Source organism: Eublepharis macularius, chromosome 1 (genome assembly GCF_028583425.1).
Source record: "Eublepharis macularius isolate TG4126 chromosome 1, MPM_Emac_v1.0, whole genome shotgun sequence".
Taxonomy (NCBI): domain Eukaryota; kingdom Metazoa; phylum Chordata; class Lepidosauria; order Squamata; family Eublepharidae; genus Eublepharis; species Eublepharis macularius.
In genome coordinates, this window is record NC_072790.1 from 180,468,806 (window position 1) to 180,540,894 (window position 72,089).

General features: G+C 43.4%; 1 protein-coding gene across 1 annotated transcript; it reads left to right on the forward strand.

Moving 5' to 3' along the window:
• The first annotated feature begins 2,396 nt into the window (after nucleotides 1-2,396).
• EHD3 (EH domain containing 3) lies at nucleotides 2,397-40,421 on the forward strand. Its single transcript, XM_054982160.1, has 6 exons — nucleotides 2,397-3,213; nucleotides 14,989-15,165; nucleotides 22,174-22,271; nucleotides 33,789-34,201; nucleotides 35,309-35,473; nucleotides 38,164-40,421. The coding sequence occupies exons 1-6, from the start codon at nucleotides 2,987-2,989 to the stop codon at nucleotides 38,689-38,691; spliced, it is 1,608 nt and encodes a 535-aa protein (XP_054838135.1). The 5' UTR covers nucleotides 2,397-2,986; the 3' UTR covers nucleotides 38,692-40,421.
• The last annotated feature ends 31,668 nt before the right edge of the window (nucleotides 40,422-72,089 follow it).

The following is a 72,089-nucleotide window of genomic DNA, read 5'->3' on the forward strand; positions in this document are numbered from 1 at the left end:
TCACTGCTCAAATGTTCTACAGAGTCTTTAGTGCCCATTCCAGCCAGTCCCATGGTGTTCTAGGAGAATTTGGCAGGAAAAGGGTTAATAAAAGCTTGATATCCTCATGTTTTCACTACTAAAATATTGTTCTGCAGTGTCTTAAACGCTTCCTTTCTTTATTTTTCTTTCTTTTTTGTGTGGTGCTAGCATTTATTTAGTGCCCATTCCATGATCCCAGATCCCAGATGCTGCTGGGAGAAGTCTGCTTGCCCTCTGGGTCCCTGGTCTATGGGGTACTATTATTTATTTATTTAAAATATTTCAATGTTGTCTTTCTATCAAATGTAGGATCCCCAAGGAATGTTCCATGGTGTTCCGGGAGCATTTGGAGAGGGAAAGGTAAATAAAAGCGTGCCAGTTCAGTGTTCTCATTTCTAAAATCTTGTTCTGGAGTGCCTTTAATGCTTCCCACTGTTTTGTTATACTAACATTTATTTAGTGCCCATTTAGTGTTATACTAACATTTATTTAGTGCCCATTCTGTGGTGTTTGGGGCGGGCGGGCATTTTGTTAGGAAAAGGGTTAATAAAAGCATACCAGTTCAATGTTTTCATTTCTAAAATAATGTTTCCCAGTTACTTGAATGCTTCCCACTGTTATTTTGTGTTACTAGCATTTCTTTAGTGCTCATTCTGGCTTGTTCCATGATGTTCTGGGAACATTTTGGCAGAAAAAGGGTTAATGAAAGCCTGCTATTTCCATGTTTTCATTTCTAAAATATTGTTCTTGAGTGTCCTTAATGCTTACCACTGCTTTTTATGGTACTAACATTTCTTTAGTTCACGTTCCAGCCTGTTCCATGCTGTTCCAGGAGTGTTTTGGCAGGGAAGGGGTTAATAAAAGCATGCCAGTTCAGTGATTTCACACCTCAAATTTTCAATGCAATCCTAAGAAGAGTTACTCCAGTCTAAGCCCATTGAAATCAATAGGCTTAGACTGGAGTAACTCCTCTTACGATTGCACTGTTTGTTCTGCAGTCTTTAATGCTTCCCACTTTTTTGTGTGTGTGGTCCCATCATTTCTTTAGTGACTAAAGCATGATATTTCCATGTTTTCATTTCTAAAATGTATTCTCCAGTGTCTTTTAATACATCCCACTGTTTTTTGTGGTACCACTGTTTGTTTAATGCCCGTTCTGGCTGTCCTGGCCTCTTTCAGTTTTTACTCCTTCCTTATCATTACATCCCATAAGTGGCAATAAATTCCTATGAGTAAATTACTCCAGAATAAATCTATTTAAAATTAATATGTAAATAAAAAAATAAGCAATTTACAGCACAATCACAAGCGGAATTACGCCAGTCTAAACCTAGAATTGCTCTGTACGTTTGGCTGACAACTTCCAGGTGGCGGCTAGTGACCTCCCAGAATTAGTGACTCTACAAACAAGGTGAAGCAATTTCCCCCAGGCCAGCTTGGCTAGGGATCCTGCCTGTGTTTTGCCATCTTCTGGACTTCGAGCAAGGGTAACTGGGGGCGTGGGGGGATAGTTGTGAATTTCCTGCACTGTGCAGGGCGCTGGACTAGATGACCCTGCAGGTCCCTTCCAACCCTATGATTCTGAGAAAGATCAGATCCCGCTGAGAAAATAGTAGCTTTGGAAGGTCGACTCTAATGCATAGCACCTCCCTGAGGCCCCTCTCCAGGCTCCACCCCTGTATCTCCAGGAATTTCCCAATTCAGAGTTGGCATTGCAACTGTTGCAGCAAAATTAAACAGTTGGCAGTTAAAGATTAACAAAATTTCCTCCCGCATAAATGTTCGTGAGTCGGGCCACTGGACTGCTGTTTTAACAAACTAGTTTATCTTTGCCTTTTCTCATTTCCGGGAAGCTCTTAAAGTATGCCTAATTTCTAGTTAAATCAAAAAGAGTCCAGTAGCACCTTTAAGACTAACCAATTTTATTATAGCATAAGCTTTCGAGAATCAAGTTCTCTTCATCAGATGCCTGATCAGGCATCTGATGAAGAGAACTTGATTCTCGAAAGCTTATGCTATAATAAAATTGGTTAGTCTTAAAGGTGCTACTGGACTCTTTTTGATTTTGCTACTACAGACTAACACGGCTAACTCCTCTGGATCTAATTTCTAGTTGTGTCCCCCAGATGGCGCAGTACCTCAACTTTCTCCAGGGAACCAACCAAGAGCACCAGCTTGCGCTCGACGACTTCTCAGCCAACTGAGCAGTTCCCTGGCTATTGAACGTCGATTCCGCCTTCCAAAATGGCGCCTCCCTGCTTAGCTTCGACTCTTCCGCGATAGCGTTTTCGCGTTGCCATAGAGATAGGAGCCGTCGCGTCAGACGCACAACCTGAATTCCAGTCAAAGCCATGATTTTCTCTGGCGGCGCTTGGGCGTTGCCAGTAGTTGGGAGATTTCCGGTTCCTGGTTGACTTCCTGAAAGACTGGCTTTTAAACACCAGCTGCGCCGTGAGGGGAGATGCTGCTGCTGTGATTCAGCTGCCTCTCTCTGCGGCGAAGGATAAATGCTTGGGAAGTATTAGCTCATCGGTTCTCACCTGATAGCTGGAAAGGCTGGAGCAAGTCAAGCTTAGTGTTAAATCGATTCGACGCAAAGCCCTTTTTTATTTTCATCGTCCTAAAATTAATGCAAGAAGGGGTGCCTTGCCCCCTCCCGCAAGCTTCATGCTAGTTTTCCAATAGTCTTTGCTCAGCAACCGACCTCAAGAAACGTGGAGACACTCAAGGGAGGAAGAAATTGTCATACATTCTGTTGATGGGACAACTCCATCCCCGTGGTGCACCGAGACCTTTTCTTGCTTTCTTTGTATAACGGGCAAGCGGTTAGCCAGGAATAAAGTGCTGCAGCCAATAAGCCGAGTAGCACTGCAGCCTGGAACCTTTCAAGAGCGACCTGAGTTAAACAGTTCTCAGCTTTCACCAAAGAAAAACACTCAGTAGCCCATCTTCCCCGCCTGCAAAAATGTTCAGCTGGTTGGGTACTGATGACAGACGAAGGAAAGACCCTGAAGTATTCCATACTGTGAGTGGGGGCCTTAAAAAACTCTACAAAACCAAGTTGCTCCCTCTGGAAGAATACTACAAATTCCATGAGTTTCATTCTCCTGCCCTTGAAGATGCTGACTTTGACAACAAGCCCATGGTCCTGCTTGTGGGACAGTATTCCACTGGGAAGACCACCTTCATAAGGTAACATCTGATTGTTCTTCTGTTTTTTGTCAGGGCAAAGAAGAATTTGGCCATGTTGGTACAAAAACTTATATGAAAACTGCATTAATCTAGGTTGGCATAATATGTCTATTTTAATTGTGTTATTCCCCGTCAGCACCCAAGTTTATGATTTCAAAGATAAAAACCCTGATTGTTAATCTTTTAGGCTCATGTTGTTCCAGTTATTGATTATTTCCCTAAATTGCTGGTTTACAGGAACTCTCTAGTGTCAGCAATGAGGCTTCTTAAATAGATTCAGAAGAAGCAAAGAGATGCAAAGTTCAGAAACTAATCTTGGAGGAAGGTTATAAAGATATTGACATTGGAGAGCAAGTCATGGTGATCTTTTTCCTGTTAGAAAACAAGCATTATTCAGCTTCTGTGCTCTTTGTAGAATATATAAACATGTGGAAAAACATGAGGCTACAGAAGTCTGAGAGCACACATTGCGCTCAGTGGTGAAGGTGAGCATGAATGGGCAAGTATGAAATACCAGCTAAATGTTTGGTTGGTATCTGTTACTGAACTTAAAAGTACTAGTGAAAGATTATAGGAGTTCTAGCAAGATACATAACCAAAATTTCAGTGGAGAGTCTCAGAGTTGGTCTGCTGTTCACGCAGAACATGCGAGTCTCTGTATGAGAGGGCAGTCTAGGGTTGCCAGCATCCAGGTGGTAGCTGGAGATCTCCCGGAATTGCAACTGTTTTCCAAGCAGCAGAGATCAGTTCCCCTAGAGAAAATAGCTGCTATGAAAGGAGACCTCTATGGCATTATCCCCCACTGAGGCCCCTCCCCAAACACTGCCCTCTCTGAGCTCCACCTCCCAAATCTCCAGGAATTTCCCAACCTGGACCTGGCAACCCTACAGTGAGCCACAATAGTTGAGAACACCTTGCCCACAAGGTAATTCTAAAAAGTCTGGAGCACTTCAGTTAGAAAAAAACATGACAGGGGAGTACATGATAGAGGATTATAAAATCATACATAGAATTTAAAAAGTAGATAACAAGAACTTTTTTTTCCTCTCCCAAAATACTGGAACTTGAGAATACTCACTGAAGTTGATGGGCTATAAATTTAGGACAAAGGAAGTACTTTTCCACTCAACAGATTACATTTTAGGGTTCACTGCAAGTGGATGCAGTGATGGCCATGAGCGTGGATGGCTTTAAAAAAGGTTGACAGGCTAATGGAGTGTAGATCATCAGTGATCATTAGCCATGCTGACTAAAGGAAACCTCCATATGCCAGTGCTAGTAGGCAACATAAGGGGAAAATGTTTGTCTCTGTGTCCTGTTTGGCTCACCACTGTGTGAAATACGTAGCTGGACTATTGTTGTGATGAAAACTCTTATGTTCTTTTGAAATGTTGGCGAGTGCTGATGTAATGAGAGGCTGATGATAAACTAAATCTTCAAAACCTGAAAAATATGTTGGAAACACTTAGGTAGGTACCTAATGGCTGTATGTTGAGCAATGTGGTAGGAGCACCTAGAGATATCAAATAACTTCTAGGCTTTAGCTGAGTTGGCTCTTGTAATTTGAATGCTGGATCCTAAGGTTTTGAAAGGTTCAACTTTACTTAGGGAAGGAAGTGTTTTCAAAAACACAGGTTGCATCATCTACATGCAAGTATTAGTTATATTTGCTATACTAGCAAGTAGGCCTGCCTGGGACAGGGGATCCCCTGCTCCCACCTCCTCCCCCCCACCCCACTTACCTGGCCAGCGGGGAGGCATGTCCCCTGGGGCACACCCCCCCCCGGCAGTGTGGCACACCCTTAGGCAGTGCGGCGCACTCCTGCACCCTGCAGCGGGCCTGTTTCAGGCCGAATCGGGCCCCGGGGGGACAATTTAGCCCTTTGGCGAGTGCAGAGTGCTCCTGGGCCTCCCTTTGACCCGTGTGATGATGTCACTTCTGGGAAGTGACATCATCATGCCAAGCAGAAGCATGCACATGTGAGAAGAACTCACAGGAAGGAGGGAAGGTAAGAGTCAGCTGAGCAGCGCGGAGAGCAATCTAAACTCGCCTTTGTCTGGAGATCAGGGGGCGGGGCCACCAGCCATGTGACCATTTTCTCTGAGGGCAACCCACTGAGTTCCACCCTCTTTTCCCAGAAAAAAAGCCCTGCTTGTGAGTGATTTCCATATCTGTTTAAAAGCCCTATAGAGAATCATCTGTAACACTTGTATACCTATTTCACCCTGATATGGCTCACCAACATAGCAAACTTGTACCTGCAGGATACCATGAGTGGGCTTACATGACTGAATACTACTTGTTTAAAAAAAAAATCTCTACAGAGAAAAATAGATGCTGGGGTCAAGTGTTCTAGCCATAATGTCTCCCCAAGATCCCAGTTTTCAATATGGAATAATCTTCTTGGGTGGTAAAGTATCCAGTTATGATCCCGTCCTGCTGTCTGAAGTGGTATGTATAGCTGAGAAACATGTTGTACTGCCTCTCTGAAAAGTAGGCCTCAGTCAGATTTGATTGCAAAACTATTTCAGATCTGCCACTTCAAAACTTTCAGTAAGGTTAAATGAAATTCCCTTCCTAGATAGTACTTGTGTTGTATATGCCATCGGTTTTCCTGAATATTGAAGAGTCTCTCTCAGCACAGACAGATGTAACATCATAGAAGAGGAAGTAAGAAGAAAGCTTTCATTTAAACATGATGTGGTGTAACCACTGTAGCACCGGTAGTTGTTGCACTGTAGTGCTAACATTGCACATGTTTAAACCTGGAACACTCTGTTTGCAGAGTGGTCAAGGCACTGGGTGCATGCAAAGTTGCATGGATAAAGTTCTTCTGTACTACCAGCCTTTCAGTTAAATTGGGCCTAAGCAGAGCGTAGCAGCTGCATCTGTACTGAGATGTAACAGCCAAGTTTACATGTTCAAATGTCCATGGCTTTTGTGTTGTGTGGTAGAGCTACTGGAAAATGCTCTTATGCTTTGCTGCCCTTTTATACATTTTGCAAGCATTTTCTGTATTTTGGTGTTGCTTCTTCAGCAGCGGCACACAGTGGAAGTGTGGGGTGTCTGAGTGCCTTATGACCTACTGAAGCATGCACCCATTAGTTGGAGGGGGCTGAAGCAAGGTTAGGAAGCATATATATCAGCACGACACAGTAAAAGCTATGCGACTACTGGGAAAGAAGCTTCAAACTTCTTAAGATTCACAGGATGTGTGTACATGCCTGCTGTCTTTCACTCTAACAATTGAAGAATGAAAATCATATATAAAATAGCAGCAAATAACCAAGTATATAATGAATAAAGTGGTCCTTCCACCCTCTCCCCTAAACTACTGGTTTAATTTCTGAAAATAGAGCAGCAGAAGCCCCCCCCCCCCCAGTCACTAGGCTGATTTTATTTTTCTGTGTCCAAAGGACAGTGATGAATATGGGCATGATAGAGAACTGGGTTCAAATATCTGGGCGTGAAACCCACTACGTACTTTTAGGTGAGATGTGTGTTTACATATCAGTGCTTCTCTGTTTTATAGACTGAGTGCATTATATGGAACTGTAGAAGCTTTTTATAAGTAAGCCCCATTTTATGGCATGAAAGTACTGGTCTCTATTCCATCACCAAGCACTGGTATCATAATTGCACTAACTAGTAGCATAACATCATCATCTTTCAGGTAATCTCTTTTGTTGTGCCCTTCTGTTATTCTCTGCAGACGTTCCAGCTCTCAAAAGAGTTGGAATCTACCTGAGAGAAGAATAGCAGGCCTTTAGGATTAAAAGGGGTCGATAGAACTCCCATGGTTGGTAGCTGAAGCTAATTCATCTAGGATTAACAACATCAAAAGTATTTTATGCAAGCTTATAGGTCTTGTGACTGTACTTCAGGTATCTTTTTCATTGTGTTCTCGTTCAATACTAAATACACTTGCCAAGAGACAATGGTGTCTTTAAAGCTTTGTTAGCATTTTGCCTTAGTATGTTATGCAGGGCTTAAAAGAAAAGAGACTCCATACTTGTGTTTCTACAAAGCACTGCGTATATCAGCGATGTAAGAAAGAATCAGGGGCTTGTGGAGATTATTGTAGAGCGATAGATTTTAGACACAGTATTGATGACGCTGCAGGCCTTAGACCACTTCTTTAAGTAGATCTGAAAGTTATTCAGTGAAGAACTTTGATCAGCTCATCAGTCTTTCTTTCTGAAAGCTTGAGGGAATCTGGGTTATATCAAGGTTAAATTAAATTTTGTCTCAGCAAAGTTATTGGGACTGTTGGGATAAAGAAAAGGTTACAGAGACATAGCAGGGAACCCTGGCTTTTAGTGTTCCTGGACACTTTGAAAGTGAAAAGAAAGGAGGCCCACTGTGTTTAAGGTCAGTGAAGCAAGGCTGAAGTATGCCTTTCTGGCTCCAGGGAAATCCAGCTGTGCTTTCTTTCGACTTAGGAAACAGTCTCACTCTGTCAACCCTGGGGATACTCCTTTGAACAACTGACTGAAGCGTTTCTTTCCTTCTTACCATGGACTCCTTCCTTTACTGCATGCTGTCTTATCAGAGTTCCATTGTGTGCGGAGTCGCTGCAGGGAGCTTATACATTCTTCTGCTTGAAGTCAAGATGCCATCTCCTCCTAGTCATGAACTGCATTGCCATTTGCCACGATGAATGGGATTCCACTGTAATCTTGTATATTAGCATGATCGTCATTTCATGTTACTTGCAAGGAGCGTGGGAAGCAGAATTACAATTATAACTGGCTAATGTACAATAGCCGCTGCTTAGAATGACTCTGGCTTGAGTCCATCTAACCTGTTAATAATAAAATAAACACAAACTGGCTAGAGTAGTGTTGGCTGCCAGTTTAGGCTGCTCTGATCCCAGTCACCCAACTTTTGCTTGCTTTCATTCCTTGCATCATCTTTCTCGGGTCATTTCGTAGAAAAAGAACTGCAGGAACTCATTAGCATAACTCATTAGCATACCTTATTAGCATATGCCACACCCCTTGCCATCACCAGAAGTGTGCATTGGCATAACTGATTTGCATATGCCACACCCCCTGACATCACTGGGGGAGGCTTTATCACCCTCCAGAGTCCCCTTTTTCTCCCTCCAGAGGAATACAGATAACAATCAAAAGATGACAAAAAAATAACCTCAGAGGAAAAAAGTCACTACACAGTGTAGTACATACTAAGGAACAACCCTGTCCTTGCAGTGGCAAAGATCATACTGAGGGAGAGGTCCCTTCAGTGGGCTTAGACTACAGTAACTCTGGTTAAAATTGCACTGTAAGTCACTTAACTCTACAGTTCTCTCTAAGTGGCCACCTTGTGCACTTGCTAGGCCAGCACAGAGCTTTCAAACACAGTTCAGACCTCAACTGCATCTCCTGGGCATCTCAAGAAGGAAAATGGCACACTAGGCAGATAACCGAAGCAGTAGAGCTGAGCCTCAGATGAAATGAATTCGAGATCTGTGGATATTTATATTCATGAACTGTGGATTGTTTTCTCTCTATATACCACCCCCCCCCTCTCTCTCCAGTCCATACACACACACACTTTCTCTCTCTCCCTCTACCCCCCCCCACTCCTCTCTCTCCCCTTCCCGTCCACACACTCTCTCATACACACTCAGGAGTCACAAATGAAAATAAAGCAAGTGAAATCAAAGCAGGTTACCCTCCTTTACACCAGCAGCAAAGCTTGCAGGCAGGCAATCACTCACTCAAGTGTCACGAATGAAAGTAAAGCAAGTGAAATCAAAGCAGCTTACCCTCCTTCACACTAGCAGCCCGGCTTGCAAGCAGGCAGCCACTCACTCACTCTCTCACTCACGAGTCACGAATGAAACTAAAGCAAGTGAAATCAAAGCAGATTGTCCTCCTTTACACCAGCAGCCTGGCTTGCAGACAGGCAGGCAGTCTCTCACTCTCACTCTCACTCACTCACTCAGGAGTCATGAATGAAAGTAAAGCAAGTGAAATCAAAGCAGCTTGCCCTCCTTTACAAAGATAGCCCCAGCAGCCTGGCTGCTGTCTCCACTTCCTGCTGCTAAAGAGATGGGCAGCAGGGAGGCAGCGCTGAGGAAAAGGAATCACATGGGCAGGGCCAAAACCCATGTGATCTCTTTTCAGAGCTACCGGAACACCATTCTGGCATGTTCCGTCTCCAAATGAGCCCTGGTCTTTCTGTTCCCAATGTTCCACACCACACCAGGCTTTGCATTGGATATTTCTTTCTCAATTCTTTCAGCAGACTCCCAATAACTTACAATGTTCTGTGCAAACACCATTTACACTGAAATCTTTACCATCAGTGGCATAGTGTGTGGGGGATAAGAGGGGCAGTTGCATAATTTTTAGGGGACGCCGCATTGAGGAGAGCCTGCGCGCCGTCCATGGGAGGCCTCACACAGCACCCTGGCTGCCTGCTGCGCCAATGGAGCAGCCGGCTCGCTGGGTGCTGAGCTGGCCATTCTGCAGCCGAAGAGCACACCGAGCTGGTAGCAGCACTGTGGGCGGCTACCACAGAGGGCTGCATGGTCAGGGGCGGTGAGGCCAGCAGCCCGAATCACGGAAGCTCTCCCAGGGGGCAGCCACACCCTGCACAATGACATCACTTCCCAAAAGTGAAATCATCGCACAGTCCTGGGAGCACGCGCACACAAAGCGTGCACATGTGTGTGATGCCAGGGGTGCCACCTCCTGCCAGGAGTTGCCCTGAGCGCTGCCAAGCCACGCTACGCCACTGTGTACCATCAGGTACAACTGCAGGAGGGAAAGGATGAGTCCCTGTTGCTGGCTGTTTTTCATTGCGGCTCACATCAGAAACAATCCATTATAACAGTTAAATCTGTGGTGTAGATATAGGCCCTCAGTCTGAGAAGGATCTACTTGTAGAGAATTTAGTTGTCTAGTCCCTCATCTATGTAAATGTATATGATGACAAAACATGCATTTGAGTGGGCCGAAGAAAACAAATGTGTCCATGGGGATCCGAAGAACAGTGGTGGATTTCTGGAAGTGATGTCATCGTGCCCAGCAGCAGACATGCTCCCACCAGGCATGATGATGTCATTCCTGGAACTGAAGTCATAATGCCGGTGGGGAGCATGCCCACTGCATGCTGGCCCAGGAGGCTTCTTGCCTCCCGGGCCCATTCCTTGTGGTCTTTTCCCCTGTCAGCCAGGTGAATGGCGGCAGTGGAGGGCAGCAGAGGCTGGGAGTGGAGGATTCCCTGCCCCAACTGGGGGACTGGCAGTGCTAAATGTAGGGCAAGCTTTCCCCCTAATAAAACCTATGGGCTGTGAATGGCCTCAGCCCCGGCACAAGCTGCAATCTTTAACTAAGACGTGGGATTGATAGCCATCAATTTCAGGTGCTTGCTTGTGGCTTGCTACCAACTCATAATTCCTTTTGTAGGAAAATTTAAGAGTCATATGTTGAGTCACTCCAGTTGCAGTCACCCAGGGCTTTTTCTAACGATCAAGGTATTGGAGTCTGTGATATAGGATGCTGGTCGGCAACACTTCCTTGGCAAGTAGCCCATCCGTAAAAGTAACTGCCATTTCTGCCTTCTTTTCCAGTCTTTCTCTTGCCTGTTTTAGGCAGCATGAAGACTGGGATGAATAGGCAAAAATCTTTCTCCGTCCTTCCTGTAGTAATATGTGAAAAGGAGAGGCTGGAGTCAGTTTTGCATTGACAAGAAGGTTTGGCCCGGTACTACTAAAACTTGATGGTGCTAAACCTTTTTGACTTGATAGAGAAACCTAGTAACTTTTCCTCTTGCTAACTTGAGTACATAGTCCTTTGCTGTTTTTCATTATTATTGTATAGTTCAGTATATTAGCTTGCTGAAAGAAGCAAAACTAGACTGAAAGCAGACAGTATAGGGCCTTCTGCATACTTGAGAGGCTTCCCAGAGTATGTAAAATGTTTTACAAACTAAAACAAAAAAAAGCACACCTCTAATTTTTGCACATGTTAAAGCTCATCTCTAGAAATGGAAACAACTAAAAGCTCTGACTGCAATAAGCCAGTTGAGGTATCCCAGTATCTCCCAATTTCCACTCCAGGGCTACTGAAAAGCCATTTAATTTTGAGAGGAGACAACAGAAGAGTCAGTTGCATTGAAGGCAGCATCATGAAAAGAGCAGGCAGGCATAACCGTATGCTTCTGCTGATGATCTCTAGCTTGTGAAGCACATGGAAGTCAGTTACTCCAAACACAGCTTTTGAACTGTGGACACTTGAAGAAGTGAAGCAATTCACAAATACAGCAGATAAATAAGATGAGGATGACCAAATTTGCCACAAAAGGAACAAGGAGGTGAAAAGGGGAATTCTTCCAGACAGTATGTGGAAAATGATGGTTGTTGGGGGTTTTCCGGGCTGTATTGCCGTGGTCTTGGCATTGTAGTTCCTGACGTTTCGCCAGCAGCTGTGGCTGGCATCTTCAGAGGTGTAGCACCAAAAGAGATCAGGAACTACAATGCCAAGACCACGGCAATACAGCCCGGAAAACCCCCAACAACCATCGTTCTCCGGCCGTGAAAGCCTTCGACAATACACAGTATGTGGAAACTTAGGCTGGGGGCTGGATACACATCTTCCTCCCTCTCTTGGTCAGGTAGGAGTTTACTGTATAGCAACAGCCCAGACTGTTGCATATAGAATGATGGATATAGGGTAGAACATCCCCTTCTCACAGTCTACTCCTCAGGTTGGGAATGACCACTACTTCCTTCCCCTAACTTTAACTCTGTGTAAGAAAGGAGGCTGAAACTCCCACGAGTCCTTGCATGTCCCGGATTTAATAACAACAACAACAACATTCGCTTTATATACCGTCCTTCAGGATGACTTAACATCCACTCAGAGTGGTTTACAAAGTATGTTATTAATATCCCCACAACAAAACACCCTGTGAGGTGGGTGGGGCTGAGAGAGCTCCTAGAGCTGTGACTGACCCAAGGTCACCCAGCTGGCTTCAAGGGGAGAAGTGGGGAATCAAACCTGGCTCTCCAGATTAGAGTCCCACGCTCTTAACCGCTACACCAAACTGGCTCTCTTGAATTCTAGATTCCTTCAGTCACTGCCATGTTTGATTTTGTGGCATTTTAAAAATCAGGTGCAAGATATGATTTTTTAAAAATCCTTCAAAATCCTTTTTCATGCTCCATCTAATTAAAAAAACCCTGAAGCTTGTCACATCTGATATCTTAATGATGTCACAGGTTCTAAAATCTGAATCCAAATTTTGTTCAACTGTCTGGTTGTCTCCTTATCAAAGTTTTTAATGTACTGCACTACTTGACTTGTACCACGTGGTCTTAATTTCATTTATCATTTGCCTGCATGGGCTATCCAATTTTTAAAAAATATCGATTGACTAAGCTCTTCTAAAAGGCTTGATTGAACTCTTCTAAAAGGTTGACTGAGACTCTTCTGTTGGAAGATAGGCCTTTGTATCTTCTGAGCTGGCTGCCTTCTGGTCCTTGGTATCCCAGTCCGCTTGTTCCTACTCTTGGCAGGCCAGGTCCTGCTGCTTACCACTGTTTCCCTCTGGTACTTCAAAAGCTGGTGGGAGAAAAATGGGGAGATTGGTATCCTACCAGAGAGCCACATCTCTTCTGGAGAAAACCAGAAATGACTTCATTACATTCAGAGCGATTCTCTAGGATTCCTAGAATCCTTCAGTACCCCTTATGTAACGATGTCACTTTCAGCTTTTGCCAGGAGTGACATCACAAAGCTGGAAGTGACGTTGCCTTCTTGGATGATGTTAGAGTGGCTGTCCCTGCCCCTCCCTCCATTTCTCTTCGGTAGCCATATCCTACTCAACTAAACTATTTTACGGTAGGGATAGGATCAACCATAACAATTTGGTTACCAGATACCAAACAAAGTTTGTCTAAACTATTATTGCATCAGCTAAACTTAAGAATGTGGGTCTCCAGTAGGGTTACCAACCACCATTTGGGACCTGGAGTTATCCCAGAACTACAGATCAGCTCTTCTGGGGGAAATGATGGCTTTGGAGGGTGCGCTTTATGGCATCGCAGTCCTGCTGAGCTCCCTCCCCTTTCCTACCACTGCCTCCAAATCTCGAGGAATTTCCCAACCTGATGTTTGGAATCATAGCTCTGGGACTTTTGCAGCTTTGTTTTCCAAAGGTTCCTCTCCCAGAGTATTAGTGACCCTTTATCTTATTTTTTAATTTCCCCCCACCGTTCTGCAAAGCAGGACCCAAGTGACTTAGTAAAAGAATTTTTAAAGAACTCTCCCATACAACAAACAGCACCAAATATCTTACATGGCATGGATCAAGTGAACCTGTCATTCATCTAGATAAAAGTTCATTCAGGGGCCCACAGGTAGGGTTGCCAACCTCCAAATGGATCCTGAAGATTTCCTCGAATTACAACTGATCTCCAGACAGTAGAGATCAGTTTCCCTGGAAAAAATGGCTGCATCAGAGGGTCAACTCTATGACCCTCCCAGGAATTTATCAACTTGGAGTTGGCAACTCTTGCCCCAGGCATAGAGGAAGGTGGAGCTGAGCAACTGGCATCCCGTGGGCCTGGCTGGAATGTTCTTTGCCCTGTTTCTCTTTTATGAAGTGCTTGTTCCCAGGCACTGGACACTGAAGCCAGGAAAGAAATTTGTTCTTTTCTGGTGGTGTATGCTGATGGGAAAACCTGGTAGCTGTAATGAATGTGCAGCTCTTTGACTGAATACTAGAAAACTTTTCAGAAAGGTCTTTAAAAGCTGCCTGTGCAAAGGTCAGCAGTCTCTTATCAGTATAATGAGTACCTCTTGAAAAACTAGAATATTCATTGGGTTTTGTGATGCTGTCATGCTAGCCACTTTATCTGACTGAGCCAGGACTCGGCTTGGGTTCCTGGGTATATATTACGTGTCTGTGCTGACTTCCAGTTCTAGTCACACAACTCAGGATGTTGATTGCGTGGACTATACATAGCCATTTTCATACCTTTTTGTTTAATACAGCAAGCTATGTGACTTCCTTCAAAGTAAACTTACTCAAGCATTCCAGCATATCAGGATGAGTGCCTGTATGGGAAGCAAAACAGTGGGATGGGGCGGGGGATGAGGCTGTTTGTTTTTCCCAGTCCCAGGAGATCTCCTTGTTCCTTGAATGGAAGTAGAAAGTGCCGTCATATCACAACCAACTTGTGGTGATCCTGTAGAGTCTTCAAGGCAAGAGATGGTTCATCATTGCCTGCCTTTGCATAGTCACCCTGGATTTCCTTGGTGGTCTCCGACCCTGCTTAATGTCCGTAATCTGAGGCCAGCCAGAGCCATCCAGGTCAGGATGTTTCTTGAATAAATGCCCTTTTTATAAAATAGGATATATGCTCACACAGATTTAAATTTTTTGATATGAAAATATCTGGAAAGAATAGATTCCCCACCTTAAACTTTGGGAATCACTGTCTTTGTCAGTTCGCACTGTCTGTTATATTGGAAATGCCCTAAATGGTCTGGGCCCTTATAGCACTGACTGGAGAGGGTAGGCTGGCTCCTTCCTACTTCCCCTGTGTTGGGAGTTGGGACAGTTTTCACATGGTGGGAGCCAACATGGTACTCTTCATGATTCTTTAGAGAAAAGAGGCTGGAAAAGATTGCACATCTAGGATTGTTTACAAGCTTCTTCAATGTTCATAACAGGAAATGGTTTTCAACTGTGTACCAAAGACTTGCAGCTAGACAGAGCATGCCACATCCCTTGTGCTTTATGTTTTTTCTTAGGTACCTTCTTGAACAAGATTTCCCTGGCATGAGGATTGGGCCGGAGCCTACAACTGATTCCTTCATTGCAGTGATGCAAGGGGATGTGGAGGGCATCATTCCCGGAAATGCACTGGTAGTGGATCCTAAAAAACCTTTCAGGAAACTCAATGCCTTTGGCAATGCCTTCTTGAACAGGTCAGTATGGAGCTCCCTGATACAAAGCTACTTTGAAATGCAACCAGGTCCTTGAGTTAGAACCAGAGAAAACCTTGTGTTCAGGGAAAAACCAAATCCTGCAGTAAGAGTATCCTGATTTACTCTACTTCCAAGCACTTGATGAAAGTTGCAAAGCCATTGTTTCCTCTTCTGATACTTAATGTGATTTGCAAATAATTAAAATATAAAATAAAATACTTGTGGGCAGTTAGGTGGTAGTGGACAAGTGGCCATGGTGGAGACTGGCCTATTGTTTCTGAGTTGTATTAATCTCTTCTCCCACCAGCCTTCCCCAGTCTTATAGCTTGTATGATTCTGGATTCATGAATGATTCATGAAACTGGATCTTCATGATCAGAAGAGATAATTTTTTTTATTCCACATAAAAGATAAATACTTATTTGCTCTTCATATTTGAGCTGTTGCAATCCTATCAAAGCCCTAAACGTAGTGGCAAGCCTGGAATGATAAAAATTTGAGGTGTCTTTTAAAAGCTCATGAAAGCAGCACTGAAATGTCAGAGCACCCAATAAAGCTTGTTCATGGGTAGGGAGGGTGCCCAGCCATACAGCATGTGCTCCATCTGTGTTTGTCCTGTCACTTTCCCCTCCCGTCTTTGCTGAGGTAAAAAGCCACAGCGCTCTTCAGAGGAAGCTGCTGAGAGTTGACCCTCTATGCAAAGCAGTGGCATGTTGTAGCCCCTCTGTCTTCCACTTTTGAGCATCTTCTCATTTCTTCTCTCTTGGAAGAGATTGGGCTTGTAAGGGACAATGGCCTTCTCAACAATATTTATTTGTTTTCTTTATTTATTTAAAACATTTATATGCTGCCTTTCCACCCAAAACAGGATCCCCAAGGCAGCAAACAAACACTAAAACATTTAAAATATTAAAAACACCATTTAAAATGTATATGTAAATATAATAAAATACATAGAGATGTATAAACAAATATACACACAAACCTGGGACAAGGGCCAATAAGAAATTACTAAGGGGTGCACCAAACAAAACAGAGGGAAACTGGTGAATATCCCTGAGGAGAGAGTTTCAGAGTTTTGATGCCATGAACGAGAAGGCCTTTTCTTGGGTTGCCACCCATCTGGCCTCAGATGGCAGGGGCACCTGAAGCAAGGGCTCAAAAGATAACTGAAGTGGACGGGTAGGTTGATATGGAAAAGGGCAGTCCTCAGCCAGTAGCTGAGATGCTTGTAGGAATACAGATTCTGATGGTACATGGGAGCAAGAGGTTTAGATGGGCTGTCCTAAAGCTGAGTCTCGGTGAAGGGATGGATGAGCTATGGCTCATAGTATAGATTTGGTGGCTATGGCAACAGACCGAGAATAAGGATCTATTTCTCCAGGGTGGCAGCAGCATTTAGCCCAACTAATGAACTTAGACCCAGTTGGCACCAAGAGAGAAAGACTAAGGGGACAAAATTCCAAAGGCTGTAGTCTTTCCTCCCCCTGGAACCCATGGAACCAAACAAATAACACGATTTATTTTCATATACTGGTTGGTGTAGATAGTATGAGGGTGCTGAGGGGGAGTCCTTGTCTGGGGGCTTATAGTAACCCTTAGCTGCCTTGTCTAGAACAAAAAGGTATTAAAGTTCTGTTTCATTGTCAGTTTGCTGTCTCTGTTAGTGATTAAAAATAAACATAGTTTCCTATTTTTTAATGTATGCCTAAGATACCAGAAGAGAGCAAAGTAAAATGCATTCTGTGCCTTTCTCTTTGTTCTTGGTGTTTCTGTGCAATATGCCCCCAGTCTCTTTAAACTGATGTGAGGCTTAGCTGTCTACCAAGCCACACACACAAAACATCATCCTACCTACAGAATCCAGGTGGCTGTTGGTTCTTGCAGGTTGTGTGAGACAGAAAATAGTTTACTGAACAATAACTGGAAATCATTCCTACATGGGAGCTAAGGGAAAGCAAAGCCCTCCAGGCATACTATCCATTCTGACCTAAGGGGAATTTCCTTCCTCACCCCAAATATTTTCTGACAGCCATATAATTCTGTGAAGTGGTTTTAGCTACATTATGAGTCATGATGACCAAAATGTATGTATGAGGGCAAACAGGAAAAAGCTGGCAGGGAATAGATCCCAAATAATATGAGGGGGATTTCCAGTTCTGAAATGTATGTAATGCAGAGTAAGAAGCCGTATCAAAAACAGTCCATTCTACTCCACCCTCAGAATCTAATGAACATAATGTTCATGAAATTTCATGTCCCTGCTTGTCAGACAAAAATAATAGAAGGGAGGACATAATCAGCAATTGCAGCATGTAGCGGTAACTGCTGTCAAGTGACTTCCTCCATTCACCATTCCTGTTTCATTCCTTTCCTACCCTCGTGGCTCAGCCACAGCAATCTTCCCACTTCCTGTTTCCCCTTGGGTTGGACCTGAGAGTTCTGGTTACTTAGCTGTTTGCCCACCTCAGAAGCACCCTAACAATGATCACTGTAATTATTTGACCTAGCTGAATCTGTAGAGGCGGTGCACAAGCTGTTCAGTTGGGGCTGTAGAAATATGGGTGGTGCATGCAAGAATAGTTCAGCTGTCTGTTGTTTCAGATGAATGAAGGTTAATACACTGCCTTCATTGAGGATGCAGAGCTGGGAAGTTGGCTTGCTTAGCATACCAAGTTTGCTTGATCCAAGTAACTAGGCATTAGTAGCAGAAGGGCAAGATTGATTCTCCACTGAGTGCTGCATTAGAAATGCAGCAAATGGTAAAAACAATATATATTTACCTCTGTAATTTTCATTTTAACATTACAGAAGGTTGGGGTGGGTGGGAGGGATTAAGAGCAAGAATGAAGTATTTGTAAGACAAGCATCTCAACTGCTCATTTTTCCAGGAATTACAAGCTTGATCTTGCCAGCTTCAAATTTGATTTAACAGAATCACGTTGAGAGCAAATAAGTCCAAAATCTTGTGATGCTGACTACAATATATTTGGTGATGTTATAAAGCTGATCTGAATGTTTAGCTCTGTCTGCTGTTGCATTTTCAGCTCTAACCCCTTTCCCATAATAATGAGAGAGAGCTGCTAATAAAATTTTAAAGTTGACACACTCCATTCTAATGAGAGCCTTTGTCCATGCCCTATTACTTTCTCCTGATGGAGAAGTTGCCTAGGTGGAAATGATACAGAACAGCTTCAACTTCACCATCATTTAGAACTTTACAGGCTTGGTGGCGGTGGCAGAATACCTTTTTTGTAGATGTTTCCTTTTATTTCTGAGGCACACTCAGTTAAAACCCAGTTATGCATCTTTCAACATGTACAGGTATTCTGATTTGAGGTTGTCTTTGGAAGAATTGCTGGAAGGTGTGCACGGTCAGAAAGCAAAGCTGCCTACGTGGCTACTTACAGGCATATTATTAGATTTGTCTCCGCATAGATGAAGCCTTATCTATACAACCACCTTCTATAGTATACCCAGTATAATTTGGGGGGTGTTAATTGTTCCATCCAGGATTATTCTGGTTAGGCAGAGGTAACATTTAAGCAATACTCCTGCTCATTTTAAAGTTTGTGTTTTTGGGGTGCCCTTTTCAGGCAATGTACAGGGAGATGTGTGTTTTGCTTTTTAACTCAGAGCCAAATCTGCCTTTTGATTTCTCTGGCATTTAATTAGCACTGTGCCTTTTCTCAGATGTTAACTGGCTGAGTGAGTGGAGAGGTCAGGTTCCTGCAGGGCAATGCTTAAAAGTAGGAAAAACAAATACACTTGCAGAGAAACCTAAAGTAGCACATGGAGGGAAAATATCCTACAACGGGCTTCATTGTTTTTTAGAAATGGACTGGTTATGATGACTTTTCAGCAGAAGGCCTACATTTAATTTACTTAAACAATTCAGTAATTGTATTGTCGAAGGCTTTCACGGCCGGAGAACGATGGTTGTTGGGGGTTTTCCGGGCTGTATTGCCGTGGTCTTGGCATTGTAGTTCCTGACGTTTCGCCAGCAGCTGTGGCTGGCATCTTCAGAGGTGTAGCACCAAAAGACAGAGATCTCTCAGTGTCACAGTGTGGAAAAGATGTAGGTCCTTTGTATCTACTCAGGAGGGGTGGGGTTGAGCTGAGTCATTCTGTAAGAGTTTCCCAGGGTGTGGAATGCTAATGGCGGGAGGCTTCACTGTATCCTGAGGCGGTTCTTTTGCATATGGATTGGTGCTTGATGTGCTAATCTTCTCTGCAGGGCTATTGTCGGGTGTGGAGTGTTTTGTTGGCCTGGTGTTTTTCAGAACTGGAGCCCATACTCTGTTCATTCTTAAGGTTTCTTCTTTCCTGTTGAAGTTTTGCTTATGCTTGTGAATTTCAATGGCTTCCCTGTGCAGTCTGACAAAGTAGTTGGAAGTGTTGTCCAGTATTTTGGTGTCCTGGAATAAGATACTGTGCCCTGTTTGAGTTAGGCTATGTTCAGCCACTGCTGATTTTTCAGGCTGTCCAAGTCTGCAGTGTCTTTCATGTTCTTTTATTCTTGTCTGGATGCTACGCTTTGTGGTCCCGATGTAAACTTGTCCACAGCTGCAGGGTATACGGTATACTCCTGCAGAGGTGAGGGGGTCTCTGCTGTCTTTTGCTGATCGTAGCATCTGTTGTATTTTTCAGACCCACCCGAAAAATACAACAGATGCTACGATCAGCAAAAGACAGCAGAGACCCCCTCACCTCTGCAGGAGTATACCGTATACCCTGCAGCTGTGGACAAGTTTACATCGGGACCACAAAGCGTAGCATCCAGACAAGAATAAAAGAACATGAAAGACACTGCAGACTTGGACAGCCTGAAAAATCAGCAGTGGCTGAACATAGCCTAACTCAAACAGGGCACAGTATCTTATTCCAGGACACCAAAATACTGGACAACACTTCCAACTACTTTGTCAGACTGCACAGGGAAGCCATTGAAATTCACAAGCATAAGCAAAACTTCAACAGGAAAGAAGAAACCTTAAGAATGAACAGAGTATGGGCTCCAGTTCTGAAAAACACCAGGCCAACAAAACACTCCACACCCGACAATAGCCCTGCAGAGAAGATTAGCACATCAAGCACCAATCCATATGCAAAAGAACCGCCTCAGGATACAGTGAAGCCTCCCACCATTAGCATTCCACACCCTGGGAAACTCTTACAGAATGACTCAGCTCAACCCCACCCCTCCTGAGTAGATACAAAGGACCTACATCTTTTCCACACTGTGACACTGAGAGATCTCTGTCTTTTGGTGCTACACCTCTGAAGATGCCAGCCACAGCTGCTGGCGAAACGTCAGGAACTACAATGCCAAGACCACGGCAATACAGCCCGGAAAACCCCCAACAACCATCAATTCAGTAATTGTCATAATCTTTCCAAGACATCAGAACCCAATCAGTGATAGCATATTTGATGCATCAGGCTGATCTCAAAAGGGTAGGAGAGCTTTAGGGTGATCATTGTGAGGATAATAACACACTTTTTAAACCATTCTGAGTGGGTGTTAAGTTGTCCTCAAGGGTGATATATAAATCGAATGTTGTTGTTGTTACTGTCTAGTTTTTATGCATACACAGTACAGTACACATGCATCTCAGTACAGGTGACTGAACAGGTATTTCATCTGGTGTTTTGAGTTGGAAACATTTTAATTTGCCAAGATATTTTGTTGCTGATCTAAGAATAGCAGTTCTCAAGCAGAGAAACTTCAAAGGAAAATTATAGTGTAAGATTGCTGAAACAGTTTATTTACAATAAGAATTTGCAAATAATTTTTTTGCAAACTCAGATCAACACCCCCCCCCCCCCCCCGTTGAATCAGGACATTGGGTTTTTCTTGCACTAAAGATGCCAATTTCACACCCATTCTCTCTCAAGCTGATTACTACATGTATCATAGCTAGCTTCCTGGCACTGTAATTTGCAATACTCCTCCCACCCTCTACATGATTACAAAGACTTAACTTTTTCCACTTCGTGTGTCTGACGAAGGGAGTTCTGACTCAAAAGCTCATACCCTAGAAATCTCATTGGTGTCTATGGTGCTACTGGACCTGAATCTTGTTCTTCTATTACAGATCAACATTGCTACCCTCCTCTTACCTGTAATAACTTTTAGATTTATCTTACTATCCTTCCAGTTCAGTTCAGCCTTCTCATATTTGTGACATTCTATAAGCTGAATGGTATAGACTGAACTGTTTGGAAATACTTGCCTTGAGGCATGGACATATGCTGGTAGATGACCATCAGAATCTCTTCCAGCCCTTTATTTTAAAATGACACTAATATCACTGGATATTTTGTCAGTGAGTAGATGCATACACAGTACATTTTTGCAGGAAAAAGAAATTGTTTCTTCTAACATTCATTGTCAAGAACTATTGAATTTCTAAATGTATGGAACTCCTTAGGAATTGTTATATTTGGGGTTTTGTATGGTTGTTTTAAGTTAATGTGGAATGGGTTTTGTATGGTTATGTTTTAAGTTAATGTGGAATAAATTTATTACTAAATAAAAAAAATGAGTAGATGCACAAATATAATTAGAACAAAAGATGAAATGCTGGAATGTTTCTAGTATTTCATTTGCTCCAGTGATATACTGCATTGGAAAATATGCAACCACAAGCTTAGATCTTGAGTTCCGCATCTGATACTGAGATGTGCAAGTCTTTCACCTTGACAACATAGGGTATTTTATATCTGACATCTGACCAAACAAATCAAGAGAGCTATCAACTGTTCTGTTGGACTCCAGTGATAGTTGTCAGCTGCTAAATAGCCTTGTCAAATACAGAACTGACATGTCACCGGATGTCAAACAGTGGTTTCAAAGACTGTCTGGCAAACATTCAAGGTCTGAAACACTCAGCGGTTAGTTTTGAAGGTAACTGAGAAGAGGCATATACTACGCAAAATGCTACCCATGTTCCTCAGACATCACTTCACTGTAAGCAATTTTCTTGTGTTTTTTGTTCCCCTTAGATTTGTCTGTGCTCAACTGCCGAATCCAGTACTAGAGAGCATCAGCGTTATCGATACTCCAGGAATCCTTTCTGGGGAGAAACAAAGAATTAGCCGAGGTAAAGGGAAGGAAGCTTCTAATTATGGGGAAAGGGCACTTTTCTGGGTTTGGCTTAAGCCTATTTCAAACTTTATAAGCATGCAAGTCAATGGAGTATTGCTGACAGTATTCTTAGAATGGTATTGAATCAATGTGGGGTTTGCTTTGAATGACCTGTAGCGTTTTGTAATTGCTGTCAGAGGGGGATGACATGTCTGCATCTTGATCAAGTACAATTTAGAAGGAAGCACTGTATTGCTTCAAGCAGGTAGAATTTATGTCTGAATGCTCCCCAGTACAAAATGCCACCTACGAGGCTAAATAGTGTGCGAGTAAAGATTTCTTGTGTATCTAAGATGTTTTCAGCCCACCTTGCTCTGATAAGTGGAGGCAGGTTGTAGTGATAATTCAGAGTCAGTAAAACACAAGCCCTTTTAACCAAACTGCAAGATGAACCCAGCAAACTACAACTATCTTGGGAAAAATAAGCCATCCACTGCAAAAAGTCTTCCTGAACTACACTACTTTGTATTATTTCTGCCAGATTATCAAAGTGAGTGCCTTCCTGATATGCTGCATTTCAGTGGCCAAGCATTCTTTTTAAAATGTCCACTCCACCCCAAAATGATGAAGTGTGGCTTGTCTGCATGTATCAATTGCTTATTTCAGAAATGGCTGGCTGGGAACTGAAGCTGGGCAAAACGCCACATTGAGTTGATTTAGGTTGCATTGCTTGCTTCCATTTCTCTGTGTAGATCAACTTATTCCCCACAGGTGACTACATAAAAAAATAGCTGTAGTTGAGAGATGTAGCTAAGTAGCCTGCCCAGTTGAGTATCATCTCACACGCAGCATCTTGCTTGGCATAGTTACAGCTAGAGGTGGGCATGGTCTGGAAAACGGACCAAAAGTTTGCATGGTGCGGCCTGGTTCATGGTTCACAAACACACAGTTCATGGGACTCACCTTTTTCACAAATTTTGGTCCGTTTGGGCCGGTCCATGGTCTGTGAGTACAGACATCCTGGTGCCGATCTGTCAATTCCCTAAGCAATGGAGAAGACATCCACAGACCTTTTGCAGCCCTTAAAAACTTAATAGGCAGCTCTGCCTGCCAACCAGAGAGCTCCCATTCTGCTCTATGGAGCAAGGAGGAAGAATAAATTCTCTAGTCAACTGAGAGCCAAGCTACAAGTGACGCCTTACACAGGTTGGACACTTGTCAGCTTACCTCAAGTTTTGATGGGAAATGTAGGCGTCCTGGTTTTACAGCTTGGCTCTCCATTACAGCTGCAAGACCTGGATGCCTACATTTCCCATCAAAACTTGAGGGAAGCTGACAAGGGTCCAACCTGTGTCAGGCGTCACTTGTAGCTTGGCTCAGAGAGGTGGATGTTCTGCAGCCATGGCAATACCTTAGCCCTCAAAAACCTTATAGGCAGCTCTGCCTGCCAACCAGAGAGCTCCCATTCTGCTCTATGTGAGCAAGGAGCAAGAATGAATTCCCTAGGCAACAGCCGGGAAGGTGTCTGTGTGGTGAGTGAGGGGGTTCTTCCCCCACCCTTTTCTGTTTGATTTTGCCTCATTGCAACTTTTGGTGCTGCTAGCCAATGCAAGTCAATTGGCATTTGCGACTCCAGTATCTACTGGAAGTTTCCTGGTGGCGGCCGCTTTGGGGGTCTGTAACTCGAACGTCCGAAATGCAATCTTGACTGAACTTGGAGGGTGGCTGGAGGAGAGGCTGGTGAAGATTCTCTGTGAGTTTGGTCTCTCTGGGTGTGAAGGGACGGAGTCAGGGCTGCCGGACGTGACGGACCATGGACTGATGAACTGGTCCATGAACAGGGTTGGTCTGTGGAAAGTACATAGTCCGTGAAAGTACATAGTCCGTGAAAATGGACGGACTACGGGCTGGTGGTCCGTGGGGCTTTCCCAGTCCATGCCCACCTCTAGTCACATGGACATGTTGTCAGGCTTATATTATTACACTTAAACTTTATATTGCAGTTTAAACCTCACTAAACTTCTGGAAATGAAATCAAGTGATTAAATCCCATTAAATAGTTCACAGCAAACAGGATTTGCATCTTGATGCTAGGTCGTGATACAGAGTCAAAAGTGCAATGCTGTGCAGAATTAAAGAGGCAGTAGTCAAAAGTTTATGGTAGTGTCTGAACTTAGGTGGAATCTTGGAATAGCTTCCTCTGAAGATGTGATAGTTTAGGGAGTTAAGAGTTCCATACTAATATGCTAGATATACATGAAGAATTCTCAACATAATTTCTTCATTTAAAGAAAGTTGCTCAGAGCTAAAGTGCATAATTATGTAAAGACCATTTTTCTAAGTTTAGTGCCATGTGGAATAATAATTAGTGATAGGGGAGTTTGCGAAAACTGATTTTAAGGAATTTAAAGTTAACTCTAACAAATATCCATTCAACTAAAAGATTGAGACCTTTTCCATATGGGTTATTTGCCTCAGGGTCACTATTCTTAGGAAGCAAGGTTTTTTCCTGCTTCCCCACAGCATCATGGTACTTTCTGCACTTCCTGGGTTTCTCCAGCTTTTCTTTAATCTTTCCCAAATTGCTTTGCTGCAAAGTTTTGAGAAAGATCCTAGCAAAACTTGGATGGCTGCCATGTAGACAGGAAAGATTGGATGTTCCTAGTCCCCTCCTACATGGCAGCCATTTTCTCCATCCCTGGCACCTCATTGGCTATTATCCTCACCATGATCAGGAGCTTTTTTGAGGATTTATTTCCTGGTAAGTGACATATTGATATACTAATAGAATAATATATTGCTATGTGAGTTACTGGGGGGAGATCATTGAAGCCCCCTGGTGGTATGATGTGGCAATATAGCCATCATGGGGACTGGTGCAGGGGAAACCTGCCATCTGGAAGCCCTGTTGCCATTGTGGCACGTTGACAGCTGTAGCAGCAACACAGCTTCCTCAGTCAGGATGATAGTGCAGCTATGCGGAACAGGCCTGACTTTATCAGGAAGCTATTCATCTGACTTAACTCTTGCTCTTTTGAAAACTTTTGTTCCCCATGATTGGTTCTTTCTTTCCCAATTCCCCTTTTCTCAGTTCACCAGCCTGGTTCTTTATGAAAATTTGTTTAGTGCTTATTCCAGAAGGCTGTGACCTTTTTTTGATCCCCATAGTGGATGCTCCTTTTTGAAAGTACAAGGAAGTGGCAAGATAAAAGATGTTGCAGCAAAACTCATCAAGGTGGTCCTCCTTATAAGGGCACCTGTGCCCTTTTCTCTGTCTTTCTCTTTGATCTGTTAACAGTTCCTTCCCAGAGTTTCCTTGCATGGAGCACTGAAACTTTTTTAAAGGGTCCAAATTGAAAAGTAACAACCCCCAGCAAGCAGGAAAATATTCTAAGTAAATTGAGTATGACATATCCTTTGCATGAGCAGAAGGAATTTGTATTATCCAAGTCAAGTCCATAGTAGGGTTGTCAGCTCCAGGTTGTGAAATTCCTGGAGATCTGGGGGGTCGGAGGAGAACCTGGGAGGGCAGGATTTGAGGAGGGGAGGAACCTCAGCAGGGTATAATACCATAGAGTCCACTCTCCAAAGCAGCCTTTTTTTCAAGGGAAACTGATCTTTGTAATCTGGAGATCAGTTGTGATTCCAGGAGATCTCCAGCAGCAGCCGCCCCCGCCGCCCCACCTGGAGGCTGGCAACCCTAGCCCATAGGCATGTAGTTCTGGGCAGGGATGTAGGAACAACCTTTCAGATTTCCTTGCAACATAGTCCTCTGCCCAAGTCAAGGACTCTTAGTTTTCAGGGTAGTTCCCCACATTGATTACAACGCCTTAAGACTTCACTCAGCTATTCAGAACCTTTGTATTTAAGTAGACACTTTAAAATCTTTTCTACAACCTTTTTTGAGACTGTTTGACACAGCGGTCTTTATAGCCAAATCCTTGTTGTGTAAACGAACCAAAAATTCGGCCCATTAGTTTCACCTATGGAATGGCCTTCAGGCAAATCATGCCATAAAAAAAATTGTTTCAAGCATCCTCTAGAAGAACTCATTCATTGTTGCTTTCACATTGTCTGTTCATTAACAAGTGTCTCATTTCACTTTCTCCAGCCCGAGGAGTGAGTTATAGCAGTCAGCACAGATGCCCCTATGGAGGTATTGGTTCCACAGCAGCTGCCTGCTTTCTTGAAACCTTAGTTGCTTCAGTCATAACGCTAAAAATGTTCAGAAGGGCAATATGCTATGCAGGCATTTAATTGACTAATCCTCATCACACCTTATTCCCAGGAGCAGTTGTACGACGATTACAGTTCACAAATACTGTGAATCTAGCTTCAGATGGTAACCAAAGACAAAATAGGATTAACCTAAGTGACAAATGTCAAATAGTGCAAACCTCTGACAGTTACAGTGCAATCTTAAGCAGAGTTATACCCTTTTAAATGGGTCCTCTAATGCACTGTTCAGTAGATCTTTGGGCACTCGTAATTTCTCTTACTTGTGTACTTTCCAGTTTTTCTGGCTGCTCTAAGAATGTTGAGATACTTTCCTTAATGGCATCTAAAAACTAGAAACTCGATTATTTGAACGAAAGCATTCTTGTAATGGAGATGCTTCAGTCACAAGACTCTGGGTCAGATGTGGGTTTGGCAGCCTCTGGTATTCAGTAGCCCATACAGTGGAGACAACACGAGAGTATGCAACTTAGTCAGAGCCACACAGTGCATGAATGGGGTGGGCTGGGGGAGAATGGTTAGGCATCCATCTGACGTGTAGTAAATTCTGTTTGCTCCTGCTGCTAGACATCCTGCTGTCTCTGCAAAGCATTGCTTCCACACTTGTTCTATACTACTAGATGAAGCAATGATCCTGATAACTGTAATGCTCTAGCTTTATATTAGCACAGCACTGAGTTCTTGCTGCTAATCATTAATTTCAAAGCTTTATCATGTGGATCTAAAAAGCACTACATGTTGTTCCAGCATTTAATCCCCACAGCACACCTTTTATGTAGGTAATAAATATAGCCTAAGTATACAGCCTTGTACTCAGAAGATGCATTCCTCAAAAACTACTGTGGATTTTAGGTGGAGGAACCATTCTCTTCCAGTTCAGGTAAGACTTCAGCGAGCCTTTATACAAAGCTACTTCATACAAGATCAGGCCACTGATCAATTCACTCGCACAATTCTCCAGGGTCTCAGAGAGGGATCTTTCCCAATACTTACCAGTTTAGATCCTTTAAATAGAGATGCCAGGGACTGATGCTTGGGCCTTATGCAAAGTAGTTGCTCTGCCAGGAAGCCACAGTGCCTCAAAGTGTATCTGAATTTCACCCTTTCATGGACCATATCATCATTTAGGTGCATATCAGTATAGAGGACCATAGCATCCTGCTACAATCTTTTATTGTTAGCATTTGAAGAACTGCCCAGTAATAAGTTGGCTTTTGAGATCTTCACATTGCTTCTGATGGCCTGCTTACCATTGTCTCCTAATGGGAGAAGTGCTATCTCATTGACGTCACTATGCAAATTTTATCTGCATTATTGTTCCTTTTAATAGCATCTATGCCAGATTCCTGTGCAGTTTTTAAAAAGCAGGACTCTGACTTAGGATCTTTAAGGCTAAAGTAAGGGGGAAGAAGTGGTATGAACCCATGGGGAACTGAGACTATGATCTCTTAAAGGAAGTCAGACAGAAATCTTTTTGCAGGAAGGCATCTGCTACAAGGTGAATTTGGGAGGGGAGTCCACGTGTATTTCGGTCCTAATGTAAAGAGATGATGCTCGAAAAGGAGTCAAGGTCCAAGCAGAAGGACTGGAAAACGAAGGACTGGAAAACGAAGCAGGAGCATAAGGAGAAATAGCTAGGAAGGGTTACGAAATAAGTAGAGTTAGGGAGCCTGTGCCTTTTAATGGAAAAATGTGATTCCTAATATGCTGTAGAAATAAATAGCACAAATGTTAGTATCATGCTGCTTATTGTATTTAATATTGTTGCATTAAAATTGTTTTATGTATTGATGTAAAATATAAAATGCTTCTGAGAACAGCTAATTTGCCGATCAGTTCAGACATTAGCAGTTAGTTGGTCACACCAAAGGATACATGGTGTTTGTTTATGTTAAGAAGCCATTCAGTTGGTCAGTACTTGGCATAATTGATGATAAAAACAGTATTTTCTTGAGCAGTAATTTTCCTTCCTGGATAACTTATGCCAAAATATCATTTACAACCTGATCTTAAGTTGATCAGTTATCTTGAAAAGTCAGTAAGTATTCTGTACCTCCAATGGATGAAGAACTTTGAAAATCTGACTGCTGACCAACTGAGAAACCTGAAACATATAAAAATCTGGAGAAGAGTAGGGAGATGGTTGCAAAACTGACTCAGTATTGGGGAGCAAAGAGTAGTTTATTCCTAGAAACAACTTTTTTAAATACAGAAGGAATTGTTCCTCCTTGAAGCTTCTTTCTGTTTTCGTTCCCATATTTTTACAACCACATAACGGTAGTGCCAGCACTGAAATTATCCCTAATGTTCAGGATTATAAAGAAATTTGATTTGGGTGAGTCTCTAGTTTTCATTGAAAAATCAGTACTTGAGCAGTTTCTGAGCAGGAGTTTGTTCTCTTCTGCTATGTCTTAATGTAAGTATTAGTTCTAGAAATCTGATGTCCACATCCGTCTTGGCTCAAAAAGCAATAGAGCATGCACAGCTTCAGAAATGCTTACATAGCCAAGATATACATACCATGGTTTTTTGGACAGTTGCTATTTCTCCTGAAGAAAAATAAGCAGTTCTTACTGTGGAGTAGGAGTTACTGATTAGACTGGTTACCTGCAATTCACTAAGTTGGTAGTATCATGTTTATTGTAATATTTTTTCTGCTTGTTACTAATATGACCTTCCTCCAAAGACAGTTTTCTAGCACAAGCACACCTGTGCAAGGATGATTCCTGCCTCCACTCTCTCCCTACTTGTTTCTGTACAAGAATGAGATGGGAGCAAGTAAGAGATCTGTGCCCACCTCTTGTTTCCCCATCTAACCCTTCTTTGGACTCTGAAAGTTGCTTACGTTCCTATTTATGTTAGTTGTGTTTCTCACTGAGCCACAAGGTGTATTACAAAATTTAAAATAATGGAATAAGAGCAGTAAAACATGGCAAAATAAATGCAAGAACTGGACTACAGAAATTAGAACACAATGTAGTATAAACTAGATAAAGCATATAGTAACAATGCCATAAATGACAGTCCTTGTCCTTTTGTACAAGTATTCTCTAGAGAAATTTCATTTTGCTACAGCTGTATTCCCTTTAAAACCCCAGCAGGGGTCGCCATAAGCCAGCTATGATTTGAGGGCACTTTCCACCACCACATTCCCTTTATAAAAAATGCCCTTCTGAACAACTCCAATTTATACGTTTCTTTGGAGTGATTGAAATGTGGGAGCCTTCCCAACCTCCTCAAGCAGGCCGTTCCACAAAGTGGGAGCCACAACGCAAGAATGCTCGAGTACAGGCAGCTGCAGATCTTACCCATTTTCAGGGCAGCACCTTCAGCAGATTTTGCTCAGATGAGTGCAGTTGTCACAGTAGGTTATATTGGCTGTCCTTTAAATTTGTGGCTCCTAGACCATGAAGGGCTTTGTAGATGATAGTTAATATCTTGAATTGAGCCCAGAAACTAATTGGTAACCAATGGAGCGCCTGCAGAACAGATATAATATGCATACTCTGCTTAGCTCAAGATGGTGGTTGCAAATAACCTGTATCCAATTTAGATGGAAGAATGGAGCAGAATGTGAGGCATATATAAGTAATGAATGTTAAAATGTCACCATTTCGATACTTGTGTTGAAGTTGACCTCAATTTGACTGTTTAATTTCTTTAAGAGCATTAAATTCTACTACAAATCATGTACCGGATACCATGAAATGTTGACTTCTGTATCTGCGTTCCAGCTGTCATACACTGATGGGTATATATATCAAATCCTGTCAAATGTTAACTGCTGCTGTAAGCGGTTATTCTGAGTTTTCTGTGGACATGAGCTTTGTTTCAGCTTTAGTTCCTTGTTTAATTTAATTGATAAAAGTAAAACCATTTTAGAGGCCAGCCTGTTGATAGCAGAATCAGGAATCTGATCTTCAGTATAAAACATATTTAAGTACCTTACTCTTTTCTTGGGGTGCTATGCTGGTTCAGACTCATCCGTCTAGTCCAGCATCCTGTCTCACACAGCTGTCAAGCAGTTGCCCTGGAGGACAACAATAGAGCATAGAGGCCAAGACCTTCCTCTGATGCTGTGTGATAGCACTTAGTATTCAGCTGTTTGCTGCCTCTATATATGGTGGTTCCCATAATCCCCATGGTCATCATCCATTCATGGACCTCTCCTCCATCAATATGTCTAATCCACTCTTAAAGCAATCTCTGCTTGTAGCCATCACTGCATCCACTGGCAGTGGGTGAATTCTACAATTTAATTACTTGTTGGATAAGGAAGTATTTCCTTTGTCTGTTGTGAAGCTCTTGCCCATCAAGTTCATTGGGTGACTTCAAGTTCTAGTGTTATGACAGGAGAAAAAGCTCTATCTGCTTTCTCAACCCCATGCTTCCCTCCTCTTAGTCCCAGGCTATTCAGCCTTTTCTCATTGGAAAGGTGCTCCAGTGCTTTAAACATTTTGATTGTCATCTTCTGCACTCTTTCTAGCTCTGCAGTATCCTTTGAGATATGGTGACCAAAACTGTAAGCAGTATTCCAAACTAGGGTTGCCAGGCCCCCTCAACCTCCCAGCAGGGGACAGGGGCCTGGCACTTATCTTTGGGGAGGGGGGGTGCACATGCCCCCACAGGCACGATGACGTCACTTCAGGAGTGATGTCATCACGTGCCCCCTGGGCAGGCCCATTTTTGGATGCTGCGGAGCGCTCCTCTGCTCCGCAGAACGGGCCGTTCTGCCGTGGATTGGGCCCGTTTTTGAGGTGCTGTGGAGCACAGAAGCATTCCTGTGCTCCGCAGTGCCTCAAAATGGGCCCGATCCGCAGCAGAATGGGCCTGTTTGGGGCGCTGCAGAGTGCAGGAGCGTTCCTGCGCTCTACAGCACCTCAAAACAGGCCCGATCCGTGCTGAAAACGGGCCTGGTTTGCAGTGGATCAGGCCCGTATTGAGTGCTGCAGAGCGCTCCCGCGCTCCACAGTAGCCCCAATCTGGGCCAAAATGGACCCGATCCTGGTGGCTGAGGTGCACAGGAGCATGCCGCACCGCGGGGGAGCGCACAAGGAAGGTGCGCGCCCCCTGCTGCTCAGGTAAGTGGGGGCAGGGTGTGGGGAGCGGGGGCGGGGGATCCTCCACCCCCACCTGGGGTCTGGGATCCCTATCCCAAATGGAGCTGCACAATAGCTCTAAGTAATGGCGTTACAATATTGGGCATTTTATTTCCAATCCCTTTCCTGATAATCCCCATCATGGAGTCTGCCTCTTATACCGCTGGTGCTCACTGAGTTGACATTTTCATTGAGCTAGCCAGCCACTACAGTGTTCTCGCTAGGTCTCAGTCAGTTCAGACTCTGTTAGCATATTTAGTTAGGATTTTTTGTTCCAAGATGCATAACCTTATACTTACCGTTACCAACGCTGAACCATTTGCCACATTGCTACCTGCTCACCAAATTTGTGGAGATCCGCCTGGGGCTTTTTAGCCCTCCTGGTTTTCACCATCCTGAATAATTTTGAGTCATCTGCCAATTTGACTACTATACTGCTCACTGCCCTGCCCCCCCCCCCCCAGTCCCAGGTCATTTATGAACAAATTAAATAGCACCAGCCCCATCACCGATCCTTGTGAGACCCCATTACTTCCCTCCATTGCAAGAACTGTCCATCTATTACCGCTCTCTGCTTCCTGTAATTTAACCAGTTTTTAATCCATAAGGGGACCTGATCTCTTGTCCCATGAGTGCTAAGATCAGGAGTCTTCGGTGAGATAAAAGAGTTGATGGAAGTCCAAGTGTATAATGAATACCACATTACCTTTATCCACATGCTTGTTAACATGGCCAAAAAACTCTAAAAGGTTGATACAGCAAGACTTTCCTTTGCAGAAGGCTAAAAACCAAATACTCTGTAAATTCAAAAGGGAAAGTAAAATCAATATCGCCTCATAAATTGGTTGCATGGGGGCTTTATTTCTTTAAGCACCTATACCACCTTTTCCACTAGGAGACTTAAACTGGTATATTACAAATTAAAATGGATAAAGGTAGCCATTTATACAATAACAGATGGGATATTTATAGTAATAATAAAGTTTGTGTTATGTGCCATCCATTCATTTTCAACTAATGGCAACTCTATGAAAACAACCTACAGAATGTCCTATCATGGGCAGCCTTGCTCGGGTCCTAAATAAATAAATATGAATATGCATATCATGAATAAAAAAGTACTAAGACATTACAAGTTTGGTCCAAAGGTCATTTCCTGCTGGCATAAAGGTCTTCTGCTAGTAGAGCAATTTTTATGGATTTCCCTTTCCCATTGTAGATCCCTGTTTTGCCCTCCATGCTATGGAAGGTTTCTTGTCTTCCAGGATTTTCAGTGGAGTACAGCAGGCAGTGAGAAATGTTTATGTTATTAGTGCAGCTGTGCTGGTGATCCTTCAGTCCACCTCAGTGTTACTAGCCTAAAGCACTGGAGAATCTTTCCTAAATGATAAGAATACAAATCAAATGCACATTTCCATAGAAGAGATACCATGTCAGAGAAGATTTTCTCATTTCCAAAGTCAGAGGTTACCTCGAGCAGGACTAATCTCACTAACTAAGCAGGCTTGTAGAGGGAATGGAATTGAGGGTGTGTGTCAAATATATGCATCTACTTTGTAGAATGTGGTGATTTTGAAAATTGTGGGATTCTAGACCTAAAGGATGCTAAGACTGGAGGAGGTCACTCAGTTATTCTGATCTCAAACATTGGTGAAGTCGCATTGTATTCCAAGTTCCTTATCACACGTTCCTGTGAACGTGTGGTATAAACTTTTTTTCTTCAGTGCCTTTGGCTGAAGGTCACAACTTGTCCTGTAATGAATGATACTTATTTCTATGAAGATAGAAAATAGCTGTCAAACTACCATTGATTAAGAAAAATTATAGAGGAAACCAGTGCTACAAGAATGCTACGAATGCTATAATTGCCCGGCTTCCCTCAACTTCCTGTGAGCTGTACAATGAGAGAACTGCCAGCATTCTATTTCTTGTCTTGTTGCTACTTGTTGGAATATACTAGTCTCTCTTCCATGTAAAGGTAGCAATTTTGTAATTGGCTTCTAAGGTTTCTCAGAGCTGAGAATGCAGTTTGAATGCAGGCTACCACACTGCACAAAAGATCCACAGAATACTTGTCTGTTTCTTTCCAAAGCTAGTGACATGATGCCTGTTAGTTTTGTTTCCAAGATTAGCTGTGGATGTATCCTACGTGACATACCTGTATTCCTAAAGGGATTGTTTCTTTGTTTCTCCAACAGGTTATGACTTTGCTGCTGTCCTAGAGTGGTTTGCAGAGCGAGTGGACCGCATCATTCTTCTCTTTGATGCCCACAAGCTAGACATTTCCGATGAATTCTCAGAGGTCATCAAAGCACTGAAAAACCACGAGGACAAGATGAGAGTGGTGCTCAACAAAGCAGACCAGATTGAGACACAGCAGCTTATGAGAGTTTATGGTGCTCTCATGTGGTCTTTGGGGAAAATTGTCAACACTCCTGAAGTGATCAGGGTCTATATTGGTTCCTTCTGGTCCCACCCATTGCTGATCCCAGATAATCGCAAGCTATTTGAGGCAGAGGAGCAAGACCTCTTCAGAGATATCCAAAGTCTTCCCCGCAATGCAGCACTTCGGAAACTGAATGATCTCATTAAACGAGCACGGCTAGCCAAGGTGTGTTTTCCATGTGGCATACCCAAATGTATCAAATGACACAGTTTGGTCTTCTGAAGTTAATTAGGTGTTCAGAAATAAAAGAGAGATTTAAAGAATTGGAATAAATTACTTCCACTTAACTAAACTAGAATTAACCCCTGATCTGTAAATCTTTTGCTGCTAATTGTCAGTGTAAATGAGAAAACAAGTCAAGCTGATATGGTTACTTGGGACTAAATGTCTGTATCTGTGCCAGCTAGGTTGTACTTGATAAAGGAAGATGTCAGAGGGGAGAAGATATAAGCTGCTTTGGGTCCCCATTGGGAAGAAAGGCAGGGTATAAATGTAGTAAATAAATGTTGGTCAGAGCATAGCATGAAGCATGTGGGCAGGATCTATACAATGCCTGTACAGTACCAAGAATTGGTTTCTGCTTCAGCCACTGGTCCTCTCTTGTAATAATAGTCTGTTGTGCTAGTAACCAACAAGGGATCCCATGAAAGAATGCAGGTCCAACAAGGTTAATTTTGGGATTCATTGAAGGGAGAACCCAGGAGTTTCTTTCATTTGTGGGTCTTTGAGGTCAGGAAATGCCTATGAACTTTCGAAGAGTTTTCCTTCCCATGGGGCATCAATGAGTGACACAAACAGACAGGCTATTGGATGATCTTGTGTTCCAATAATAGTGATTAGTCTAAGACAACTTGTTGTGAGAATGCGATTTGAATGCTAGGTACCCTGTTAAAGTCTGACATCCATTACGTCACACTGAGCCAGACTAGGGGAGGGTAGACAATGTCTAGAAAGTTGGTAGTGGAGGCTGGTATTGTGAAACTTGGCTCAGTCTAAATTTTTGTTCATGGCCATGAAGCTTCAGACATATTGCTGCCTCTTGGACCAACCTACTCTTAGAGTTAAAATGAAGATAAATGGCATAAGAACTGTAAGTGTTCATTACTGTAAAATGCCACAGAAATGAAATGAAAATAATATTTATTAAATCCTTACAGAGAGAAAACAAGGAATGTTCAGCCTTTCAGACTGAAACATACCTGAACACTTTCTTCTACTGATTCCATTGATACTTTCAAAAGTGTATTGCGTTGCTGTTGTTGATCCTTCTAGGTTCATGCTTACATCATCAGCTCACTGAAGAAAGAAATGCCATCAGTATTTGGGAAAGATAATAAGAAGAAAGAGCTTGTGAACAACTTGAGCGAGATTTATGGACGGATTGAGCGGGAGCATCAGATTTCACCAGGAGACTTCCCTAATCTGAAAAGGATGCAAGTAAGTGCCAGCCAGATATGGGAGGGAATCTGAGAGCAGGGACAGACAGCTCTGTTACAACCACAGTGAATAGGAAAGCTGAACTCTGCTGCAGGTGGGTTAGAAGGAATGTTTTTAACCCTCCAAGAGAGCGTGGGTTTTTGGCTAGGTTATTATTATTGAGGAGGAAACACTTTGCCGTAGTTTTTAAATTCCATGCGGAGGACCCATTTTAAACTATGACAGTAAAAATATCAGAGTCCCATGGCACATTAAAACACCACACACACACATTGTGACATAAGCTTTTTTTAGATTTACAAGCCCATCATTTTTCAGATGTGTAAAACTGTCTACTAGGTAGGTATATATATGGGTAAGGTTTTTCAAGGTGAAACACTCCATGTCTCTATAGTCCCATAAGCAGGTTTCTCATAAGGGTTTGAGGGGTGAGTAAAGACAAGATGAAGGTGCAGGAGCATAGTGGTTAAGTGGTTGGCCTGTGAATCAGCACTCTGCTGATTGGAATCCTACTATTGCCGGCAGATGGACATGGGTAAGCCACTCCTCTCAGCCCCAGCTGTAGTGTAGGGATACTAACACTGACTGTGTTCACTGCTCTGAGTGGGACACTAAACTGTCTAAAAGAGTGGTATATAAGTGCTGTTGTTGTTGTTATGGCAGGCAGACATAGGTGAAGCAGTCTCAACGTAGAATAGTCAGACAGGGAAAGAAAAGCAATTTACAAGCAAGGCTAAGCAATGTGGGAGGTAGTAGGAGGAATCTTGCCTTTTTTGGTTGTACACCTACTTCCTCTGATGAGCACAAGTTGCACAATAGGACAGTTTGAATGCGGTGCTCAGGCTTAGCATCAATTTGGCATCTTACTCAGCCTTCCCTTCCCAGCTCTAAATGAAGGCATAGTGAGGGACCTTTTAAAAAAATATTGGTAGGCTGTTTCACAGCCTCAGAAGGAGCAACGGTTCGGTATTAACGTGTCTGTCTCTGTTGTAAAAAAACAGAACTGTAGATCTTTCTTCCGCTATAAAGACTTTGAATGGCTTCACCTTTTAGCCAGGGGTGGGGGAGTTTTCTTATGGTCTTCTACAAATATTGCATAAAGTCTTCTAGGCCAGTAATCTGTAACACAACAATAAGGTTTCTTGTTGCTACTTTGTTAATGGCATTAGTCAGCTCTGTCTGTGTGGAGCAGATGGAAATTTTTTATCCTTTAAGAGATTGAAAATGCTCTTAGTCTCAGAAAGCTCATCACTCTAGAAATTGGTCTCTTGGAAGAAGCTAATCTTTAAATGAGTGATTGAACAATAGACTTCATAGGATTCAATAAAAACTGTAAGAATAGGTCACATGGGGGGAGGCTGTCCATTACATTTTTATCCCAGCCTTCCTCCTGTGAGCTCAAAGTGGTTTAGGTGGCACTTTCCTTTTCCTCCTCCATTTTAATCCTCACAACAACTTTGTGAGTTAGGCTAGACTGATATGTGATTGGCCCAAAGTCATCCAGTGAGTTTCATAGCGAGCCTGGGTTCCCCCAGACCTAGTCTAACACTCACTACACCATGCTTGGGTTTCCAAAGTCGCTTATGAGCCTTTCCTTATGTGACAGCAGAATGTGGTGTATTTTCTAGATGAAACACTCATCTGAATGGTGAGTCCCTTTTCTACTGCTTGAATTGATATCAAAGACCCATAAATTAAGTTTGTAGTTGGGTGCTAAGGTTCTAAAGAGTTTGTAGTTGGGTGCTAAGGTTCTACAAAAAGCTGCAAAATATGGCTGTGACCAAATACTTATTCATAAAAATAATGTTGTATTTCCGTAATCTGTATAGGTCACAGTTCAGTAGTTAATGTTGGGGTTTCCTTGGCACAGATTATTTTCTAAAAGAGAGTGAACACAGAGCCTGTAATATCCGAAAAAAACTTCTGTTGAAGTCAGTAATGTGCATTGTGGAGAGCAGAAAGTTCTCTGGTGTTCTTCTTTCCCTATCCCCGTTCACATGAGACAGAATATGCAGAGGAGTCAGAGTGGTTATTGAAGTTCAGTGTGTAGCTGCAAAATTGACAGTAGATATGGCCACTCGACTTGTTATGACCGACATCTTTGCATTAAATGGTAACAATGCTCACCCTTGCTCACTGTTGGTGGGAATGCCCCTTGATATCTCGATTTTGGTCAGAAATACTAAATATTATTAAGGAAATAAAAGGGTACAGTGTCCCTATGTTACCTAAAGTAATCTTCTTGGGACTGTGGGATCAGACATCAATCCCAAATGTTAGAAGAGACCTTATCAACTCTCTCCTGGTGGCAGCTAGGAGTGCAATAGCAACCAAATGGAAAGACCAATCTCCACCTACTACAGAATTTTGGTTTACAAAAATCTGGAACCATTTGATAATGGAAAAAATAACTGACAATCTACATCAGACAGAATATCAATCTTCGGGATCAAACTTCTGGGAAAAATGGATCCCATTTTACGAATACATGGAAGCAAGAGATCTGCAACCTCCCTCTTCACACCACTCATTGTTGATGTATTAAAGTTGAAGCACTGTGTTAATATTTGTAAATGCAATGTATTATATTGGTTTGTTGTTTGATTATTGTTACAGTTCTAAAATAGAATAAAAAAATTTTTTTTTTAAAAGCAATGCTCACCCCATTCTGTTTGCCATGTGTCTTTCAGGAGCAGCTGCAGGCTCAAGATTTCAGCAAGTTCCAGCCTCTTAAGAGCAAACTGCTGGATGCTGTGGAAGATATGCTGGCCAGTGACATTGCACAGCTCATGGTGCTAGTGCGCCAGGAGGAGTCCCAGAGGCCAGTCCAGATGGTGAAAGGGGGGGCCTTTGAAGGCACCCTGCATGGCCCATTTGGACACGGCTATGGTGAAGGGGCAGGAGAAGGAATTGATGATGCAGAGTGGGTGGTGGCAAGAGACAAGCCCATGTATGATGAGATCTTCTACACATTGTCACCTGTTGATGGGAAGGTAACGGGGGCTAATGCCAAGAGGGAGATGGTGAGGTCCAAGCTGCCCAACACAGTGCTGGGCAAGATATGGAAACTGTCTGACATCGATAAGGATGGGATGTTGGATGATGAGGAATTTGCTTTGGCTAATCATCTCATAAAGGTCAAATTGGAAGGTCATGAGCTCCCAAATGAGCTTCCTTCCCATCTCATTCCACCATCTAAGAGGAAATTAGCAGAATGATCAGCCACCAGAAAGAAAGCAGGGGGAGGGGGGCAATGGGAGGAAAGGGAATATATTTATGCTATATGTTTCAGTTGTGAAGTCACCTTTGGGTTCTTATGATGACTTCTGTGTGTGAAGTGAAGACCAGCTGGATGTAAACCTAAGTCCAGATCTTTCTCACAATGATATGCAATTAACTCTTCCTACATACAATTTGTACTTCCCATTCTGTGTTAATATAAGAGAAAAGTGATGGTATAAAAGGGAAGGAGTGGTAAAGGCTATGTTCTGTAGATACTGGTGAAAATGGCCTGTATCATTCACTCAAGGGCCCTCCGCTTGTGAAGTTCTGTTGAATTTGTCCCCAAATGTAGATATGCATTATAATAGCTAACAGGCCCCAAGCCAAAACCTGAGATGAAAAATACCTCTAGAGGAGAGTGGTTCTTAAAAATTGCACTTGAATCTAAAGCATTTTTACATGGCCAAAATGAATTTTTGTGGGGCAGTCTTCAGTTCCTGTTCAGTCTTCCTGCCTGTCTTCTGAGCTTTTATTTTTATTGAATACTTGTGGTACAAATTGTCTGCAGGATAATTTGGGGTGGGGAGAATAGCAAATAAGGACTCCTTTTTAGCTATTCGAGGGCAAGGAGAGAGACTTTCCAAGGTTTGGAAACCCAGGATTCAAATCTAGAGCCTTGAATCACTTTCTGGTTAGCTCTGTGCCCATTTCCAAATGCTGCTGGGATTTTGCAATGTTTCCGTCAGAGCACGATGTAGCTGTGAGTTATCAAATGATAACTCACAGGCCAAAGAAAGTAGGAAAGAAGCAAGTAGGACAAGCAAGCCTTTTGCATCAAAGCGAAAGAAAACCTCAGGGCCAGGTACCAAGGTAGAAGCAAGCCTTTCCTGGCACCTTCTGCCCCTAGAAATAGGCCATGCTTTTCGTACTGCGTTGAATGCTGGTTTCACTGTGCCTGGCTTGGATCCAGCACAGCATGTCCCTTGGGTAGAAAGATTTCTGCCCACAGAATGTCACTTCCTTGCTTCCCCTTTCCTCCCCCAGCCCCCCTCCCACCCGCTGCAGCCCACAAATCCCCTGTTCCCCAGGTGCAGCTTTTCAAGGGGAATGTTCAGGTTGCAGCAGGAGGGGGGAAGCAAGAAAGCTGTATACAGTCCTGAATTCAAACCATTGTTCAGTGTTTTACCTTGCATCACATGAGTGCAGTTTAAAATGGCAGGTCCTTCTACCACCTCATTGTTCCATCCATTTACTGAAGCAGAGGACACACTGGGTGAGAATCAGCTGCTGCTTCTATCCCCCTCAGCATCCCTCTGTAGGTCTGTCAAATCTCCCCCCTCCCCAAGAGTTACTCGCAAATACTTTCAGGATAATTATTCTGAAGCTTACCCCCACTGACGATCCTGAGCCAACCATTTCCTTCTCTCTCCAAATTATGCCTTTGTCTCCCCCCACCACCCTGTTTTTGTTGGTGCCTGGGATGAGATTATAGTCCTTGTTGCTTTGTCTATGCTGAACGCCTACTGTGACGGGAGGGTGGGGAGAGAGCCAGAACAATTATAACTTATTTTATATCTGTGTTAATATTATATAGAGAAATTATATATTCTGTGTGTGTAAAAACATCCTTACTGCAGTGCATTTATTGTGTCTTAAAAATTAATGCATTAATCTTTTTTTTGTACCCTGGTCCTAAAAATTATTAAAAAAATGAAGGTTATGTCTGGTTGGTGTCCCACTGTGTAAATATAGATTAATGTATGGGGAACTGTAAATTTTATTTACCCTTATGTAAATTTCTTCTCGCAGATTAAGCCAAGATCTTAAGTATATTCAGAACTGTTTACTTGCTTATCAGCTATTGGTCTTGTACTAAGTAAAAGGTGCCAATCCCACTGTTTCAGAATTCTCCTATTGCCTTGTGAACTATAAATAAAATGAGCGGCCACAATTCTTCCCTTCTTCTAAATTTCAGTAGAATGGCGGTTTTTTGTTTTGTTTTTTAACATGGCACAGATCTAATTAAATGGGAAAGAACAAAAAGATCTCCTCCTGCTGGACATTTTGGTGAAGCATTTTTCAAAGGCTAGGAGCTAGATTAATCTCTCGCTTTCCTGCAGGTCCTTTGAGATGCATCAAAGGTGACCTGGACAAACTTGTACATGCATCTGTACTCACATGTATCATATCTCTTACTAGACTTCCTCAAATTGTAATATTTGGTTAGTTTTAGCGCCACTAATATCTAGAAATGAAAATGCTATTTAAATCTCTGGAAAGTAAAAAATTGTCCCCATTCTCCAAGATCCACAGAATTAAGGGGGGAAATCAGATACTGCCAGTCATCTTTAGCTGCTCAGTTTAAAGTCTTTTAAGGCGTATCTAGTGATTGCGAGAAACTGGAAGCACAAGAAGTGTTGCAGATAGAGGTGTCTTCCTGCATGTGTGGGTGGCAATTTCCTGCATAAACTGAATCCGTAACCAGCAGCTTGGGTGATATATATGTGCCTCACTTCAGGACACCTTCCCCTAACCGAGTACTCATGTGCATCCCGGGTGTCTGAATGCTGACTGTTTGTTCTGTATTTTTCTTGTAAGGGCTAGTGGGTTATTCCAGCAGACATAAATGCCGTACATATTTGGACTGCGGACTCTAGAAGTACCATATCAGAAGCTGACATTCTCTTTCCCCACCACCACCCTTCAGTTTGCCTTCTGGATGTGCATAAGCTGGTGTAAATCCACTACAGAACAGATACATTAATGCCTAAAACCAGTCCTACTGACCAGCCCTACTGTGACCCCTTTGGGACAGAACAGTTTTACAGAAGTTCCTATATCAATCTCATGCCTAAAATGAGGCACAACTTAAATGGGGCGATTTAATACACGTGCAAGAACTTTAAAGGGTTGGTTAAGAGAGATTGTTTATTGGTAGTCTTTCCCAAGGATTAGAGTGAACATGAAGTTGGAATGATGACTGCCAAACCTACACCCACCATGTATGCTGCTGACATTTTTTCAAGGCTGATATATGGAGCAAATTGAATACATCCACTGATCAACCTTAATATGCAAATTAGCAGAGTGTATTCTTGTAATATATTTATCTTCCATATCCTTTTGCATGTACACGATTCACATACAAATAAAATTTCTGTATTCCTACACAAAATGCATGTACAAAGTCTAACGGTTGCCATTATGATTCTGTTGTTGCATCTTTTCTGCACACTTTACCCACCAACAACCTCTGCTGTGTTGGCATTTTTATCTAAGTAATTAGGATGTTCATAAATTAGGGTTCCCAACCTCCAAGTGGTGGCTGGAGCTCTGAAATTACAACTGATCTCCAGTTGGCAGATATCAGTTCCCCTGGAGAAAATGGATGCCTTGGGAGTTACTATCTATGGCATTATACCTAGCTGAGGACTCTCCCATCAAATCCTGCTCTCCCCAGGTTCAACCCCACAAATCTCGGAATTTCCCAACCTGGAGCTGGCAACCCTATCATAAACAACCTCTGCAGATGAGTTAATTTGGGGGTGGGAGGGAAGTTGAATTTGTTATAGCTAATAGTGAGAGTTCCAAAAACTGCAGCCTGTAATTAGCTCATGTTTCCTGGAATGAGTATTTGGCAAATCTGTGAAATAATTTTCTTAAAATGTACATATTCCATAATTTCATGCATAATAGTGTTGTGCCTTAATGAATTTCTCTAAATCTGCCATTAACCTTGTAGATTGGTATATGATTTATTTATGCTACAGTTTTCTCTCCAATGGGGAGCCAAAGCACCTTAACAACATCACTTCCTTCTTTTCAATTTTATCTTCTCAACAACTAACTTGTGAAGCAGATTAGGTTGAGACAGTGATTAGCCCAAAGACACCCATTTAGTTTCCATGGCAGGGTGAAGATTTGAACCTTGGTATCTCAGCTCTCAGTGCAATACTAACAACTATATCACACAGGCTCTAAATCATAAAATAATTCTATATATATTTTTTTTGTTTTTTTAGAAAATTTTTATTAGGTGAGAATATTAATATACAACTTTCAAATAGCATCTCATTATCCTTTCCCCCACCCTTTCCCTCCTCCCCTTTTCCAAGACTTCCAACAGCTTTCCAACCCTATAGCCTAATCTATTCCCAATCTGTCCCCTTTTTCTGTAACTCCTTATCTCATGTTTACTTACTCTTTTATTCAACTAAGCCCTGTCTATTAACTTCAAAAATATTGTTATAAACTTAAAATCTATTATCTATTACTTTATATTAGCTCCACATATATTTAAATTTAAACTAAGTCTGATAAAATATCTACTTTTTAAATTCTAACAATATCAACTCTAAGTCCACTTACATTTGAGCTAACAATTAGCTAATACTTTACTTCATATGGTAAAGACTCTATCTCTTCTAATAACAAATCCATTCTAATAATTTTCAAATTGCCATAATTCCCCCTTTACGTCCCACTTCTTTTCTAAATATGTTTTCAATCTTCCCCAGTCCGTAAAAAATTCCGCTGGATTCTGATCTCTCAGCTTCCTTGTCATTTTATCCATTTCCACCATGTACAGCAATTTATGCATCCAATCTTCAATAGTTGGTATTTCTTGCACCTTCCATTTTTGCGCATATAAAAGTCTTGCTGCCGTCGTCATATAAAATAGTAATGTTCGGTATTGAGTAGGAACATCTTCCATGCTTAAGTTCAATAGCAATAGTTCTGGGTTCTTCTTTATTTGAATCTGCAATATCTCATTTATTACTTCTATAATATCTCCCCAGAACTGTCTGGCTATTTCACATGTCCACCACATATGATACAATGATCCTTCATGCTTTTTACATTTCCAGCATTTATCTGATATGTTAGCATTTCCAAGCGCAATCTTCTTTGGCGTTAAATACCATCTATAGATCATTTTATAAACATTCTCTTTAATACTGGTACAAGTTGAAATCTTCAGTGTAGTTTTCCATAAATATTCCCATGATTCCATTGTTATTTCTTTATGACAATTAATTGCCCACTTCACCATCTGTACTTTGACCATCTCATCCTCTGTATACCACTTCAAAAGTATTTTATAAATCTTAGATATCTTCTTTTTGCTTTCTTGTAGTATAGTCTCTTCCAACTCTGAGTTTTCCCATTTAATTCCTTCTTTTGAACAATCCAAATTATAAAGGTCTCTGATCTGTCTATATTGGAACCATCCGTAACAAGAAGATAACTCTTCCTCCGATTTAATTCTTATCATTTTCTGTTCCATAATCAATATCTCTTTATATGGTAAACATTGTTCTTCATTGTAGATAGCTCTTGGATCAATCACTTCAAACGGTACCACCCAAGAGGGGATGCCTTCACCCAGATATTTTTTATATGTTTTCCAGATCGTGCAGAGGCTCCTTCTGATATAATGATGCAAAAACATAGAATCAGCTTTTATTTTATCCTGCCACAAGTAGGCATGCCATCCGAACAGCTTCTTGTAACCTTCCAGTGTTAAGAGCTTACAACCTTTCAGTGACATCCACTCTTTTAACCAAACTAAACATATTGCTTCGTGGTATAGTCTAATATTTGGCAACTGCAGTCCACCTCTTTCTTTAGCGTCACACAAAACTTCCATTTTTACTCGTGGTTTCTTGCCTGCCCACACAAAGTCAGAGATCTTCCTCTGCCATTTTTCAAATTGTTTAATGTCTCTAATAATTGGAATTGTTTGTAATAGAAACATGATCCGTGGTAACACATTCATTTTAACTGCCACTATTCTTCCCAGCCATGATAGATTTAGTTTATTCCATTTAATCGAATCTATTGCCATAGCTTTTCATAATTATTCTTAAATAAATCAATATTCTTCACAGTTAACTCAATTCCAAGATATTTAACTTTATGTGTTACTTCACAATCGGTAATTTCCATTAATTCTTGCTGCTTTTGTTTAGTCATATTCTTACATAGTATCTTTGATTTCTTCTTATTAACATAAAATCCAGCCAGATCTCCGAACTCTTTTATCTTATCAAGCAACTTTGGCATATTTTGTATTGGATCTTCCACTATGACCATCACATCATCTGCAAAAGCTCTAACCTTGTAGGTAAATTCTTTAATCCTTATGCCTCTTATAGCCTCATCTTCTTTTATTAGAATCAATAACAGTTCCAAAATCAAGATGAACAACAATGGAGATAATGGGCACCCCTGTCTTGTACCTTTTCTTATTTCCAATTTTTTTGTTAGCTCATCATTTACTACAATTGCCGCACAAATAATTCTATATATTTGACAGTTTTAAAACCATGGGGAATGTTTACATAAAGACATGCAATTCAAACATTTATAGCAAAATACAGCTTTTGAAAACTATCAAATATGGCCAGAAACCTTGGTTGACCTATGTGCCAACTATATGTTTTCACATTCTTTGGACATTGCAGAAAATGTGTAGCTCTACTATATTGGAAACATGGGAACCCAGCTTCCTTGCAAGGTTGGTTGACAGTCTTTGGCACTGAATTACATTGTGAAATGTATCATTTTAGTACAGAACCAGGCAAATCAATGAACCTGGCAGTTGTAGTTCAATCTCCCTCAAGTGATTATTTGTTTGGGAAGGAGATCATATATTAATCTGAGATCCCAGCCTGAACAACGTGACCAAGCTATCACTGAGAGAGAATGCTCTCAGTTTTAACAGCATTTCAACTGTGAAGGTACAACCACAGCTGCTTCTGCCAGGAATGGATTATCCTTGTGTCCTGCAGCCCTTAACTGCTTGAACGGGAAGTCCTTTGTTTTTGTCCCACAGTGAAGAGAAAACCTCTCCAGCATCTTTTCCCAATGGCGCTCTTAGTACTGTGCAGGCTACTCTTGTTGGAACTGCTACTGTATATCTAATGTCAGTACTGCACTGGGAAACCTTAAACGGATGTATGTTTTACATCTCCCTTAAGGAGTCCCTCAATTATTGAACATGTAAAGCACTCTTGTATATCTGATGACTCCCTGAAAGATTATCAACAGTGTCTTAAGGCAGTTAAAATGGTGGTAGGTATGGAGTGGTAAGAACCAGCTAGTAATTTCTGTCAGTGAATAAACCCCAATAGGTTTCTCAGGAGTAATACTAAACACTACCTACTGAATTGTGGCTTCAAAAAGAGCCATTATTGCAGAAAGGGTTTGTTCAACATGTGAATGCCTTCTACTTGTTACTGAGGTAGTGAATCTATGGTTGCCAACCTCCAGGTGGTAGCTGGAGATCTCTCAGAATTTTCCTGATCTCCAGGCCTCAGAGATCAGGAAAAGCAAGATCAAACACACACATACACACAAAGAAGATCAAGCATGCAGAGCTTCAGAGAAAGGCTAAAAGTTGCATGTACAGTGATAGGTAAAGAAAGAGCAAAGTTAAGTAAGTTGCTTAGAAAAATGAAGTAGAATGCATCCAGAGAAGAAGAATTGAAAGAATAGTGGGAAGGAATACAAGAAAATGGGTGTGCAGAGACAGAGAAGAAAGCAAGCTGGGCTCAAAAAGACTGGGTAAAGAAACAGTATAAAATCCAAAAAAAGGACAGAGGGCATTAAATCCAAATGGACAAAGGAAAGTTCTTTGGGGAGTTATCTTTATACCTGTAGAGTTCCTATGCCATGTAAATGAGAGTAATTCACATTAATACTTGGTATGTGCCTTTTTCCCATTGGGTATTCTTTCCCCTTTGGGTACCTTCACTTAATTGAGAGTAGGATTGGATATATGTGGTGGGGAAAATTTGAAGGCTCTAATCTAAAATACCTGCTGTTTTGTTGGAGACAAGAAGTCAGTGTGTAACTGTAAGGTGTTTCGAAGTCCCTTATGTGTAATGTCTTATCTAGTAGTGGTGTTGAAAGGATGAAACTACTCAAGAAATCCTTTTAAATACAGATCTACCCCTTGATTTCTCTGGAAAGAGGAAGAAGGATCAGACTCATAATATGCATACACTGAGGTCTGTTGTAATGTTTCTTGAGATAGTAGAGTCCAGTATTACCTTTAAGACTAACCAACTTTACTGTAGGATAAGCTTTCGAGAGCCACAGCTCTCTTTGTCAGATGCATCTGACAAAGAGAACTGTGGTTTTCGAAAGCTTATGCTACAGTAAAGTTGGTTAATCTTAAAGGTGCTGTTGGACTCTACTATTTTGCTACTACAGACTAACATGGCTAACTCCTCTGTTTCTTGAGATAGTCTCTGATGTGTGTTATTATTACAGCTTGATGTGCAAAAGACAAAATAGCAACTGGTTGCTGGAAGCACTTCCATTTTTGGTAGGACTCAAGAAGAGTAATTACCTTCTTAAAGCAACATAGTGACCAAGCATGATGAACTTTGATCTTCAAAACAAAACAATTCCCAGTTCACTCTTAGGTATAGTAGCATGAAAAGCCTTTTAATTCTAAACTATCTTAAAAGGCCAAATTAATCTATATGCTATTATATGCAGTATGCTTTGATGATGTGGGGCGGGGGGGCTGAGCTCAAATGTGTGGTTGTGTCACTGTACAGGCTTCTTTCCTGTTTTGCTTGCTAACAGGCAGGGGCTTAAATAGTTCCCCTTTCTCTGGCTGCTTCTCCTACTGATCTTCTTCCACTGATCTTCCCAGTCTATACTGTGAGGGAGGAGGGGTTGTCGCAAATGTGCCATTTTCCCTTTCTCCTTTGCACTTGCATTGGACAACACGATCCCCTGGGGGTGCCAGCTATGGAGGCAAATATTGTAAATGCCCTTCATGCTTAAGAGCATAAGAGAGCAAATGAAATAACAGTGATGATATCACAGGGAGACTGCAACCCTGAGAAAATAAGACATGCTTATTAAACAAGATATGAGATCTGGCATGGTGTAGTAAAGAGTGTTGGGCTAGGATCTGGGAGACCCAGATTCAAATCCCCACACTCTGCCATGAAAGTTTCCTGGGTGACCTTGGGTCAATCACAAACTCTCAGCCTAACCTACCTCACCAGGGTCAAATCCACATTACTCATTCTAAGTCACATGTTCCCCGCATTCCCCACGCAATCCCGAGTGCCGGTCACATTACCTCATTAAACAGACGCATTTCATTCGCATTTCTCCCGAATATGTGGTCACAGGTTTTCAATGGGAGTTTCACGGTGGCCGTGAATGGGCCAATGCGCAATTTATGTGGTTTTTTTAAAAACCACCCCCCTTCCTGTCTCTCTGGCTGTTCCGAGAGTTCCTATTGACTGATTCAACTTGCAAGTGCTCCGTAGTCTGCAAAAGACTGTTTTTGACTTCATAGCATTGGATTTATTGATTATGCTGTTTCTGAATCAAATCTGGTAGTTTGAAAAATCATTTTGGGGTGAATCCATCCTCAGAACGGACTCGCGAAACTTCCTTTTTAACTGTTTTTTATTTTTTTTATTTTATATTACTGTAGTATCGAAATTATGAAATATCGAAATAATGACACTCCAAGGAAGTGAAACTTCAGTAAAATTCAGGCACTGAACTGTCCTGCATAGGAAATGCCCATGAAAGCTTCCCACATGCTTCCAAATTTCCAAAAAAGAAACGGGAGAGAGCCATCAGTGCTGTCAGTGGGGGAAAGAGAGGCATCATTATCTTCAATGATGTTTCTTTATAAGGCAAGATCGAAATAACGGAAAAGTGTGCTAAAAAAAATTAAAAAAAATGGGCGGGAAAAAATGGTCCCGCCCAAAAAAGCGGTTTTCAAGCGGCCGTGTGACCGGAGGGACGCGCGAGAAAGATGGATTGGAAGCAGGAATGTGAACGAAGAGGAAAAAATCGTGGATTGGAGGCAAATGGAAGATATCCGATAAACATGCGGGTAATGGGTGAATGTGGATTTGACCCAGGTTGTTTTTGTGAGGATAAAGTGGAGAATGATGTAAACTGCTTTGGGTCCCTACTGAGGAGAAAGGCAGGATATAAATTCTGTAAATAATAAATAAATTTATATGGAAATTTTATATGGAAGAATATTCAATCCCATAACCCTCTACCTACCAAATGAATTGTTGCAGCCAAAATGAGGTTACCTCAGTGAGACCTAGGCCTTAGATTGGACCAATCGTGATACTAAAAGCCCTATTGCATAATAACCTACTTGCCCTTTCTTGTTGGTATGGATGTTACAAAGTCAATATTAGTTAACCACAAAAGTTGCAAGATTTGTCCTGTCATCAAAACTATATTTACGATTTGCCAAAAGGTCTTCCTAGGTTAGTATTATCAGTTTCTTTTTCTGTGTTTGACATTTCCCTAAGGCTTCATATCAGATTTCAGCATTTCCTTAGGGGCAGCATTCCAACTGCATCAATATGTAGAACTCTTTTTTCCTGACAAGACGCAAGTGCCAATAAAAGCAGTATGACCAGGAAAATTTTTAGCAAGCTTTGTACCTGAAGTAAAGTTAGTGCTCCCTCAATTATGCTGTTCTTCAGTTAATGATGAACAAAAGTATGCAGTGTTCTATGATTATTGTTATTTGAACATCATAGGGTTGCCAGCTCCAAGTTGGGAAATGCCTGGAGATCTGGGGGGTGAAACCTGGAGAAATCTGGAGAAAGTGGGGTTTGGGGAGGGAAAGGACCTTGGCATGGTATAATTCCATTGAGTCTACCCCCAAAAGGAGCCATTTCCTCCAGGTGAACTGATCTCTGTGGCCTGGAGACCAGTTGTAATTCCTGGAGATCTCCAGACACTACCTGGAGGGTGGCAACCCTAGAACATCAAAAACCTGAAATGCTGTTGAGTCTGTATTTCTGTTTGGGTTCATTGGAAGCATGTTCTGACAAGGTTATCTGTTGCACGGTTAATTATTTTTCTTTTAAACATGTAGCAATAAATGGCCATTTGGCACAAGGAAAATTCATTGTTTTTGAGCTTCTGTATGTCAGCATTGCCATGATGTAACCCAGAAAACACTCTTCTCCCTAAGGCCCTGTGGTGATGGAGAAGGATACATCACAGCACCCTTCTCCACCTCCACCTGCAGAGGGACAAAAACAAAGTCCTGCATAGTATTGCCAATGCTTTTACATATTGCTAATACTCCAATCCCAGGCTGCTGCTCAAAGAACAGTGCTGTTCATGACATCATTCCTGCATCTGGTGGCAGCATCTTAGCAGTGGTGTGGGCAGGCTAGGCCTTCCTCCACTCTTTCTTCTCAGTTTATCTATATAGATTGTCTGCTGCACCCCTCGCTAAAGTGATGTTGCAGTGATAAGTGGAAAAATCTGAGGAGTTTGTATTTGCAAGACAGCAGAATGAGAAAGGGAGGAAAGAGTAAGGAAACAGGTAATCTTTTACTGTTTTCACTTGAAGGACAGCAGGCCAAAACCTAAAATGAGATGGCTTGACTCAATAAAAGATGCCACGTCCTCCAGTTTGCAGGCTCTGAGCAAGTCTGTTAACGATAGGACGTTTTGGAGGTCTTTCCTTCATAGGGTCGCTATAGGTTGGAGGCATGCTAGGCTTGAGAGGATGGCATTGGGCCCCTTCTCTCTCTCCCTGTCTCACACACTGATGCATACATTCCTAACCATAATGGTCAGCACTCAAATAAGCATTTTTGTTTGTTTAAGAGTTATTATTTCTATAAAAAAGGGAAAGCAAACAAAAAGGATCACCCTACATCAGACTTTTAACATACCTCCAGAATAGATCCAAGTTATCCAACAAGATATTTAGAATCTACTCCAGATCACATCAAAATAAAACAAATGAAGACTCTCCTCCCATATGTTGTAACAGTCAATCAAGAACTGAACAAAAGGTTGCCATTCCAAATGATAATTTTTTTTATGGTTTATTGTTTTTTCCTACAGACATTCTCTGTGATTTTTGCAGTTTGTGCAATGGCCATGGATTAACTAAGCCAAGAATGAAACTAAGGAGGTTTTTAACCATGCTAACATAACAAAGGACAGTGACAGAAGTGCTGATCTGGAGGTGTCTTAAGGAAACGGCCCTGCCATGAATAAGAACTGCTCGTGATTGCATCTCCAACATTCCCAACAGTATGGTAAATTTTATTTATCAATGAGCACTCAAGTACCATCCCTGTAACCATTTATACATTTTTTCATTCAGGTGGCTGATACTGCAGGGCTTTCAGTAAATACTGTTGATGATCCATCAGAAATTAATATATGGGCTTTCAATATTTTATCCCTGTTCACCTATTGTTATTCCCTAAAAACTCATCTGAGTCCCACAAAATAGAAACATTTTATAACCATATTTCTTTCCAATTATCAACAATCCAGGCATCACATTTAGCCTTTCTCAAGTGATAACACCCATATTGCAACACTATCAACATAACTTTTCGTTTGTAAATACTGGAAGGAGGGTTGGTTGATCCCACCCATCAAGTGTCCAATTTCTGGTTCAGTCATGCATGAGTTTCTTTAAATAACATCCTGTAACATATTGAATTTTCTGTCAGAACCCTAAAGCTGCCAAGGCAGGGAATGTAACAGAACCAAAGATCATAATGGCTCCGAATGGCACTGTGGAGAATTGCTCTCTACCCAAGAATTCACCCAGATATTTCAATCATTGAGACTGCACTCTGCGTGATTGACCTAGCTGCAAACTGCTACGTGGCAGGAAGGAAGGGGTCTGGGGATGAGCTATCAAACACTAAGAACAGACCACTCAGGTGCTTACATATGCTAATGGATTTCTGGCTAAAGTAAGATAATGGTTTAGCATCTCACACCTTGCTAGAATGTCACATCTAAAGGGACGGAGATTGCTAAAATCCTCTCAAAAGAAGGGCTGAATTATCTAGGGTTGCCAGCCTCCGGGTGGTGCCACTTGATCTCCTGGAATTACAATTGATCTACAGACTACAGAGATCACTTCCCTAGTGAAAATGACTGCTTTGAAGTGTGGGCTGTATGGCACTGAGATACCTCTCCCCAAACCCCAACGGCAGGGAGGGGCACATATGCAAGGACCTATTTATTTGCAGATAGGGACAAAAAATGATGCAGTCAGAGGGCATACATCATTAATTCCAATTTCTCTACACTAATGAACAGAGTATGGGAAACAAATAAGAACCTGAAACCTTAATACAGGAAGGGCATTATGACCTAATGACCTAATAGGCATTACTGAAACTTGGTGGGATGAGACATTTGGAATATGAGGATTGAGGGGTACAACTTGTTTAAAAGGAATACACCAAAAAGGAAAGGTGGGATGAATATGTCAAAGATGTATATACTTGTGAGGAAATCCATGAATTAGAGCATGGAAAGCTAGTTGAGATCCTCTGGGTAAAAATAAAAGGAGGAAGAAATAATAGTGATATTATTGTGGGGGATTGCCAAGACAACCAAGTCAGGCAGAAGACTTCCTAGACAAGATTACAAAACTTTCAGAGAGATGGGACTTAGTGGTCACAGAAGCTTTCAATTACCCTGATAACTGCTGGAAGTCAAACTCTGTTAAAAATGAAAAGTCTAATAAATTCCTGCCTTGTCTTACAGACAATTTCGCCTTCCACAAGGAGGAGAAAACCAGGGTGGGGGGGTGCTCTCTTGAACCTGATTCTCACCCACAGGGAAGAACTGGTTAATGAGGTGAAGGTAGTGGGAATCCTGGATAGTAGTGAGCAAGCATGTTATTTTGGAATTCAAAGTCTTGGGGAAAGAGAAAGCTGTTCATAGACATAGATCCAGAGGAGTTAGCCATATTAGTCTGTAGCAAAATAGTAAAGAGTCCAGTAGCATCTTTAATGCTATTATAAAATTGGTTAGTCTTAAAAGTACTACTGGACTCTTTACTATACAGTCAGACATATAGGTTGGACTTTAGAAAAGCTAATTTCAATAAGCTTAAATATATGCTGGGTAGAATCCTATGGTTAGAAATATTCAAGGAGGAGGGAGTTGAAAATGTGTGGAAGTTGCTTAAAAGCAAGATATTGAAGGCACAATTGATATTGAAGGCACAGTCACAAACAATTCCATTGAGTAGGAAAAATGGGAGACACCTAAAGAAGCCAGGTTGCCTCCATAAATAGCTTTCTATTGAGCTGCGAATTAAAAGGGACACATTTAGAAAATGGAAGGAGGGGCATATGACCAAGGATGAATATAAACAAATATGCAGAGCTTGTAGGAAGAGTGTTAAAGAGGCTAAAGCTAATGAAAGATGTTAAACATAACAAAAAAAAAGTTATTTGGTTATGGTCAGAGCAAGAAAAAGAACAAGTGGCATACCCTCTGTAGGGAGAGGGATTTTGGAATTTTAACAGGTGACAGAGAAAGAGCAGAACTACTCAACTCCCACTTTGCTTTGGTCTTCTCTTGCACGGGTAACTGTTCTCAATCTGGCAAAAATGGGATACATGATGAAAGAAGGGACTTGAAACCTAGGATAAGCATGGGATGGTATGTAAACACCTAGCTTCTTTAAATTAAATCAAGTCCTCAGGACAAGAGAAATTGCATCCTAGGATACTAAAGGAACTTGTATCTGTCTATAATCTTTGAGAATAGGTGAGGTGCCAGAAGACTGGAGGCAGGCAAATGTTCTCACCATCTTCTGGAAGAATGCAGGTAACTACAGTCCTGTCCACTTGACATCCATAACTGGAAAAAATTCTACAACAAATCATCAAGCAGTCAATCCTTGAGCATTTAGAAAAGAAGGCTATGATTACTAAGAGACAGCATGGGTTCCTCAAAAACAAGTCATATCAGACTAGCAGTGCTTAGGATTGCACTGTAAGCTTATTTCGTTTTTTGGTAGAATTACTGCTTTGGTGGATCAGAGGAATGCTGTGCATATAGTTCACCTTGACTTCACCTTGATTTCAGTAAGGCTTTTGATAAGATTCCACATTATATTCTTGTTGACAAGTTGGTAAAATGTGGTTGTGCTATGTTATGTGGATCTGTAATTGGTTGATAGATCGTACCCAAAGAGTACTTGCAAATGATCCCTCATCCTCTTAAAGAGGAGTGACAAGTAAAATGTCTTATGGATCTGTTCTGGGCCCTCAGTTCTTCAACATCTTTATAAATGATTTGGATGAAGGAACAAAAGGGATGCTTATTAAATCTGTAAACAGTACTAAATTGGGAGAGGTAACCAATAAATTAGAAGATAGAATCAAGATTCAGGTCGACAGGCTGGAAAAGTGGACTAAATAAAAACTGGAAAACTGGACCAAATGAAGTTCTGCATTTGGGTAGGAAAAAAATTAAATGCCTAATTATAGGATGAGTGAGATTTGTCTTGGCAGTAGCACATGGGAAAAGGATATAGGAGTCTTACTAGACCACGCACTGAACATAAGTCAGCTATGTGTTACAGCATCTAAAAAGACACGTGATTTTTGGACTGTATCAACAGAAATATATTGTTTGATCACATGAAGTAACAGTGTCACTTTACTCTGCTCTAGTTAGACCTCACTTGGAGTCGTGTTCAGTTTTGGGCACCACAGTTTAAGAAGAATGTTAACAAGCTGGGACATGTCCAAAGGAGGACAAAAAAGATGGTGAGCAAAGATGGAGACCAAGTTTTATGAGGAAAGGTTGAAGGAGCTGGGTATATTTAGTATGGACAGGGGACATCATAGGTAATATGCTAGCCCTCTTTGGGCATTTGAAGGGATGTCACATAGGGAATGGAGTGGAATTGCTTTCTGTTGCTCCCACCTGGCCACACTCACTTTCTAAAAACACTTAGTGAGCACCAAGAACACAATGGTGCCCATGGGCCTCATGTTGGAGACCCCTGCTCCAGAGGTTAAGATCAGAACCAGCTGGTTAAATTTAAATCAAAAGAGTTTGTTTCTAAACATTAGAAAGAACTTCCTGACAAAGAGATTCCTCAGTGGAACAGGCTTCCTCAGGAGGTGGTAGATTCTCCTTCTTTGATGGCTGTCAGCAACGTGTCAGCAATCTGTCAGTATGAATGTAGGCAGATCATGAGAGGGAGGGTACAAAGGGAAGAACTGGTGCTCAGCTCTTGTGGCTCATTCTATGCACCAAGGACAATGCCAATCTGGGGTTGGGAAGAAATTTTCCTCCAAGACAGATTAACTAGAGATCCTGGAATTTTTTTGCCTTCCTTTGGGCATTGAACAGGGGTCACTGAGGGGTGGTAGCTGTGAATTTACTGCATTGCGCAGGGTGTTGGAGTAGATAAAATGTCCCCAGGATCCACACCCAAATCTCCAGGAATTTCCCAACCTGGAGTTGGCAACCTGAGAATGACCTTGGGGGGAGACAGACACTCCCCAGGGGAATGTCAGTGATGGCACTTCACCTGTAGAATACCCTTTCCCTTGAGGCTTGCCTGACACTTGCCATCTTTTAGGCACCAGCCCATATTGTTTCATTTTACTCAGGCTTTTAATTAATAGTCTTTTAAACATATTTTATAGTCTTTCTCAAGCCTGAGAAGTTTTTTATGGGACTTGTTATATGTTTCAGTCTGTTTTTATGCTCTTACTGAAATTTTAATGATTGGTTTGTTCGTTAATTGTTACAACTTTTATGGTGTTTATGTTCTTTTTTTTAAAACTTTGTAACCCCCCTCATGCAGGCTATATGGAGAATTGGCATGGACAAACAAACACTTCTACCAAATTTTAGACCAGGTGTTGAATTTTAACCACGGCTCATACAGGTAGGGGAAACGTTGAGGGGATTTTATGAAAAACAGTGCAAGTGAGCGCCTGAGGATGGAAGAGCGCAACTCTGTTGCTTGACTCGAGTCCCTTAACCATCATGTTTGCATAGCTTTTTGTACCTGACAGCATAAAAAGAGTAGCCAAGTGAAAATTTAAAAAAAACCCTAAACTAAATGTGTGTTTTTTTTAAAGTACATTTGTATGTTTCCTGATCTGAATTCAGAACAAAAACAGGATAATAATTTACAACCACAAACAATGAAAATATTATCGTTGCAAATGTACCAAATGGAATGTAAGATAATAGGAGTTCTATTCCATGCCATTTCCCTCTTTCCTCCACCCTTTCCACTATCTGTTCTAGCCTGAGAGCCTCTCCTCTACTTCCATGGATGGTCCTACGCCCAACACAAGTCATAAATTATTCACAAACAACTCCTGAAAGTAGCAATGACCCCAAAGTAACACTTCCACCAAGTAATAGGAACTTCCTGACACACAGATAAGCATTTCCTGTTTTGAGCTTTTTAAAAATAATTTACTCCCCCTGGACTATTGAGAGGGAAGCAAAAAAAAAAATCTATAGAATTCCTTTCTCCCTCCAATTCTTCTTATTTTTAAATATGCTAATTTTGGGGGATTCAGTTTTAAGAAAAGCTCATATTTAAATAGACCACAAAACCAACCCAGACCAAGACATTCTACTAATCTCGGTCCAGGTTCCCTATATACTGGAATTAATCATCCATCTTAATTTCCCTCTACCCAAATGTAGACCAGGCCCCAGGTCTATACAAGTCTTAATTGAGTCAGTAGAACCTCTTGTGTTTCTCCATGCATCTACATGGAGATATTCAAAATTTTCTCCGTGGTCGGGGACAGAGAGTGGCACTGGGGGAGAGGTTATCAGCATGTCAAACTTTGGTGTGCGGCATCCCCCAGGGGGCGTTACTCTCCCCATTGTTGTTTAATCTCTACATGCGCCCTCTCGCCCAGATGGCACAGAGTTTCAGACTGAGTTGCCATCAATATGCGGATGACACCCAGTTGTATCTGTTGATGGATGGCCGGCCTGGCTCTGCTCCCAAGATTCTAAGTAGAGCATTGGGGGCCGTGTCTGGATGGGTGAAGCAGAGCAGACTGAAGTTGAACCCTATGAAAATGGAGATCCTGTACCTGGGCTGTGGGGGGATAGATATGGGGATTCAGCTCCCAACCTTTGAAGGGGCACCACTTGTGCCTGTTTCATCGGTCAGGAGCCTTGGTGTGATGCTGGACTCCTCTTTGTCAATGGAGGCCCAGGTCAAGGCAGCTGCCAGAACTGCCTTTTTCCATCTTCAGTAGGCCAGGCAGCTTGCCCCCAATCTCTCAACCCATGACCTAACGACAGTGATCCATGCAATGGTCACCTCCAGATTAGGTTACTGTAACTCACTCTACACAGGGCTTCCCTTGGGCCTGACCCAGAAACTGCAGTGGGTCTAAAATGCTGCTGCTCGTGTCCTGATAGGAATTTCATTCAGGGCACATGTGACTCCAACTCTGCAGCAGCTGCATTGGCTCCCCGTGGAATTCTGGATCAGGTTCAAGGTTCTGGTTCTGACCTATAAAGCCCTAAATGGACTGGGACCAGCATACCTGAGGGACCACCTCTCCCCATATGTACCTCAGAGAGCACTTAGATCTGCAAGTAAACACCTACTGGTGGTCCCCCGCCCCAAGGAGGCTCGGCTGGCCTCGACCAGGGCCAGGGCATTTTCTGTCCTGGCCCCAACCTGGTGGAACTCTCTGTCAGAAGACACTCAGGCCCGCCAAGATTTTGTATCTTTTCAGTGGGCCTGTAATACAGAGATGTTCCGTCTGGCATATGGTTGAGGCTAGCATTGGATCCATCTAATTAGCCTCCCTGCCGGTCTCCTGTCAGTGGGGGGGGGGGAGCATATGGTCCATCTGCCTCCCCATGCTTGAAGAGTTAGAGTTTCACCAACCCACACCTCCACCCTTTTCTTCCCTTGTGTATGGTGGGCAGGGAAAGGGGGAAGGGTGTCCCATTTGGAATGTGGATATCCATGAGATGTTATTTTATTGGTTTTACTTATTGTATCTTATTTATGATTGTGACTTGCCCTGAGCCTGCTTGCAGGGAGGGAGGGCTAAAAATCCAATAAATAAATAAAATATAAATAAATAAAAATTTCTGGAATTCTGATTTTAATTCTCCCCCTCCCCATAGTGAGGTAGCTGTTGATTTTTCCCAGAACTGTTCATTAGGATTAATAAGAAAATGAGGATGAGGAAGAGTTAGAAAAGGATATTGCTGATCAGGAGCTTGGTGGGTATCCATTTTACTATTATAAGGTAGTTGTGTGGGAAATTCTCTCAAACTAATTTGGTTAGGGTGTGGCCAATGGGTACATTTAAGATTGAGCCTTAGGAAGAATTCTGTGAAACTATAGTTGACTGCTTTGTGATTTTCAGTTGGTTCTAACACTGCTGTAATGTTACTGCCTCCATGAATGTGTTTTTTCTCAAGGTAGATTTTATCGTGTAGTGCTGCTTAATGGTACTGTCAGTGTACTTTGTTAAATTCCATACTACATTAGGTGTGTTGTGATAAAGAATGCCTAAGAACTATATTTTGGTATAAGAACCAAGTTAGCCATTCTGGGATGTGATCCATTGCAGTGTTTGTTAAATTTCTCAGCAGTTTCAGGAAATATTTCTGATTTAACAGAGCCTCAGTTTGGGGTTTGAATTCCAATAGCTGGAATTGCGTGGCAATCCTCATATACATACTCGTGCATAACCACATTTTCCAGCACTTTGTCTAGAATCCAACCCAACTCATAGCAAGCAAAGCTCCATTTATTAAATGTCTACCTCTTCCTCCTCACTGCAGTTCCCTGCACACTCCCCAAAGCTGCTCGTGATCAGTGGAGCATGTGACATGCAGGCCTGCAGCAGGAAAGAAAAATTCACAGCCACTGAGAGGCCTTTAGAGAGCAAAAATGCTCATTTGGGCAAGGGCAAGACTGGACCCAAGGCTCTGATGACACAAACACTTGTACAGTTCATCTGCATCCAAACAATGGTAAAGCGAGCCTGTAGCGGCAGAATTCAAGAGGAGTCCAATGGCACATTAGAGACTAACATAATTTATTCCAGGCAGCATAAGCTTTCATGATTCAGAGCTCACTCGATCAGATGCATCCATTAACACCAATGAATTTAATGGCTACATATTACAAAAACAAGATTGAGTCAAAAATCAGTTTCCTCAGAATGTATGAGGTCTACTCTAACTGTTGCTGGAAAGGGAAAGCAGAATTAACATAAAGTAAGCATTCACAAATAACGTATCTGGCACCTGAATCCTAAAGTTTTGCGGTAGTCAATCAATCTAACATCACTGCAGTTCCAGTCTAAAGTTGTGCTCTGCGGTGGTCAGCTGTCAGACCGACTGCAACATCCAAACTCCTAAGCACTTCTATGCAGCAAGACTTAGTTTTAAAATATACAGACTTGACTAGGTTGACAGGCCTAGGAGCACAAATCACAGTTGATCATGGATTTCTATTATAAGAGAGATAGATTTAATTTTGGCACATTTTTTGCATGTGTTCTCCTGTATTAATTCAAACATTGAGTAAAAATAGAATTTCCTGTTGAAATACTAAAAGATTCCTGTTTTTGCAAATGTCTGTTGTAGTACCAGGAACCAAAATATTGCCAGCTAAGCCCCCATGAAGGATGGAACAGGATAGCATTCATACTTTCCATTGTCACTTGTTAAAAGAAAAGAGGAATTTGTGATGTCATTGAGAATTTCCTAAAAAGAAATATTTTCAGCTTTTGAAAACTATTTTTGTGTCAACATTCTTATCAGCTAGCTATTTGTGTGGAAGGGACAGCTTCTAGGGATATGCAGGGCTGCATCCAGGTATTAATGCTGGTAATTAATAGGTGGTAGATATGAAAATATTGCTTTTGTTTCATCCTTATCTCTCCATTGTGTCATGATTTCTAAACTAGTTCTTCAGAAATCCTCCCTATAGACTGTTTCCTGCTCATCACTTTTTTACTTCATAATTTTAAACAATTGAAATTTAAAAGAAAAATAATGATCTACTTTTTGTTGTGTATGAATTAACATGACACAAGTTTTTATTGTGCTGATCGGACATGAAAGATAGGAGTAACTGTTGTACATTGAAGAGGTGTTTTAAGCATGGTACACAGCTTTTTTTTTAATGCTTTTTTTTAAATTTTTAATGCAATCATGCTGTAGAAGGTTTTGACCCTCTCTAACTTGCAAGGTGCATTTTCACCAGGAGGGAGATCTCTTAACTGCAATCAGCTTCCACACAGACAGTTTATAGTTGCATTAGTAGTAATGTGTATAAAATCAGATGCACATGTGCACCAGAGTGAAGCAGGGAAATTTCTTGGTGGGCCACTGCCCTAGTTAGTTACCTAACATCTCCTCTCACACTGCCGCAAGTTTGTGAAAAGAAGCAATGGGTATCTGTTTAGCACCACAAAGGCTTGCCCAGCTTTGCTTGTTCCGAAGTCATTTTCATTTCCATTTCTCAGCCTGCTCCTGGAATGAAAGCATCCATTGCAAAATATAATGGCATATGATACAGACGGGGATGCACATTCGTGTTGATTTGCAATGGGAATGAATATCTTCATCCAAGATCTTTGTCCCTAGTTGCATGCAGACCTCTATCCTTGGTTCAGATTTCCCCAAGCAGAGCAGCACATTGTCACAATCCTAAAGGGTGGGGAAAAACATATGAGAAAGATGTTCCACACAAATTTAATTGCTCTAATGCCCTGTCTGTGCTTCTCTGTTAACACCACCTTTTTATTTTTGCAGGGATAAAAACCTACAAATGGAACTCCTTCGTGACGGGGTTTTTTCATGGTTCTGTTCCTTCTCCCATACAAAAAGCCTTCCCCACCCTAAATCCTCACGTACTAGCCTTTCTACGAGATGTATTTATATGAGGCATGCCTTGCCCTTTGTGTATTTGGCTTTCCTCAGCTTCAGTGGTAGATTCCTTGATTAGACATGGGCACAAACGGGGAAAAAAACCCGAACAAGGTGTTTGGTGTTCATTCCCAATGACGAACACGAACAGCCGATCGGAACCGAACATGTCCCATTACCTACCGTGTTTGGTGTTCATCAGCGCCAGAGCGGCCCCCTTAGCACTTAGAGAGACCATATTCACAGGGAATGTGCAGCAGGCTCTTCTCCAGCCACTAACCAAGTTTGGTCAAGATTTCAGTATGGATCTTGGAGTTATACATTCCCAAATTCAACACCCCCAGGAAACTCCGAATCAACACAAAAGGAGCCACCCTACCCAGTTCACTTGTGCCCCGTGCAGTGGTCGTGAAGGTGCGCCACCTCCCCTCTTGGGGACAGGGTGTCTGGCCATTCACTGGCAGCACCCCCCATGTGCCCACCCGCCAGGCCGACGGGTGGGAGGCAGACACAGCATCTGCTTGTGCAGCAAGGTGCGTGAAGACTGCGACCACTGGGCCTGGCGGGCACGGGGAGGTGGTGGCATGCTGCCTCCCCTCAGGGGGCGGGGGGTCTGGCCACTCACTGAAAGTACCCCCAATGTGCCTGCCCACCAGGCCTCTGGGTGAGAGGTGGACAAAGCATCTGTGTGTGCAGCAAGGTGGGTGAAGACTGCGGCCGCCGAGCCTGGTGAGCACATTAAGGCGTTGGCATGCCACCTCCCCTCAGGGGGCAGGGGGTCTGGCTGCTCGCCAGTGGCACCCCCCATGTGCCAGCCCACCAGGCCTCCGGGTCGGAGGCAGAGAAAGCATCCACTCGTGCAGCAAGGTGGTTGATGACTGCAGCCACCGGGCCTTGCAGGCATGGGGAGTAGGTGGTGTGCCACCTCCCCTCAGGGGGCAGGGGGTCTGGCCGCTCACCAGTGGCACCCCCATGTGCCTGCCCTCCAGGTCGGAGGCGGACCAAACATCCGCTTGTGCAGCAAGGTGGTTGATGACTGCAGCCGCCGGGTGGTCAGGGAGAGGAGGACACAGGGGTTCCAGCCGTGGCAACAAGCAACACTTGGAAGATCCTGCAAGGGGGATGTGAAGACCCTGAATCGGCAGCTGCAGGCATCACCCACCTCCCTGCCATCATGGAAATGAGGGGACGGGGCGGTGCAAGTGTTGGGGAAGGGACTCATGGCAGTACCCAAGAGGGAGAGGAGGAAAGAGGGAACACGAAGTGGTCAGGGTGGGAGAGGGGGACCCAGGGGTTCCGGCCGTGGTGATGAGCTGCACCTGGAAGATCCTGCGAGGGGGACGGGAAGACCCCAAATCGGCGGCTGCAGGCATCATCCACCTTTCTGCCATCACGGAAATGAAGGGACGGGGTGGTGCAACTGTTGGGGAAGGGACTCGTGGTAGTACCCAAGAAGGAGAGGAGGAAAGATGGAACACAAAGTGGTCAGGGTGGGAGAGGGGTGTAGGAAAATATAGCAGAGATTGTGCAAAGATTGTGCATTGGAAGTAATGAGAATAGATTCACAAACACACACTCCAGTGTAGCTCTGTAAAAATACTTTACTAATGGATAGAAATTAGGGTTACATTTGGAGAAAAAAATAAATTGCTAAGCTTACTACATCTTGCTAGATAAGTGACTTAGAGTAGAGACAAGAAGAAGTGAAGTAGAAGTGGAAGTGGAGAAGAAGAAGTGAACAAAGAGCAATAAAACTTCAGTATATAGCATCAATTAATTGCCCCCAATAAACTAACTGCCCAATAGAATATCCTAATCTTACTTCATTATGCTTAGTGACTCCCCTTTCTATGGAGGGAATCTTATTCGAAGCTCTAATGGTTACATTCAAAGTATGTTTACTAATTAAGTAGGTAACACAAATAGTTTAACTCTTTCATGACTGAAATGAAAGCACTTGCTAAATTCCCACAATCCCCTTCTCAGGTGTTGGAGTGGAAGTCATGAAGGTTCATCTTCTTGCGTAGGTGTTCAAGCTTTGCTTTGTTGAGTGGCTTGGTCAGTATGTCAGCAACCATCTCATCAGAAGGACAGTATTTAATGTCTATCAATCCTTGCTGTTGCCGTTGTCTTACTTCGAGATGTTTCACTACTACGTGTTTGGTTTTTTCCTTTGATGTTTTCACTCTTGGTTAATGCAATGCAAGCTAAGTTGTCTTCAAATAGAGAGATGGGTCTTGGTTCTTCTATTCCAAAGTCTTTCAGTAGGTTGATAATCCATCCAAGCTCATCACAGGCTTGTGCAGCAGACACATATTCAGTGTGAGGATCCTCCCTCACTGGCACCCTCTCCTGATGGCCTGCCATCCTACCAACTCTCCAGGCAGGTGTCCTCCGGCCTCAGATGGGCAGGGAAGGGGGTTGCACCACCTTGTTCCTTCTCCTGCCCTGGGAGTAGCAGCATGCTCCAGCTGTCTCTCCCTGCAAAATCCTCCCCGGCCTTCACAGGAACCTGAATTTAAAGGCCTCCCCTGGCCTCAGCTCCCTGGCTCTGGCCCCAATCATCACCCTGTCTCCCTGACTGGCCCTGCTCCCAGCCTATCTGATAGGAGGGCTGGGTAGACTCTGTAGTCTCCTGGCTCCACCCCCTCCACCCCCACCTAGGGTGTGGCGTTTGGTCTGCTCTCTGCCTGGCTCACCCCTGCTGCTTCTGAACCTTCCCCAGTGGCTCCCTTGGCATCTTGGGGCCTGCGCCTGCCTGCCTTGTGCTGATGGCAACCTCCTGTAAGCCTGGATGAAGTGTAGCCATCTGGGCAACTGCAGGAGACCGGTGAGTCTGCTGAGTGGCTGCAGGCTGTTCCCCAGAGTTGTGCCTGGGCGTCGGCTGCAACTGGCCTAAGGGTGGGAGAGGCCTGGAGGCCTGTAGGGGCTCCTGCAACTGAGGTAGAGGCTGTGCTGCAGGACCTAAAGGGGGTGCCTGCTGCTGCAGGGCTGGTGGTGAGGGTGGACAAAAGGCTGGCGTCGCTGGACACACCCCCTCCGGTGGGGTTGCTGGACCTGGTCCAGGTAGGTCTTCAAACATCCGGGACATGAAGTCAGCATTGGCATGTAGCCGGCCAGGGTGATGCTGGATTGAATAGTTGAATGGCAGTAGCGAGAGATACCATCTCAGAACCCTGTTGTTATGGTTTTTCATGCGAGCCATCCATTGCAATGGAGCATGATCGGTCACTAAGATAAAGGGGTTGTTAGAGAGGTAGTATTGCAAGGCCCCAACAGCCCATTTCATCGCCAAGGCCTCCTTTTCTATTGTTGCATACTTCTGCTCTGCCTGTTGCAGTTTCCGGCTAATAAACAGGATGGGGTGTTCCTGTCCGTCGACCTCCTGAGACAGGACAGCTCCCAGCCCTGTTTCCGAGGCATCGGTGTGGACTGTGAATGGTCTCTCAAAGTCTGGATTCCGAAGGACGGGAGCCTGGGACAGGGCGGTTTTCAGGGTGTCAAAGGCCCTCTGCCGGATGGGGTCCCAGTGGATGGTGTTGGGCTGACCCTTTCGAAGGCAGTCAGATAAAGGACTCGCCTGGCTCGCAAACTGGGGGATAAATTTACTGTAATATCCCACCAGGCCCAGAAAGTGTCTCATCTGCTTCTTGGTTGTGGGAGGAGGAGTTTGTTCCAATGTAGCCACTTTTTCTTTCAGTGGCTTTAGCTGTCCCCGGCCAACGAGGAACCCCAGGTACTTGAGCTCCCGAAACCCCACTCAGCTTTTCTTGGGGTTGACTTTCAGGCCCGCTACCTGCAGTGCCTGGAGAACAGCCTGTAGATGCTGTAGGTGTGATGGCCAGTCCGGGCTGAAAATTATTATGTCATCAATATATGCCAGGGCAAAGCCCTGACATTGAGCTAATGCCCGATCAACCAACCTCTGAAACGTAGCGACAGCCCCATGGAGCCCAAATGGCATCACTTTAAATTGGAACAGGCCTTGTGGAGTGGCAAAGGCTGTCTTCTCCTTATCGGATGCCTTCATGGGGATCTGCCAGTAGCCCTTAGTAAGATCCAGGGCAGACAGGTATTGGGCTGTGCCCAACTGATCAATCAAGAGATCAGCCCTAGGCATAGGATAGGCGTCAAATTGCGCCACCTTGTTCACCTCTCTGTAGTCCACACAGAACCTGGTGCTTCCATCCGGTTTAGGCACTAAAACTATTGGGCTGCGCCAGGCGCTGTTGGAGGGTTCTATTATGTCCATACGCAACATATCGTCAACTTCCCGGGCTACCATCTCCCATTGCTTCCGGGGGATAGGGCGCCAGACAGCTTGGGCTGCTTGCCCTGGGGGAGTAGTAACTGCATGTGTCACCCAGGACGTTCGTCCTGGCTTGCAGGAGAAGATGCCAGGCACCTGCTCCACCAGCTGAAGAACTTGCTGCTGCTGGGCCGACGTCAGGTCCTTGTCCAGTTGGGGCATAGTGTCAGTGGATTCATGACTTCCCCATGGGAGATCTCCTTCAGGGAGGGCATGAGGATCATCAGCCAACTGGCATGTGGCAGGCTCCCGCTCCCTCCATTCCCTAAGGTCATTGATGTGCAGCCTCTTTTTATGCCGGCGATGGGGTCCACACTGTACCTCATATGACAAGGGGCTCACAACCTGGGTAATTAGAAATGGTCCCTGCCAGAGGTCACTGTGGCCTTGCGGTAAGACCCGTCGGCTTACCAGAACTTTGCTGCCAACAGTCAGAGTCCGTAGCTGGGTTCCCCGGTCATACTGCTCCTTCTGCGCCTGTTGGGCCGCCTGGAGGTTCTGCCGAGCTGCTTCCTGAGCCCGGTCCAACTGGTCCCGTAGTCGTCTTACATACTCAGGCGGATCTATACCCTCCACTGGAACGGGGTCGACCCATCGGGACTCCACTAGGTCCAGGATCCCTCGGGGCTTCCGGCCGTACAGCAGTTCAAAGGGAGCGAACCCCGTTGAGGCCTGTGGGGTCTCCCGCACAGCAAACAGCAAGGGATCCACATACAAGTCCCACTGGCTTGGCCTGTCATGTGCTAGTTTACGCAGCATGGACTTCAAGGTCTGGTTGAAACGTTCAACTAGCCCATCTGTTTGTGGATGGTAGGCAGACGTGTGGATCTGTTGGATGCCCAGAGTCTGGCACAGTTGCTTCATCAGGGCAGATGTGAATGGGGTGCCCCGGTCTGTCAAAATCTCCCTGGGTAGCCCCACATGAGCGAACAACCGGAGTAGTGCCCGAGCTACCCCTGCAGTTTTCATGTTGCGGAGGGGAATGGCTTCCAGGTATCGAGTGGAGTAGTCCATGAGAACCAGGAGGTAGCGGCAACCCCTTGGTGTCCATGGCAAGGGCCCCACAAAGTCCATGGCCACCCTCTCAAAGGGTATTTGAATGATTGGTAAGGGAACCAAGGGTGCTCGGGGAGGAGGTCGAGTCGAGGTCCGCTGGCACACTGCACATGTCTTGCAGAATTCTTTCACATCTCCTGCCATCGAGGGCCAAAAGAAATGGTCCAATAGACGTGCCAGAGTGTTCTTGACACCTTGGTGGCCTGCCCAGGCATGGTCATGAGCAAAGGCTAGAACTTCCTTCCGGAACTGCTGGGGAACTAGCAACTGCTGTACTTCCTTCCCCCGTCCCTGAGCTATCCTATACCACACACCTCTCTGCTGCACAATTCGGGGGAGCCGGCGTGCCCGGCGCTCATCCTGGATCTCGCCTTCCCTCACTGCCACTGCAAGGCGCAGAGCCTCCAGGGTTTCATCATTCCCTTGAGCTGCCAGGAATCCAGGGTCAGTGTCCCATGTTGGGGGACATTGAGGAGGCTGGTCCAACTGGGGCTCCGTTGATAGGCCAGGATGCCCTGCCACCTCCTCACCAGCCATTGCCTCCTGCGAAGCCGTCAATGAGTGCAGGATCTGAAGAAATACCGGGGCATCCCGCCCGAGAAGGACTGGGTAGGGGAGCTCTGCCACCCGGGCCAACTCTACCTCTCGGGTTGTGCCCTGGCATTTCATTGGCACCCGGACCACCAGGTACTCTTCGGTGTGCCGGTGAAGGCAGGTGATCACCACAGTCCGGATTATAGGCAACCGAGGTGGCAGCAGTAGGGTGCGAATCATTGATACAGAGCTCCCACTGTCTACCATAGCCTTCAGCTTGCGCCCCGCAACTGTCACCATTGCTAACAAGGGAAGAGGACGTGGAGGGATTGCGGTAAGGTGTATTGTGGCCCCCTCTCTGGTACCCCCTCCAGTCAGCATGTGTTCAGGCTGCATGTGGCCCTCCGGGTTGCAGGTGAAAAGGGAGCTTTGTGAACTGGGCCCCAACTCCCCCAGGCCAGAACGTAGAGGCCTGGGCAGTTGTGAGCACATTCTTATCTGTTGGGGTGTCCTCTTTGGGGCTGGCCTAGGTAGGGGCCCTTGAGGCTGCTTACTTACCCAGCCATTTGTGGGCCTTCTAGCCTTTCTCTTCTGGAGGTTTGGCTCTTCCCTCCTCTCGGGCCGTCCTCCCTCCCAGGGGGCATCCCTGACCTCAGCTGCTAGGAAGTTTTCTAGCAGCTTCATGGCCTCTGGCAGGCCCCCTGGCTTGTTACAAGCCAGCCAATGCTGGGCCTGGGGTGGAATGATCACCATCAGTTGCTCCAACACAACCTGGTCCACAATCGTTTTCTCACTTTCCGTAGCTGGCTGTAGCCACCGAGTTGCAGCATCTCGCAAGGCAGTGACTAAGGCCCGTGGCCGGTCCCCCTTTTGGTAAGTCATGGACCTGAATTTCTGCCTGTATGTTTCCGGTGAGACCTCGTACCGGTCCAAAATGGCAGCTTTCAAGGTTTCATAATTGCCCCCCTCTGCTTTAGAGAGTGCCTTGAGGGCTGCCTGAGCATGCCCTGTCAAATAGGGTCCTATGATAAAGGCCCACTGCTCTTTGGGCCATTGGGCTGCGTCCGCTGTTCTCTCGAATATTTCCAGGTAGGCATCAATATCATCATCAGGTCCTAGCTTTCTCAAGGAGAACCAGGGGGTTCCAGCTGCCCTAATTGCAGCCCCTATTGTGGTGAGCCCAACTGTTCAAGACCTGAAGACTTGCCAAAGGTCCTGGACCAGGGCAGCTTGGGTCCCCATAATCTGCTGGGTAACATCCCGGAGGAACTGGTTCTGGTGCTCCACCCGCCACTGGCCAAACTGTGTAAATGTTGCTGCCGAAAGACTGCCAGTCGCGGTCTCCTCGTGAGTCATGGTCTCCTCGTGAGTTGCAGCCTCCTCGTGAGTCAGGGTTGTCAAGGCACGAGTAGGCACCGGCACAGGCCTGCCATGGAGTGGATGCCTCATAACAGGATCAGTGCCCGCATTCTCCACCACTGTGTGAGGATCCTCCCTCACTGGCACCCTCTCCTGATGGCCTGCCATCCTATCAACTCTCCAGGCAGGTGTCCTCCGGCCTCAGATGGGCAGGGAAGGGGGTTGCACCACCTTGTTCCTTCTCCTGCCCTGGGAGTAGCAGCACGCTGCAGCTGTCTCTCCCTGCAAAATCCTCCCCGGCCTTCACAGGAACCTGAATTTAAAGGCCTTCCCTGGCCCCACCTCCCTGGCTCTGGCCCCAATCATCACCCCGTCTCCCTGACTGGCCCTGCTCCCAGCCTATCTGATAGGAGGGCTGGGTAGACTCTGTAGTCTCCTGGCTCCACCCCCTCCATCCCCACCTAGGGTGTGGCATTTGGTCTGCTCTCTGCCTGGCTCACCCCTGCTGCTTCTGAACCTTCCCCAGTGGCTCCCTTGGCATCTTGGGGCCTGCGCCTGCCTGCCTTGTGCTGATGGCAACCTCCTGTGAGCCTGGATGAAGTGTAGCCATCTGGGCAACTGCAGGAGACAGGTGAGTCTGCTGAGTGGCTGCAGGCTGTTCTCCAGAGTTGTGCCTGGGCGTCGGCTGCAACTGGCCTAAGGGTGCGAGAGGCCTGGAGGCCTGTAGGGGCTCCTGCAACTGAGGTACTGCCAGAGGCTGTGCTGCAGGACCTAAAGGGGGTGCCTGCTGCTGCAGGGCTGGTGGTGAGGGTGGACAAAAGTCCGGCGTCGCCGGACATTCAGCTTCAGTGGTTGACGTGGAGATGAGAGTTTGTTTCTGGTTTATCCAGCTGATCAAGTTGTTTCCATAAAAGAAAAGGCATCCACTGGTTGACTTGTAGTCATCTATCTCCTCAGCAAAGCTGGCATCCATGTATCCCACTAGGATTGGGTGATCACATGGTGAAAATTCTAGTTTCAGGTTTGCTGTCCCAATCAGGTATATGACTACCCTTTTGACTGCTTCCCAGTCAGCTTCATTGGGTGTACTTGTTTTTCTGCTCAGGGTCCCAACCGCTGCGCATATATCTGGTCTTGATACTTTACTCAGGTAGAGAAGCTTTCCAATTATTTCTCTGTATTTGACATTGTCTCTTAGTGGCACTCCATCATGGTATTTGATGTAATTTTGATCCAGTGGTGTTCCCTTTGGTCTGGCATCTTGCACCTCTAGTGATTCCATGAGTTCCATGATCTTGTGTCTCTGACTTAGAAGAAAACTTCCTTTCTGGGTTCTCTCGATGAGCATTCCCAAATAACTGCTGGGTTCACCCAGCTGCTTAATCTCAATGTCCTTATTTAGTTGATTAACAATTTCTTTGGCTTGTTCACTGCTGTCACAGCATAGTATCAATCATCCACAAAAGAAAGCAAATATTGATATTGTCCATTTATAATCCTTGTAAATAGGCAAGGTTCAGCTTCACCTTGTTTAAAATTCAGTTGTGATAGTAGCTTTCTTAATTTCTCATTCCAAGCTCTGGAAGATTGACATAGTCCATAGATGCTTTTGTTGAGTTTGCAAACTAATGTCTCTTTGCCTTTTTCTTTAAATCCTTCTGGTTGAATCATGTAGATTTCTTCGTCTAGCTCTCCGTTGAGAAAGGCTGTTTTAACATCAAGGTGTTCAATATGCAGACCTCTGGAAGCTGCTACGCTTAGTAGGATTCTTACTGTCGAATGCTTTGTAACTGGTGCAAAAGTTTCAGAAAAGTCGATTCCAGGTTTCTGTGTATATCCTTTGGCAACGAGATGTGCTTTGTACTTGTCAATGCTTCCATCTGCATAGTGTTTCACTTTGAATACACATTTGCACCCAATGGGTTTTCTTCCAGGTGGCAATTTTGTAAGAGTCCAGGTTTGGTTCCTGTGAAGTGAGTTGAACTCTTCCTTTGCAGCATTAATCCATTTGCCTTTTTCATGTTCAGGCAGTTCAAGCATCTCAGCCCAGTCTGCTGGTTCATCAGCAGTTTGCACTTTAGCACAAGATTTGTATCTCACTGGTGGCACACCTTTGTTTTCTCTTGCTGAGCGCCTCACCTTGGTCTCTGTCTCTGTGTCATCTGGCCAGGTTTCACCTGTCTCCCCTTCTGGTGGTAGGATCCCTGCCTCTGCCCCTTCTGAAGGTGAGGCTTCTTTGGGTCCTTCCTGGAGATCGGCATCAGCATCAGCAACAGGCAACCTCAAAACCAGATCACAGAAGAATGGACCTTCTATTTCACGGCTTGGTGGCGCTGCTGAGTCAGGTTCTTTGTTCCCTGTGAACACATGCTTCTCATCAAAGAATATAGTGTTAGCAACTTTTATTTCAAAGGTTTTGGTACCCTCTTGGAAATCCTCCACAAGGATTTCCAGTTCTGCTCTGGGTTCCAACTTGCCTCTTTTCTCCCTTGGGATGAATGAATAAGCCTTAGCACCAAATGATTTAATATGCTTTAATCCTGGATTTTTCCCATACCAGCGGAAAAATGGAGTTTGTCCAGTTACTCTGTGTAGCGTTCTGTTATACAAGTAAGCTGCAGTCATTACTGCTTCTGACCAGCACAAGTCAGGGAGCTTTGATTGAAATAAAAGACTTCTGGCCATGTTTTGCAGAGACCTATTAAATCTCTCTATTGCCCCATTTTGGTATGGGCTAAATTGAACAGTTCTCTCATGTTTTATTCCTTCTTGCTCTAGAAATTTCTGTAATTCAGTGTTACAGTATTCACTTCCATTATCAGTATGCAATATTTCTGGAGCTTTCCCAAATTGATTTCTCACAGTAGCCACAAAGTTCTTAAATTTATCTATTGTTTGATCTTTTGTCTTTAACAGGTAAACACTTGCAAAACGACTGTGGTCATCCAAAAAGGTTAAAACATATCTGTGTCCATCTATTGAACTCTTAAATGGACCAATTAAGTCTAAATGAACTCTCTGGAGGAATCTGGTAGCCTCAACTTTCTGATGCGGCTTGCTGTTTGGCTTGGTAGCCTTTGCCTGTAGGCAAATCTCACAGGTTTCCTCAATAGCCTTGCAATCATCATATACAATTCCATTGTTCTCTAATAGCCTTTGAATAGAGTTAACATTCTTATGGGCGAAACGATGATGCCAACCAAAAATGCAGTTTTTATGCTGACAATCTTTCTCTTTCAGGCTTGCAACTTTATCAACTTCTGTTCTCAAGTACAAACAATTTTTCAATTTCACAATAGGAATCTCAGCATCATGTCCCTTTAAAATAACCTTTGAGGTTCCGGTACTGTTTGTTTGTATCCGGATCCCAACATTGAGCATCTTGCCAAGGGAAATTATTCGCTCGGTAGCCTGGGGCACATATAGGCAGTCTTTGAGAGTTAGGAAATTAGCATGCCCATTAAGATCAATTAGCCTTAAATTCACAGTACCAGTGGCTTGCACCTTGAGCGCACTTCCATCAACTTGGTGGAGACTAACTTTAGGCTGATCATTAATATTAATAAAGCAATCAAGGTCTGGACATAAGTGATGTGCAGATCCACTGTCGAGTAACCAAAGATGATTCAAATCTGCATCATATTCATCATTAATCATACAAACATTGTGTCTAGAATTAGAATTCCATCTTTTTTTGCTCATAGAAAAGCTTTCTCTGCTTGCTCCTCTGCCAGCACTGCGACTTCTAGCTCTGAACGACCCTCGACCACATGATTCTTTGTAGTGATAATGGCTGCCTCTTTGTTCTCTGGGCGCATCTTGGCCTCTGGGCAAATTGTCTCTCATCCTGCATTCTCTTGCAAAATGCCCTTTTCTCTTGGAGATGTTACAAATTAAATCACCTCTGTTTCCTCTCTCTGATACTCTGAAAGCACAAAAGCTTTCACTCAAGCTACTAGCTTCTTTTTTCCTTGCTGCATCCATCAGACTCTTAGTAAGAGATGGAATGGTCAAATTTGGAATACTTTTCAAGACTGTAATATGGCTGTCATATAACTCAGGGAGACTTCCCATTATAGCTGCAAAAATTTCAGATTTAGGCACAGTACTGCCCGCAGACTGGAGCTGACTGACAATGTGGAGTATTCTGTTAATATGCAACTCCATGTCTTCTCCATGTTTATATCTGATCGTGTACAAAGTTAATCTCAGGTCTCTAATTTGATCATCAGTTTTGCCAAGATTTTTCTCTCGGATTGCTTCATACAGCTCCTTTGCAGTTTCACACTGATCAACTAATGGACTGTAAGTCTCATTTAGAGAGGTAACAGTCATAAACATCACTTTTGAATTTTTCATTGAGTATTCCTCAAATTGAGGATCATCGCTGGGAGGCGGATCTTTAGTTAAAAGATC

What these genes read in the sequence shown, in the direction of transcription:
- EHD3 (XM_054982160.1), top strand. Translation starts at nt 2,987, where the DNA reads ATGTTCAGCTGGTTGGGTACTGATGACAGACGAAGGAAAGACCCTGAA. An exon ending in GAAACAAAGAATTAGCCGAG is followed by an intron (nt 22,272 to 33,788) that starts GTAAAGGGAAGG and finishes TTTCTCCAACAG; the next exon opens with GTTATGACTTTGCTGCTGTC. An exon ending in CTAATCTGAAAAGGATGCAA is followed by an intron (nt 35,474 to 38,163) that starts GTAAGTGCCAGC and finishes TGTGTCTTTCAG; the next exon opens with GAGCAGCTGCAGGCTCAAGA.